General features: G+C 37.3%; 1 protein-coding gene across 1 annotated transcript; it reads right to left on the reverse strand.

Annotated features, from left to right (window-relative positions):
• Positions 1-21,843: 21,843 nt before the first annotated feature.
• Positions 21,844-59,117, reverse strand: Sms (spermine synthase). The gene is made up of 12 exons (XM_089245794.1): positions 59,014-59,117; positions 52,449-52,522; positions 51,799-51,919; positions 49,749-49,848; positions 48,344-48,399; positions 44,851-45,026; positions 43,214-43,371; positions 42,916-43,002; positions 40,062-40,173; positions 39,521-39,600; positions 28,331-28,446; positions 21,844-24,525 (listed from the first exon to the last, which is right to left on the reverse strand). Exons 1-12 carry the CDS (start codon positions 59,028-59,030, stop codon positions 24,495-24,497), a joined length of 1,128 nt encoding a protein of 375 aa, XP_089101920.1. The 5' UTR covers positions 59,031-59,117; the 3' UTR covers positions 21,844-24,494.
• Between the last annotated feature and the right edge of the window lie 3,451 nt (positions 59,118-62,568).

Genomic DNA, 62,568 nt, shown 5'->3' on the forward strand with positions numbered 1-62,568 from the left:
ACGTGCATTGTCCTATTGTTACGCAAATGCACGGACTACATTCATTTATAATATTTTCCACCTGCCGGACGCCAGTCAGTTATTATTTGCATTTTCAATGGCGGCTTTCATTTTAAAATAGGATTGTTGTTGTTTTTTCAATGCGATGAAAATGAATAGGCATATTGTTTATTTCACTTGTAAAAGATGTTCCTACAATACGCTTCGATTGTATATTGTATAAGTACCAACTCTCTTTTCCCCTATAAAGCTCTTTTTTTGGCAATTTTCAGACGTCATCATGCAATATGGTGGTGATTTTGAGAAACGATAATGACTGCTAATAGTATTATCATTGCTGAATTTTGAAGTTAATCCGGCACTCAAGACTTTCATGGGGTTTTGCTAATCATACAATAATAATCAAAATTGGTAATCGTATCTCTTGTCTTACCAACCGCGGTGCTCACTTTAATAACATAACATAAACATATTAAAAAAATGCTGTAGGCTGAAAACAAACAGCATTTTTATAAAAAAATTAAATTTTTATCCTCTGAAATTGCTACTGCTACACCGATGTAGTGCTTACGTTAATTTCACAGTTTTTTACGTGTTATTTTTCTCCCTGCGGTACTTTTTCCGAGAGAAATATTTAATACAAGCTATAATACCCAGCGCTGCCCGGGTTTTATTCAATTACAGGGAGAATTGGAAAATGACAAACCATTGTAAAGGCTTATATACACTAGCTTCCAAAAGTAAAGCAAGCGACGGCTTATATAACATTACGACACCACTTTAATCTTGCCCCTCTAGATTGCACGGTTTGGGGAACACAAATTCGTGGGACTCGAGCATACGGTCCCTTCACGTGGAGCCTGGTACTGAGTTCCCAGATAATGTCTCGGCACTCAGTACCAACAGATACTGTCTTACCAAGTTATATTGCAATCTTGGAAATAACAGTTGTAGAGGTCGCTCGTCGATTCCGCTTAGCTACTATAGCAATATACCGATTACGAAAACAATTCCGAAGCAAGTCAAACAGCTGACCGGAGACATGGGTCCAGTCAACTAGGGTTACCACTCTCATTTGATGATCGGTATATTGCTATAGTGCACAAGCGGAATCCACGAGTGATTTTCACCACTGTTACATCCATTGTTGCAGCATCACTTGGTAAGACGATATTTGCCAGTACTGCGTGCCGAAAGCTCCACATGAAGGGACTATGCACCCGAGTACACGTATTTGTGTTCCATTAACCGTCCAATACAGAAGGACACGGTTAAAGTGGTGTCGTAATGTTAATATAAGCCGTCGCGTGCTTAACTTTTGGAAACGAGTGTACATGTTTGAAACGCATTGCTAGGAAACCTCGATAACCAAAGTAAACATTCCGAAAGTGATTGTTGAGGCCCAGGAACCATTGTTGCACTACAGTTTCTTTCCCATTTCGGGCATTTGCCCAGATCTGATGAACTTTTAAGGTAACCTATCGTTCAAGTCGGGTCCTGTTTGGTATAAATTTTTTGTAAAATTTGGCGACGATCGGTCTAAAATTGAAGATTTGTATAGAGAACTAACACACAAGAAAAAAAAATCAATTTTAAATATATAGATTGCGTATACGTTGCGAAGTTGTCTATAATTTAACAATATGATGCCATGTTTGTTTTTGGTGTAAGCAGTGCATGAACATTAAAAAAAAATGCTGTAGGAACAATTTTTTAGACACCAAAAAATTTTTTAGCTGAAGAAGGTCCAAAATAATGCTTCTTTTGACTTTTTCAGGGCATAGTGACCCTCTTTCATGTCGACAGATATGCTGCTATAAATTCTAAGCATTTTAGGCTGCTCTCAGCCTGTAATTTAGTAACTGGACAAAGAAAATTTTAGGCGCCAAAATACCAATTTGTCCAACCCTGCTTTAGAGTGATGATAAATAATAGCAAAATAGAAAATATGAATTTCATCCTGGAAAACTGTGGCAAATACACACCGATGCGGTGTTGGACATTCTGGCCCACGAATAGGTTTCATAGGACATGCTGTCGCTCTCCACTTTTTAATGCAAGATATACAGAAAACTGGATGTTGTGTAGATATTTATTATTTGATATGTTGATTTTTTTAAGGAAGGAAAAAACTCATCTTCTCCCGGTAGAGGCAGAGATGAGTTTCTTCCTTCCTTAAAAAAAATCAACATCTCAAATAATAAATATCTTCACAACATCAACGTCAACGCTGCATCTTCCCAGGATAAAATTCCGCATCCTATCCTAATTGTAGGGCTCGGATTTATATTTTCGAAATCTTAAAAACATGCATGAGCATTTACGACCTAAAAAACATAAAAATACGACCTTATAATTTCCCCATTGTCTCATCCCTTCTTTTTCAGATATTGCTCCTTATCTTATTAAGTTAAACAAAAATAAACAAAAAAATTCATCAATTTAACTTTTTAATTAGAATACTCTCTCACCGCATTCAAATGAAAACCACGCCTACTTTATGCACAACTAGCTGTTACCCGCGGCTCTGCTAGCGTGCACTTGGCAATCTGAAAATTGCTTGGCGATGATTCCTTCCAATAACATTTGAATCCCCTCATGACCCCCTTGGGTGATGCAATTCCAGAAATCCCGTCTTGGCGAGTCTCTATATTATAAAATATAATACTGACCGAATTTCACATTTATAGCTTCCAGAGGTTTGGGTTCAGTGATGATTGCCCCATATAACTTTTGAAACACCCCCCCCCTCCCCTTATGTACTAACCCCTTACATCACGAATTTTGAAAAATCCCTCATTAGTGAGTTTTCTCATTACAAAATAATACCGTACAAATTTCATTAATATTGCTCCAGCGGTTTCGGTTCGGCATGATTTCTCTATATAACCTTCGAACCCCCCATGACCCCCCTTAGAGGGTCGAATTTTGGGAAACCCCTTCTTATTGAGCCTTTACGCCATGAAATAAAACTACTGACTAGATTTCATAGATATAGCTTCAGCTGCATCGGCTCGGCGATGATGAATCTATCTCAGTCGGGACATTTTATTCTATATGTGTATATAGATAGCTGTCCTTTAGTACGTCCTTACAATCGCGTTGAATTTTATGAGATGCTGTTTCATATGTTTATAAAAAATACTGCTATATAGTTTAGTTTCTTCTGAGAAGTATTTGAAGAAACAATTTCGTAAAGATTTTTTTAAAAATAATTCTGGTAAAAAACTGTAAAAAATTACCAGATGGAACAATGTTTGAAGAGGGCTTGTCATGAAGCAGACGTCTAGTTTCTACAATCTCGTCGATTGTTCATCAAGCTGAACTGCAATGCTACTGCAAATCAAATCGGCTTTTGTGAGAGAAATTTTACATATATTTAACAAAAAATGCATTTTCTCCTTCTTTTAAACTGAATACAACTCCGGCCTACCGTCATTGAGCAATTTACTACCGTTTCGCCCACTATCGTAGGTAAGTAATTTGTGCTGAAAGTCTATACAAATACAAATACAGCGCCACAACAGGCAAAATGCCCAAGGAGGTGGCTGAGAAAAAGATGCCCATAAAAATATGGATGTCATATATTTCAAAAATATAGCAACCCAATTAAAAATACAATTAATAAAAATTATAAACAATATATACACGTGATAAAATATTACACAATGCCCATAAAGAATACTTATGGTTGTCTTATTCTAAGTATGAATAGCTTCTCGATTACCCCATTATTATATGTGTATACCTAACTGTGATATGCCAAATATACCTAACTGTCTGAGTGTGTATCTAGTGTGTGTGTGCGTCAGTGCTGCAATCACAATTTAGAATTGTGAGTGAAGTGTAATTCTTGAATATTTGTACAGTTGTGTGTATGCAGGGCCGGAATTAGGAGAGGGTGGGGGGAGGGACCTGGTGCCCAGGGCACTGGCTGGACCAGCAAGAGTGCCAAATTTGAATTTATTTTGGTCACCACCAAAAAGCACCACTGTACGTCCTTTTCAACAGTTTGCCTGTTGTGAGAGAAAAACAAGAGCTTGTGGAGTCGTGCTAAACGAAAATCAAGCTGATCAATTGCATACCAGCTGCAATACTGATGATGGGATTCATGGTTAAGGTTGCGTACAGATTTGTGCCAGAGACATCAATTCAATACCTTGATGCATAAAATTCGTTTTCAAGGATAAAGATGGCCACAGTATAATGTGTATTCGTACGATATATCGCCAAACTTTTTCCTCATACTGTCCAAGCAAATACGCTAATTTTGCGTTCGCAGAAACGTCCGTTTTCCCACCCGAAGAAATGTGAAGATTATTATATAACTACTAGCTATAATACCCGGCGCTACCCGGGTTTTCTTCCATGAGGCTGTTTGGATCACGTGATATCTCCCTCTTTCTTTGAGGGACATGCAAACCGTGTCTAAGTTAACCAATATGACGACTTCATGAAATAAACAAATCTAGATTTAAAGAAACATAGAAACGAATATATATTTTTTTCCTTTTTTTAAGGGGCGCTAGGTATTTCGATCCCCTCCCCCCTGAACTTTAATTTATCCATCTGCCTGTTTCAGCTTTCAAAAATGCTTAATTGAAGCTGTGAAATTTCTTCGATGTATTTTATGGGCCCATAATTAGTTTTAAAGCATCCTAAACATATGAATTTATGCAGTTGAATATTAATAGACAATACGGAGATATTAATTTTCATGCTTCAGAAGACATAAATAAATGGTTGAAATCAATGTTATTGCATGAATGTCTAACTCAAAAGTAGGTCCGGCTAATTACTTCATTTTTAATCTCCTGGGCTTCGTATATGTCTAAGCGACCTCAATATTTCAAAAATTGAGAATTCAATACAATTTTTAAAATTATTGATGGGGCGGAAAATCCCACTAATTTCCGCATTTCTACAGTAAAATCGACAATTTTAGCACTGATTTCTATGAGGATCACCCTTTTCCCGACTTTCAAAGCGATGCTGATGATGATTATGACGTCTATTCAAAAAGCCTCATTACTGAGAGTATATTGAAAATGTGGCAAACCATTATAAAGGCATAAACTATTGGCATAAACTAACATATACTAACAGGATTAAAGAAGTGACAAACCATTGTAAAGACATAAACACGTCTGAAACTCATCGCTAGGGAACCACGGTAACCAAAGTAAACGTTCGGAAAGTGATTGTTGAGGCCCAAAAACCATTGTTGCCGGACAGTTTTTTGTCCATTTGGGGCATTTGCCCTGGTCTGACGAAATTTTAAAGTAGCCTATCGTTCAAGTCGGGTCACATTTGTGCAAAATTTGGCGACGATCGATCTAAAATTGTAGATTTGTATAGAGAACATACACACACACACACAGAAAATCAATCTTCTATATATATAAAATTGATTTTCTGTGTGAGTGTGTGTATGTTCTCTATACAAATCTACAATTTTAGATCGATCGTCGCCAAATTTTGCATATATACCAAATGTGACCCGACTTGAACGATAGGCTACTTTAAAATTTCGTCAGACCAGGGCAAATGCCCCAAATGGACAAAAAACTGTCCGGCAACAATGGTTTTTGGGCCTCAACAATCACTTTCCGAACGTTTACTTTGGTTACCGTGGTTCCCTAGCGATGAGTTTCAGACGTGTTTATGTCTTTACAATGGTTTGTCACTTCTTTAATGCTGTCAGTTATGTATAATAGTTTATGCCTTTATAATGGTTTGCCACATTTTCAATACTCTCAGTAATGAGGCTTTTTGAATAGACGTCATAATCATCACCATCATCGCTTTGAGGGTCAGGAAAAGGGTGATCCTCATAGAAATCAGTATTAAAATTGCCGATTTAACTGCATAAATACGGAAATTTAGTGGGGGGGGGGGGGGGGTTTCCTGCCGCATCGATAATTTTAAAAATTAAATTGAATTCTTGATTTTTGAAATATTGAATTCACTTGGAGATACGAAGCCCAGAAAAATAAAAATATGAATAATTTGCCGGATCTACTTTTGAGTTGGATATCCATGTAATAACATTGATTTCAACTTTTTATTTACATCTTCTCAAGCATGAAAATTAGTGTCTCCGTATTGTCTTTTGATATTTATTTGCATAAATTCATATAGTTTAGGATGTTTTTAAAATTAGTTATCGGCCCCGTAAAGTGCATCGAAAAAATTCCACAGCTTTAATTAAGCATTTTTGGAAGCTGAAACAGGCAGAGATGGATAACTTGAAGTTGAGGGGGAGGGAATCGAAATACCTAACACCCATTAAAAAAAGGGGGGGGGGGACTATTCATTTCTACGTTTCTTTAAATTTAGATTTGTTTCTTTCATGAGTCGCGCAGGACGTCGCCATATTGGTTAACTTAGACACGGTTTGCATGTCCCTCAAAGAAAGAGGGAGATATCGCATGATCCAAAAAGCCTCATTGAAGAAAACCCGGGCAGCGCCGGGTATTGTAGTTAGTCTATATATATAAAATTGATTTTCTGTGTGTGTGTGTATGTTCTCTATACAAATCAACAATTTTAGATCGATCGTCGCCAAATTTTGCATATATACCAAATGGGACCCGACTTGAACGATAGGCTACTTTAAAATTTCGTCAGACCAGGGCAAATGCCCCAAATGGGCAAAAAACCGTAGGGCAACAATGGTTTTTGGGCCTCAACAATCACTTTCCGAACGTTTACTTTGGTTACCGTGGTTCCCTAGCAATGCGTTTAAGACGTGTATATGCCTTTACAATGGTTTGTGATTTCTTCAACGCTGTCAGTATATGTATATTATTTATGCCTTTATAATGGTTTGCCACTTTATTCAATCCTCCCAGTAATGAGAGCTTTTTGAATAGACACCATCATCAGCATCACTTTGAGGGTAAGGCAAAGGATGATGCCCCATAGAAATCAGTGTTAAAATTGCCGATTTTACTTTAGAAATGCTGAAATTTTGTGGAGTTTTCTGTCACATACATAATTTTAAAAATTGTATTGAATTCTAGATTTCTGAAATATTGAGTTCGATTAGAGATATACGAAGCCCAGGAGATCAAATATGAAGTAATTAGCCGGACCTACTTTTGAGTTGGACATTCATGCAATAACATTGATTTCAACTTTTTATTTATATCTTCTCAAGCAAAAATTAATGTCTCCGTATTGTCTTTTGATATTCAACTGCATAAATTCATAGTTTAGGATGTTTTAAAATTAATTATGGGCCCGTAAAGTACATCGAAGAAATTCCACAGCTTCAATTAAGCATTTTTGAAAGCTGAAACAGGCAGATGGAGAACTTAAAGTTCGGGGGGGGGGGGGATCGAAATACCTAGCACCCCTTAAAAAATAAAAAAATATATATTCGTTTCTATGTTCCTTTAAATCTAGATTTGTTTATTTCATGAAGTCGCCATATTGGTTAACTTAGACACGGTTTGCATGTCCCTCAAAGAAAGAGGGAAATGTCACGTGATCCAAAAAAGCCTCATTGAAGAAAACCCGGGCAACGCCGGGTATTATAGCTAGTTTTATATATATAGATAGATTCTAAGTTTACATACATAACCAAAAAAGACGTACATAACTCATTCGATCAAACTGATGTAAATTTGCATGAAAAATTCATGTAATAATAATCCGTGCTAAGTCACAGATGTTCTAATATTTTTAACCCTCCCCCCCATCGGGATGTTCTAATTTCTTGAAACAAAACGAAAAAAGCAATTTGTCATTTTAAGGCACATTCAATCTGCTTTATTGACCCGATATATATGCTCAAAAGAGAACTTTTTAGAAGATGGAAAATACAAAGTACCGCCATACTGCTGCAAATTTTGGCTTCCAAGCTTGAGCATTTCCTTTACGAATTGAGCTCGTAAATTTCTGGGATGTTCTAATTTTCTGAAACAAACGTTTATATTATCAATATGAATTCTAAATATTTTGTTGAACGTTTGTATTTTTTACACACAAAACATGACCAAATTTGTTTTCCTATTAATGAGATGTGATTATAAAAGTTTTATTGGAAACCTTCCAATCTCTCCGATTTTTCTAGATTTTATGTAATTTTTTTCGTCAATAGCCTGTCTGAAAATTCTCCCAGATGTTACAACCCTATGGTCATACCAAGTAATTCCTGTCCCTTACGTTAGTCTGCGTAAACTATTACCTATTCTTGTATTGATTGCTAGATACATCGAACTAATAAAATGTTTGCCGTCCATTTTGAAGCTGATTCTCTATCAGTCCCTATTCCACGGGATCGGGGATCAGAAAAGTGTCCGCTAGCGGGAGGTGTCCGTTATGGGAAGTTCCACTGTAGTCGAAATCAATCAGCAAATTCAAGACTGTAAAGATCCTGGTTATTAAAGATGCGTTTTTTTGATGATTTATAATGCATTTTTGTACGTTAAAATATTTGTTTGCGTACGAAATTAAAAGCTCAACAGTAATTAGGGAAATTAGCTTTCAGCTTATTGGCCAGTATCACGTATTTTGAAGATATTGTGATGTCTGGTAACCATGTGCTACCGTCGCGTAATGCTTTTGTAGAACGGAACATACGCTCCGATGTCTGCATATATCAAAGGACACGAAATTACGAAAAAATTTCCCCAACTTGTTCCATTACATGCGCGAGAGTTTTTTTATCCTTTGAAATGTGCATCATGTTTTTTGAGTATTTTACAGCGGGATTTTAATGGGAGTAAAAAAAAGGACCTGACAACCGTGGGGTTGGCACATCTCCCGGTTTGGCAGACCTGGATTTGAATCCCAACTTAGGATGAATGACGTGGGAAAAAAAATGGCTAGGAAAAAAAAGTTACGCTTAGAAATTAAGAAATATTCACCACAAAAATGGCCGTATGAAACCAAAAGGTGGATAATTTGAATTTGACATTCGTAACATAACATTAGCATTTCGCAAACTTGAAGAAAAAATTAATAGTAATGAAATGCAGTCGGTCCATCTCAATCGGATATCAACGATTCCAGCACATGATATCCGTTTAAGCGGGGTATCCGATTACGCGGAGAAACCATTCAGTTGCCAATCTAAAACGCTAGTATAGTTTGTACATTGAAAACTGATGAAGGATCAACTTTAATAAAGTTTCTCGAATGAATCAGACATCAAAAATGAAATGGAAATTACATTTAGTTGAAATGATCACAATACGTAAGATTTCTACTTTTTATTAGGAAAGTTAGCGCTCTCTATTGGCTCAACAGAGAACAAAAATAAAAGGATTTAATGTACGTATTGAAGACAACTTGAATACTTATAAGCCAGGACCTGTTTTTTTTTTTTTTTTTATATTAACTTAGTAACATATTTTCTCTTAATTCGAAATGTTTCGTTCAATAAAAACATTGTGTATAATGGTTGACATGTATTAACTGATTAACTGTTACAGTTGACGTGTTGGTGCCGGAGGAATTTCTGTGATCAAACGGCCCGTTAAAAAAACGACTAAAATCGACTAAACCCGTGGAACATAGAGGCTAACAACATTGACAAGCAGCTGACTCAAGACCAAGAAAACCCCCCTGCGCAAATAACGAGGAAAGGACTACACATTTTGGGGCAAGGGGCAAGCCACAGCTCTCCATGGAAGAATTATCAGCGGAGCTGCAGAACAAATTCTCAGAGACCGAGCGTGAAAAACTAGTTAAAGTCAAAGCGAGCGAAACAAGATTGAGGTATAAAAAAATCTTCTAAGACTTTTTTATACCTCACGGAACAGGAGTTGGACGTGACGAATCAGGATAGGATGGGCCTTCAACAAACTTCTCCCTTCTACGGCCATCACTTTTCCGAAACTATGACCACAACAAATGTGATCAAACCTACATCATAGTCGAAAGTACAGAAGAGTATATATACAGACAGAGACTTACCAAATAATGACAACTCACAAAATAAAGTTTTAGTTCATCCAAAAGCAGCGACTCATTCCCCTGCTCAAAATATTGAACAATTCTCGAACCTCTTAGAACCGTTCTTGAGGGAACTGGGTCTATCCAGGGACAAAATTGAATTCATACTGCAATTTTTAATAACTATAATCTCACACTCCAACAATTAGCACGCCAAGACTGGCCAGCAGCAAACCTCTGCGTGTTTTGGCCTGGAAAGCTACAAGTCTGAGAAATGACCTTAGAGAGTTTGGGCAGGCACTCTACGACATGGAAATTGATGTAGCCCTCGTATGCGGAACATGGTTGAAGCCTTTCACACGCCACTAACATATTTAACTACATCTGTCTCAGAAGAGATAGAATAAACGAAAGAGGAGGTGGAGTAGCAGTCTTCATCGAAAATGATATACCATTTAAAGAACTTGATACACCAGACTCTGACTACATGGAAAAACTAGCAGTTATCATTTTTATTAACAGGCATCCAATATCTATCTCTATGTGCAATATACAAGACACCTAGAAATACACTTGACCTGAACTTACTTAACTTTCTGATCAACACCAACAATCCAATTATACTGGCTGGGGACTGGAATTGCAAAAGTCCTGCCTTCTGTAGTAACAGCTCAAATTCTTGAGGTAAAATTCTGGAAAGGTGGCGTAGAAACAAATACACTCCAGCTCCACACCGAAGCACTACCCAGGAGGGCGGGGTACACCGGATGTACTGGACAATGCTTTATCTAAAAACTTTTTGAATAACGTTGATTTAGAATCGTTCATCGGCCTCAACTCATCACATAATCCAATCACATTCACTATTGATCTAGCAAGGCTTCGGGATGTTCCTTACCTGCCTTGCCACCGACTGGAGTAAATTCAGAGATCTGCTAGATACTGACGAAGTTCTCGAGCTTCAGCATGCAAACAACGAATCAGCAACGGGCATCTTTTCGGACAGAATTAAATCCGCATTACACAATTCAACTAGGAAAATCAAATACCCGAGAAACAAATTTGGAATCTCTCTTGAGATGAAGGAAAAAATTAGACTCAAAAATTAAATACTGGCAAAGATTTCGTCGTCCTTTGGACAAAGTTACGCTCAATCGATTGGAAAAGGAAACAAACCAAATAATTCGTCAACGAGCGCTTCACGAACTCTTTCGTTGAAGAAGCCACTGCGAGTGAAGGCTCCCTTTGGGAAGTTTGGAAGATCTGCAATAAGAAGAGCAAGAAAATTACCAAAATTCAAAACGAACGAGGTGAATTGGTCTTGGAACGTTCAACAAAATATTTAGAATTCATATTGATAATATAAACGTTTGTTTCAGAAAATTAGAACATCCCAGAAATTTACGAGCTCAATTCGTAAAGGAAATGCTCAAGCTTGGAAGCCAAAATTTGCAGCAGTATGGCGGTACTTTGTATTTTCCATCTTCTAAAAAGTTCTCTTTTGAGCATATATATCGGGTCAATAAAGCAGATTGAATGTGCCTTTAAATGACAAGATAGCGGAAGTGCTTGCCGAAACTTATGAGGGTCAATTCAAACCTAACACGAATCAATCGATTGGCACTCAGCGGGAACACCTGAATGTAATTGAAGAATTTCTCAACAGACCACGTCATCAAAGTCTTAGTGGGTTTCAAGATTCAGAGCTAACAACTACGGAGGAGGTTAGAGAATTTATTAACAAACTCTCGATCAAGAAAGCCTCTGGACTGGACGAAATCTTCAATCTTGCTCTTAAAAATCTGCCCCCGTCTGTCCTGGTCAAAAATGGAAATGCTTGTTCTTCTATTCGTCCAATAAGAGCCTTTTTTTCCCTAGACCATCGAACACGATAAAACGTAGGGAATTTTGGAATATGGGAAAAATGTATTTAAAAATCGCAGTCAGTTTCACCTAAAAACCCATAAGAACCGGAAAAAAAGTGTGAAAATCATTTCTGAAATATTCTCCTCACATCCAAGAGCCACAATAGTAATTGAGTGGTCTTCGACCAATCCAATACGCACACTCGCCGGCGTCTGTCTCTCGTCATAACTAATCAGGATAAAAGAACCAGTCTTTACCATCAAGATGGTACCAGCAGCTTTCCTTACTAATCAAACAAGCTTTTTAAATTGCCTACATTATACGTTAATTAGAAAAAAGAGGAGGAGGAAAGAAGGGTACATAACTAAGAAACGTATCTTTTTTTTCGGGAACGCCTTAGAAATGTTCCAGCCGAACTTCCTTCGTTACGCCAACCGGAAAACTTTTTAAACGTTCTTTTCTTTGACTCCCCGTCTTACGAACAAACATCATAGTACCTACCTCCTTGTTGTTTCCATCGGCTATTAAGTGCTATTAACAGACATTAACTTCTCTCTCTCTTTCGAGAGGTATTTGTGCTACTGTCGATGTCATTGCTTTCGCATTTTTATGTAAATGCACACACGCATTTAGCGCTTCCTATTTGAACCAGACGCAATTTTTTATTATTATTATTATTATTTTGGTTGTTCCATCCATCCATCCATCCATCGAAGGTTGGATCAATCTGTTCGCGTTTTTTGAGAGATCGATAGATGGCGGTCTTACCTCTCGTCTCAAGAGACGAGTCAAGTCAGTCATCATCGGAGGAGAAAAAATCTTATCTCAACACACACACTGGCAATACTCTTCGCATATGAATGAATGCCGCACCCGTAAAAAAAGCAAGAAACAACACCGAATTTGTTTCTTGATATTCCAACCAACATAACAAGAGATGGACGTACATGTTGTAGTATCTGAGGAGAGTGGAAAGAAAATTAGCGAAGAAGAGCGTTCGCGCGACTTCAAAAGAAAGTGGAACTCAGTAGTCCATGTTCTTGGTTTTTTTAAGATGTCAGAGGAATGCGTAATGCAATCAAACTTTCTCATCGTATAGCCAGGCGATTGCTTTCATTTTTTTGCCCAAATGATATGACCGAGATCTCTATCGTTGTGCTGCAATAATTTCGCCTCTTTCGAATCCGATTGTGTTTCCTCCTAGATTGGCGACGATCTGTCTTTTTTGGGGAAAGCCCGGATCGTTTCGTAGAATAATATTCTGTGCTTTTTATTTCTAATGATCATTTGTATATTGCATGCAATCGAGAGTTGATTAGAACACGGTTATATTTATTGCAAAAAAATCTTCTTGAAGACCTTGCGTAATTACAGTTTCAAGATGTACTCGTACGTGTAACCTTGTATTGGGCCCATGGGGCCCGAGCATCCCTAATACACCGAAATCGAACTTCAACGTACTTGATGTCCCGCAACGCAAACTAGGGTGACTTGGGTATAGATTTTAGGCATTTCTTGCATAGTAGACTCTCTGTAATCCTTCAGATATCAGACCAGAGGTACGCCGGATCACCGAAAACTCCATATCACCGGAAGGTCTCCCATAATCGAGCGTCTAGGATAGAGCCCTAACACAGGGTCGCCTTTACCAGACGAGCGGTGAGAAAATTATAACTAGGCCAAAGGGGCGTCTCGATAATTTCGGGGTCTCTTGCAGCTCAGAATTGAAGAAAGAAATGAAAAATGTTATAATATAATTTTCCAGAATTGTTGGAAGTTCAAAATTAATGAAAGAATAAATTCTGTATGAAAATTCAGAATGAGCTGAAAAATTCCATAATAGATGAAAACATGTAATTCCAGTTGATGAAAATTCTGATTTTTTTTTTTGCTGAAAATTTTAAATTCCGAAATTGAGTAAAATTTGAAATTATAAAATTGGTGAAAATTCAGAATTAACTAATGAATTGCAGAATTGATGGAAAATAATTTCGGAATTTCATAGTTTTGTGAAGCTCAAACACCTTATTTACTACACAAAAGTGTATTTTTTAATTTCTTTCACCGTAAATGCGGGACCGCACCTGTCCAGCACCACGTATAGAACACCTCTATCTGCCCTAGCCCTGTGATAGCCTCTGACCTGTGAATGTAATGAACCGTAGACATGTACTTTGTATATAAAAATGAGTAAAAAAATCTATAATGAAGATCAAATCTAAAAGTGAGCGCGTATTGTGTATGCCGCGCGCGCCGTCCATATGCGTACGTTCATTTCGATGAGATTTTGCTTGCTGTCTAGCGCCATCTGTTGAGAGATTCAAAACTTAAAAACCTTTTCTTCTGAAATATTTAGAATTGCGGAAATATTTTAACTAAATTACATCCATACTAGGTGTTCCGCCTTTGGCGGCCAACCCCCCCCCCCCCACTTCTCTTCACACAAGATATCTTGTTTATTTCGTCCCACTTCATCAGCGTGCTATGGAAGGGACGTGTGAAAGCACCAGCTTACTGAAGAAGCGAATTTTAATAAAAATAATAATAAAGCAACAAAAAACAAATGAGATTCATCAAGTACCCCCAGAAAACTTCCCCATGGGGGTTCCCAGATTCAATTCACTGAATTTTAGTGGGGCCCCACACTGGATATATCTTGGGCTACCGAGGTGTTGCAAATTTTATAATGTTAAACAACAAAAATCAATGAGATACATCCAGGGGCACCAAATTGGAACCTGTCAACATTTCCACGGAGCCCTGACCTGGAAGCTTGTCGGACACCCCCCTGTGAGGGGCCACGAAAATTTTTCATTTTTATCAATTTTACAACGAATAAAATCCAGGGCCCCACATCCAGTAGCGGGGACACAATACGCAGATTTTTAGTGGGGAATCCAGACTGGATTTATCTCGGTCTTCCGCTGTTGCAAATTGCATAATGTTAAAAAACAAAAAGAATCAGATTCATCCAGAGCCCCAAAATGAAACCTGTAAACATGAGGCCCCCGACTTGGAAGCTTGTCGGTCATCCGCCACTGCGAGTGCCATGAAAAATTTTCATTTGTATTCGTTTTACCAATGAATAAAAGCTCGGGTCCCCAATCAGTTGCCCGTTGTATTCGCATACTTTTAGTGGGGCCCCAGACTGGCTTGATCTCGGGAACAGAAAAGATCAACAGAACTGATCAACACAAAAGAATGAGATTCATCCAGGGCCCCCAAAATGAAACCTGTAAACATGGGGGCCCCGACTTGGAAGCTTGACGGTCATCCCCCGGTGCGAATGCCATGAAAAATTTTCATTTGTATTCGTTTTACCAACGAATAAAATCCAGCACCACCTACGCAACTACCCGTGACCGAATTCGCAAATATTTTGGAGCCCCCAGATTGGATATATCTTGTGCTTCCGCTATCGCAAATTTTTCAACGTTAAAGCAGCAAGAAAACAATGAGATCCATCAAGGGACCCTGGAAATGAAAACTTTTAACTTTCCCATGAAGGTACACGTACAATCCCCCCCCCCACGGGTACCCCGACCCTGTGTGTTGGGAGCACTGTTGTTATATGTATATTATACATATACATACCTCTCGGCATGACCCCCCCCCCCCAAAAGGGCAGGGCTGACAGGACCAGAACGATTCTTATCACTTTTTGATTTTTCACACTATAAATTAACCACAGAGGGGCCCTGAAAAGCTGGTTTGGGGGCTCGCCATCTAAATTCCAGCCTAAGGGCCCTGCTGTAGGATATGGGAGCATCTCGGTACATGCACATAACATGGTCCCGATGGGTCAAATGGGTCCCAATATGTGCTAGAGTTAAATGAATACTTGACCCAAAATCGTAACCGACTTCCGTAACACAAAAACGTAACAGATTTCCGTCACTCAAAAACTTCACCCACTTCCGTCACTCGGTTGCTTAGCAACAGGCCCTTTTCGAGTTTGTGATTTTATATTATAGAGTAGATAGATAGATAGATAAAAATAAAAAACAATGTCGAATGTATCGGAGCGTTTCAATGCAAAAATTATCTCGTTTTTTTTCTTCTTCTTCTCGCAGTTAAGGAGGTTGGTGCACGCAAATTTTCCAAAATACACATTTTTTTCAAATTTACAAGTACTATGAAATTTTCTTCGTCTAATTATGATAAATTTTTTGTTCTATACATGCTAATGTGTGCTTTCCAAAACTTTTCTCAAAACTAAACTTTTTGTTAGACAAGCAACATTTTCTCGAACACCACTCATTCAAATGTCTTGAAAATTTGTGTCTCTCAACACACTATAGTGTTGCATACTTTAACACGAGAAATTTTTAATTAAAATTATTCAAAAGATTTTTATGGCACGAAATATGGGTAAATTCTGGTAATTTTTTTGAAAAAGTTACATGTTGTTGAAGTCGAAATACGGAAAGAAAAATAACCAACTATTAGAATCATAAATGCTCGTGTAAAATTGTATAAAAATGTCTATAGTATGTATTTGAGAAATTAAAATTGAGTGTCTAAAATGTGTGTGTGAATAGAAAATGTTTAAATGTGTGTGTGTGTGTTCCTTAAAGGAAGGAGATTTTTCTCCGTTAGGGAAGTATGGGAAGCCAAGATCGTGCACCAACCCCCCCCCCCCCCCTCCCCAAGCTCTTTTTGCTCTTTTAAAGTCTAAGAAATAGACATTTTATTTTTATTCAGCTTTCAACTAAATTAAGTTTAAAAAAATTTAATTAACCTATAAAAAAAGTCAAGTTTCAGCTGCTGTACAACTTGACTGCAAAACTAGGAAGCTACTGTAATCGTTTTCCCGCATAGTTATAGAATCGACTGGAAAAAGTACGTTTCTCTTTCTCTTTTTCCAAGGATAAGACGCAATAATAATTCGAACATTTTTTTCTTGTTCCCCTCACTTTGTCCAACAATAGACGCCCTTAACCGTTGTTCAACTACACAAGGTTGATCAAAGTTATGTTTCTGAATAAAGTGACTAACGGTGGGTTGTCGGCGACAAATTTGAAGAAGACCACAAAGGAAAAAAAGTTACCTTTTCTGAGAAATTTTTCAGGTTCTTATCTGCTGGATCGAATTCAAAAAAGAATCTTCTCATGGTGGTGTTATAGACTAGTGCATATAACAAAGGAATATAAACGGCGGTCTTTCTCATCCACTTCTGACTCCATTGGTACAAAAATCAAGCAGCAAAAGAGTGACGTGGACGCAAAAAATGAACAACTCGAAAGATTTTCAGACGCGACCATCAAGTAGCATTTAAAGGCGACTTTTTGAGATAAGAAAAATCGGATTTTTGTCTTAGCTGTACACTTCTTGGAATTTAATTCTTCACGGAACAGCCAATACGATGCTTTCACGACCTTCGAAACTTCGGAAAATAAAGCTGTAAATGCGTCAGATTTATCACAGTTTGAGTCAAAATGGCTCGGAGCAAGTTAAAAAGAAAAGCTCTCTAAGTTTAGAGGGGAAAAATAAAAATTCTCAAATTTGTAGATGATAACCACACTCACCACCAGTTGCAACGTTTGCAGAAGCAATTAAATGACCGAAAACTTTTCAACGTTTTGTGGAAAGGTTAGAAAATGTGGAACGCGCGCGCGACCCTGTATATGCAGAGATAAAAGAAAAAGTAATAATGATTAAAAACGGTAACGGTACAGTGCCTAAATGATTCTGAGAATATCACTGACACTCCTTTTTGGACACCCACCTTAAAAAAACCGAATACGCGGCCATACATAGGAGAAGGATAAGGGAGGCACGAACAGTAATAATGACAACGAAATAATCAAAAGGGGGGATAGTATGTATATATACGTATAATAATAAGTTTGAAATATCTTCTTTCCGCCAATTAGATCCAATGTCTTTTGAAAGAGCAGCTATTAGACCGAGATGATTGTGTTCGTGTCTTTACCGAAAAAAATGAAATTATCCGCGAAAATGACACATAATTTCTGTCTACCCTTCCTTCCTTTTTTAGATGTTTTTATTTTGTTTATTGCGGTGGCAACGGACGAGTTTGTAAAAAAAATATACTGTCCTTGTAAACGAACGTCAAAATGAAAAAGAAGAGGTTTTTTTTTGGTAAAGAAAAGTGGGTGCGACCTTTAACATGATGGACATGGAGAGAGAGATTCTCTCCATTTCGTCCACTGAAGGTTTGTCCAACTCCGCCTTATGAACATCAATCACATTTTCCTAGAGATAGAGAATCCTTGGATCAAATGAGAGGCTGGTGTAGAGACATGATGGACGTTAGGATGGCGTCCTTATGAAGTCCCTTGATGACGCCTTTTATTCTATCCTCGAGTTATGGGAATTGGAATGACGCGTTTACATGCGTTAACGGATCAGTATCGATTCCCGAGTGAAATTTCGTTTCATTACTTGTTTCGCTATACAGTAACACGGTGTTTCTCAATCTTTCTGAAACCAAGGGCCAGCAAAATGTCGGAAACGATTACGGGACATTCATGTAATTCTCGTTGATCTGATATTTTTTATGCATTCGTTCCTTTTTTTTTTACCAACGATCAATCATCAACAACAACCATTTTCAATCCACTGCTGGATGAAGGTCTCCTCTAAATTTTTCCATTCTGCTCTGTCTGATGCTTCAGCCATTCAGTTGACTCCAGCCACTTTCCTGATCTCGTCGATCCATCTTGCGTGGGGACACCTTCTCAGGCGATTAACATCACAGAGGTACCATATGTGTGGTTCTTTACCCAAGTGATTCGTTTTCTGTCAACCTCTCCTTGTGATGCCTAGCATACATCTTTCAATGCTCCTCTGTGTTGTCTGTAGCCTTTGTATCGTCTTGCTTGTGAGCGTCCATGTTTCAGCTCCATAACTCAGTGCTGGTAGCAAACCCTGGTTAAAAACTTTTCTTTTCAGGCATAATGGCATGTGACTCTTCAGAATCACAGTTTTTGCCAAAAGTGCTCCATCCGATCCTGATCCTTCCGTTTATTTCATTACGATTCCGTTGTCCATGGCAATTTCTTATCCCAGGTATACATAGCTTTCTACTTCTTCCATCTCTGTGTTGTTGAGCAAGATTGTCCTCTTCAACGCAAAGGAGTTGAACATAACTTTAGTCTTTTACAGATTCATTTTCAAGCCCACCTGAATACTTGCCTTCGCCAATTCTTGTGTATCATTTTTTCTAGTTCGTCTGGATTACTGCTGATAATAACGATGTCGTCGGCAAAACGCAAATGGTTGAGAAATTCTCCATTTATTTCGATTCCTTTCTCATTCCAATCCAGTTTTGTGAATACTTCTTCTAAAACAGCGGTAAAGAGTTTTGGTGTGATAGTGTCACCCTGTCTGACTCCTTTTTCAAGTTTAATCTTTGCTTTTTCTTTATCCAAACGAATCGTTGCAGTTGCTTTGTCATATATTTTCTTGATGATATTGTGTGATGTAAGTCTTCTCTACCCCAATTACATTTTGAACTTTAACAACAGCAGATGTGAAGACAGAATCAAAAGTTTTCTCAAAATCAATGGAGGGCATACACAATGGTAATTCGCATTCCTTGTGTCTCTCTATAAGTTCCCTGATTGTTTGGATGTGATCCGTTGTACTGAATCCACTTCGAAACCCTGCTTTTTCTTTTGGCTGAGCTTCGTCCAATTTGGATTCAAGCCTATATGTCAGCACTTTGATGAAGATTTTATAAATTACTGATAGGAGACTGATTGGTCGATAGTCCTTGATATCCTCTTTTTCACCCTTTTTGTAAAGAAGAACCATTATTGCGTTATTCCAATCTTCAGGCACATCCGATTTTGTGAGACAATTTGTGAACAAGGCAGCTAGCATACTAGCAAATTCTTCTTCTGCTTCTTTAATAATGTCTATTGAAATTCCATCTTCAGCCCACCACCATTGATGCGAACAAGAACGACACGCGCGAAAAAAATGGGATTTCCCTATGGGAAATAGCATGGGTGCGTGCAAAAAATGGACATTGTCACCACATGCAGGCTGCCCTTTAAACTGGTCACTCGCGTTGGGGTCGACCACGCCGGGTGGGAATGGTCGCTCATGACGCGGTGCCTCCTAGTGATGCGAAAAGAGAATCATAACGCGTATAAAAAACAGCATTTCGTCAATACGAGAGATTTTCTACCGACGGTGATGCTGCCATCTGTGAGACGAGAAACGGGCGCAAGAGAAACGCGCTTTCTTTCGAGCAAAAGAGATGGCAGCATCCGTCTACTGATTGTTGATAATCTTTGTTACGTTCGTGATCGCGACCAGAGAAAACAAGGGTGTGTGTGGGGCTGACGAATTATCAAATTAATCCAGCACCGCAACTAGATGCTTGGTCACCCGGGGCGAGCACGCATTTTGACGCCCTCCTGTAATGTTGAAGGAGTGGTTTCAGAATGCAATTTGCTCCCCCTCGGGTCTAGCGCCCGGGGCACGAGACCCACCTGCTCCCCCCCCCCCCCCAGTTGCGGCCCTGCCAGCACCTCCTAGAGAAAGAAAGCCTCTGCACTGTTTGCCATAAACGTCGTCAAGACTACCTAGCAAGAGTTTGCCACATTTTGAAACACAACTTCCTATTTCGTTTCTTCTCAAGAGCAGGGAATTTTTTGTTCCCCTGAATACTCTGAGGGGAAAATGGACTACTTACTGACGTCACAAGCAGACTGCGGAGAGGCCTTCTATCTCTTGGAGGTGCTGATTAATCAGGACCGGATTAACCATTAAGCAAAATAAGCACGTGCTCAGGGCATCAAGAGAAAAGGGGCACCACAAGAATTTGCCAAAATGTTTTTATTTTTTATGTACAATTTTTTTTTTTGTCCGGCAGAAAATCCTAAAATTTTCGATTGATTGCATGGTTGAAGATATTCGCCAAAAGGATGGCACATCATCATCAACCACTTTTAATCCACTGCTGGATGAAGGCAGGGCCGCAACTAGGAGGGAGCAGGTGGAATCTTGTGCCCTGGCCGCTGGACCAGAGGGGGGTGGGAAAGGGCGCAAATTTTATTCTCATACCTCTCCTTCAACATTACAAGGGGGGTGCCAGAATGCGCACTTGCCCCGGGTGATCAAAAATCTAGTTGCGGCCCTGGATGAAGGTCACTTCTAAATTTTTCCATTCTGCCCTGTCCAAATACAGAAAAACTGATAATATTGCAAACTAGAGATCACGCTAATGCTGAGTTTTTGGAATGAGATTTCGTGCAATTTCTACAAAGATTAGTTTGAGCTATTTTAACAGCGTCATGAAGGAGGGGGGGGGGGGGGGGGGCTTTAACATACTGATTTTTCTGAGGCCCTGTCTACCAGCTAAAAATTCCAGCGTATCCAAAAAGCGATGAATTCCCACCGTCTCCGTGCGATGGCGTTATGTTTTACTTTCTCCCGAACACTTACTGTATGAGATTAACTACCAAAAAAAAAGAGAAAAAAATACACAAAAAAAAACCAAATAAATAAGCGGGAAAAAAACGCCATCGCATTGAAACGGTGGGAATTGAGCGTTTTTTGGATCATTTCATAAATAACTTATGAATCTTGGATATTTTTTTATAAAAGGCTCTTATCTGAGCTCTCATAGAAAGCCCCCAAAGCTAAGCAGCATAATTTACTATTTATACACTAGTGGTTAGCGGGAAAGAAGAAAGCATCATCAACGTAGGAAAAAGAAAAGTGGCAAAGCAGCATTATCATCACAAAGATAATCCCCCACGAAGAGTGATAAGACCGGAAGGTCCATCACTAATGAGCGTGCCGAAAAATTACGCCAGAGCGCTGCTAAGACTACTCCTGTCGAAACGCATGTTACAAAACACACACACATGGAAAGTATAAGTCAGGAAAATAACTTCCATAGAGTAATGTAGGTACAATAAACATAATCAAACGAGTAATGTAGGTACAATAAACATAATCAAACGTCATTTTCCCCATTCTATTTTTCCCAAGGGCATTGTAGATTGATACTTCTAGCACGAGGGCACAATATTATGGGCTTTTTTTTTCTGAATGAGCAAAAAATCCAACAAAACAAAAAGTCAATCTCTGACAATATTTTAATGAAAATTCATTTGAAAAAATGTAAATACACTCTCGTGTATGTACGTGTGCAAATAACTTATTTATAGACGCACTAAAAAGAAATGCATGTATATTAAATACATGCAACAAAAACATATTGATGCTAAATAAATATAATGGGAAATTTTTTGAAAATCTTGCGCAAGTAATACATTATAAATTATTCCATTATGTATGACTGAACAATAATGCAAGTCGGCAAAGTTTCTGAATTTTTCGAAACTTGACACATGACCAGAACAAAAAAGTTGGCAACTTAAAATGAATTGGCACATAAATCCACGATGGTACAGTTCTAACAATACAAATGAAATAATTCATCGCATAGAACAGCGTTTCTCAACCTATGGTCCACGACGATGGCATAGGTGGTCCGAAAGGCAGACTTGATAATTCAATTCTAATTGAATGGAAAAATTAATCAATTGTTGCATAATTGATATTATAGTAATATCCATATGGATTCACAAATACAAATCGCACCTCATCAAGGATTCCGTCTCACCCTGCTAGATCTGTACTGAGTAGGATGGTGGCGTCAGATCTACAGGAAACCTAAATATCCTTACTGGTGGGACAGGGGTGAATAAATGAGATACCCCATCAAGGAAAATGCGGGAAATTGCTATTCTAAATACAGGATAGCATTGATTTTTGCAGTCCAAAAATGCAATTTGCGATAAATTTGCTAATTACTAAAAAAAAAGGGTGAAATAGAGAAATAAAAGGTTGCTACAAATCGCAGTAAAAAAAAAATTCGAAGGGGAAAAAAACATTCAAATGGCCCGAATACTGTAAAATAAAGGATGCCACAATTTGTCAAGTCAGCAAAATCCCCCAATTGTAGTTAAAATTGCTGAGAAACAGTGACAATGTGAGATGGATGTTTGTATTTATACCCAAAATTATCATAAGGTATAAAAAAACCACTGTTTATTAACAAATATTTTAGTAAACATTATAAATTAAATTTAAATAAACATCTCTGAAAAAATGGGACAAATGTATAAAAGAAATTCAGAATCACCAAAAATACAGAAATGTACTGTACTATGGGACGCAAGTGGTCCTTCGAATTGTTTCAGCTATTTTACTGGTCCCTGGGTTCAGAGAGATTGAGAAACACTGGCACAGAATGTTAAATGGCAATACATTAGAACACCTTCAATATCTTATTCAATGTAAAATAATTGAAAATGTTATTATTACATGATAATAAATACAGAAAGTCTCTAAGGCTGGAATTACACTATAAAAGTTTATTTACAGCACAATAATTTAACCAATAAGGTTGTTGGTTACATTCAAGAAAATGCAACCAATAGTCTTATTGGTTGAATTTTTAAAGTTTTATAAATGACATTTTACGTAACTTTTATAGTGTAATACAGGCCAAAAAGAGTCTTTTTTACGTCATAAAATTTTTACCGGGAAATTCATTTTCATTGATTTGCATTCAATCAATTATTTTTCTACAGAAAAAAAATGTTTTCTACATGACAAATTCTTCTTTAAACTTTCAGTCACAGTTTATCGGCATTGATTAGTTATGATGACCCATTTTGGCATCTGTTGTCTTGCTCTATTAAACAGCTCTATTTCGCTTGGTAAATTGAACACAGGCAATCAATAGTTTAGTTAGGTAAAATGAACCATAAAATCATATATTATCTGTTCTAAACTCTTTGCATGGCGAAAAATAAAAAAAATTGCAAATTATAATAAATATTTTGTTTCAATTATTGTGATAAATTAGTGTCAAAAAATACAAATACAAGGCAACAACAGGCAAAATGCACAACGAAGTGGATGAGAAAAAGATGCCCGTAACAAATACGGGTGTCATGTTTCAAAACTACGGCAACCCAGTGAAAAATTCAATCGTAAAAACTCAAGATATATGCACGATAAAATATAATACAATGCCCATAAGAAATATTGTCCTGTCTGAATGGATAGCTTCTCGATTAACCCCAACATTTTCATTGTCAAAGCAGTCGATTGACAGCAACGTCAAATAAAACGTAACATACAAAAAAGTAATTTTCTCATCATGTTGTGTACTTATTGTGTTAAAAAACATTACCCAAAAGCATTCATTTCGGTTTTTGACAGTTTCAATCAGTTTTTAATGCTTGTTATGTAAAAAACCTAACCCTGACTTAAAGATGACATTGTACTGGTTTCAATAACTGAGGATGAGCCTTAATGGCATGGAATATTGTTTCTAAAACGCGATTGAACACATCGTATCAAATGCCATCAAAAATAATGTGGTTGAAGTTTCATTATGCATACTTGCCAAATAAATTTTGGATTAGATTTTACATGTGGGGGGAAAGAAAATCATAAGCACTCGATAAATAACACACCTTTAAACAAAAAAAGGTAGAACTCCCAAGTTCTCATCGATTTTAAGAATCGCGTACACAGTGAGAAAATCTGTAATTTTGCATATTGCACTAAAAAGTATACACACACAGCGTTATAATAAAGGAAAAACTGGAATTTTGAACTTCACTGGAAAAACCACTCTCGATGAAATCCTATTTTGATAGGCTGTGGAACAGAGTTTGTGGAGGAAATTGGAAATACCTATCAATGATGAACTCCTGTCAAACTTTTTGGATATCATAAAATACCCAACTGATAGAAAAAAGAAAGTTAAGGCAAAATTATATGTCCTATATAATTAGATTCTAGTTTCTTAGTCTGTATGAATAACACAGGATGATCCAAAAGTTGCGCAATCTGTTATGAAATATTCATTTTTAAAAATTATGCCGATTGCAAAAGTGTTATATTTTTTAATAAATGATAACACACTATACTGTTCGAAAGATATATTTTTTTCTCATTTTCCATGCACACTGGTACTCTCAATAGCTTTTAGTCTGACGTGTATGTGTGGTCAAGATGTTTTTTCCCCAGGAGCAAAAGAATGTTTCTTATGTAGCAATACTTTTAGAACTCTTTCATTTATGTTCAGTATTGAGGCATTCAAAAATGAATTTATGATGTTTCTGCACCCAACAAGGCCAAAAGCTTCCAATTAGTATCCTATTTTTGGAAACTTGAGACATTGGACACCAGAGAAAAAGTAAGCATCTGTCTCTATTAGGCCAGCAAGAAATGCACAAAGCAAAGGAAAAAAAACTTTGAACTCTTGTTCAAAGAATGTAAAGGTCGCTACACACTACTCTAACATGTCACGTCATCATGTCAGAGTAGTGTGTGTGTAGCGGCCTTACGAAAGTTGGCCTCACAGATGGATGTGTCGTATGGGACTGCACACAGAGCCCTAAAGAAATTCGATTTTAACCCTTATCTTGTTAGCATTATTCAGGAATTGAAAGCTTTGATCAAATTAAGCATTCAAGATATCGTCAATGGCCAAGATCGTTCATTGATGGAAAATGATAATTAAGCAACTTGATTCTGTGTTTTTTACAGATGGAGCTTGATCTCATCTAACAGGCTGCGTTAATAGTAAAAATACCAGAATTGTTGGTACACCAAAAAAATTCTAGCGTTCAAATTTGAGAAGAGTATTCAATCATAGACTGTAAAGGAAAATGCTCAACCCTGGAAAAAGTGGCTACAATGTGGGTGAAAAGGATTTGCGTTTATAGTCACAAAAGAGGTTAACATTTCAAACATATGTTGTGTCAGGAATGTTGTTTTTGTATCCATATAAATGTTATTTCAATACAACTAGCATAGTATAGTTTTTCAATTTATTTCTTTGCAGCATTTAAAAAATAAAATATTTTATAATGAATTGTGCATGGCTTTTGGGTCACTCTGCATTAACATTGTAAATGAAATTTTCTATGATTGAGGTCTATTCATGCACATCAATTCAGTCTTTGATGCATCCAAAACATATTCGGATCAGATCCAAAACTGCACCTGACGAGTGTGAATAAATAGGCTAGTAAGAGAATTTTTAAATATTTTTTTTTTGAACTGGGAAAAGACATCTCTTATAACGAAGACAGAATGTGACTGATGTGTGTGAATAGACCAAAAGTTAGGCAAAAAAATATTTAAAAAACACAAATGGGGGAAAAAACATGTAAACAATGAAAAATGAACAGTATTTTCCAGTTTGGCTATATAATAAGGGGATGTTGTATAAAAAATTCTCATTATCTCTAAAGAATTCTTTCAATAGAAGGTGAAATATGATAAACCTGCATACTTGTAAAATAAAAGCATTATTATAATAAAGCATTTGGACAGATAGAAATCGCATCACAAGCATGAAGTAATTAAATTACTCTAAAAAGTTTGTTGAACTTATAGATAGAAGAATGTACCATATTCTGCCACATTAGCACACAAACAGCGAGAGAGGCAGGGAATACCTGTATTTTCTGGCATGTCAAGAAATTTCAGTCACAGGTTCTGGATAATTCTAAATGCAGTTGTCTCTCCGTATTTGCAGGGATTATATTCCAGGGATGACCGAGAGCAAATATGTAAAATCCGGGAATAACCAAAACCCTAAAATTTTCTCATTTTTACAGTATCTGATTTGTGTAGAAGAGGTAGGGGTTGGAGGGGTTCCAGTGATTCAAGGCGATGCTTTCTGCAGAAAAACAACATAATGTCTGTTAGTCGTGTCTTCTAAATTCCAGTTAATTTGTTAGAGTATGGTAACAAGGCTTTCCCTACCAATTTTTCTACATGTGAAAAACATACCACAGATGAGTCTATTTCTTGGAAACAATCCATTGCTGATTTAAACTTACAAAACACTTGCTATGTTGCTCATAATGAACTTGTCTTCTAATTCTCAGGATTTGTGGATTAAATAATGACGGCTATAGTGTGCAAGTTATGCAATACATAACTTGCACACTATAGCCGTCATTATTTAATCCTAACTTGCATGCCTTTTTATTGCACCCACAGGAAAAACAGCACTTTGTACATGAGACATGTGGATCCAGGGCTATATATAGCAGCAGGTGAAGCTACAGCAAAGGCTGATCAAATTTTACGTTATTATTCCTTGATGTATTTGATAGTAGACTCATTGATGCCATAACAACAAGAAACCGTAGCAATGAAGCTAACCTTTGTCAATATTTTGAATTTTCCTTGCCAGTTTTTCACTTTTAGCAACATTTGAACAACAGTCTTGTATAAATATTTTCAGAAGCCGTACAAAAACCTTTAAGAGGGATTGTTTTAAAAGTTTATTTAATATGTACATCTTACATTTTGTTACGATACGAGAATCAACATACATTATTACTTCAACACAGTGTTTTTCAAAAAAAAAACTGGGAAAGAGAAAGCAAATATGAAATCCGGAGTATTGAGGGCCACCTGTATCTGCACTGTAAGAATGGATTGAAATAGCCGATTTGAGAATGTTCTTTTTTTTCTACATTTCAGAATCTCTTCTGTTCTAAGAACTATGTTAAGATAGTTTGAGCTTTATATTTAGCTTTTGCTGATGATTTTGATCTGGATTTTTGTAAAAAATGTTGGATGCTAAACATATTCATTCTAGTGAATTAGACGAGTGAAATGAAGACAATTTATATTCCAGGATAGTGTTTTTAAAATAAGCAGAGCGGAAAAGTAACCAATTGCTCTTTGAAACATATTGATGCCATACAAGTGTTTAAATATTTCTACAAACTCTGAACATGCAGAAAAACATGCAAAATACAGTATCTGTATTTCATATTGGGTTGATGATAACTGATTTAGAGCAATAAATAAATGCTCAATTTTCATTATTGTTATCCTGGACAAATTATGGTTGCCACAGTGAAAAAACATTATTTTATTCTGATTGGCTTATTCATTCAATACTTTATATGAATTGATATCGGTCTATGGAATGTATTCTATGATCCTTATTAAACTCTTTTTCCCAGCATGCCGGGAATGGGCCAGACCCCCAAACATTCAAAAAGCTGCTGTTCTTCAATTTTTATGGCATGCTGGAAAGGGGGGGGGATGCATTTTTTTCCAACCAGCATCAAGGGAAGAATATTTTTTGTAAAAGATCTGTCTGTCCAGAAATTATTTGACAAAATTTCATCCACACACACAACTCTGCTCTCAACTTTACCTGGCAGGCATGGATTCAGGACAATGTGTCGGGAGGGATGACTAATTATATAGGTTTATAGGCTCATCTCGTATTTTATGGGGCAAACTAATTTTCCCCCAATGCTATCTGGATCTTGGGTGGGACAATTGCCACCCTCTGGATCTACGCCTGATCCACATTGAAGCTGTTTGGAGCAATTATAGACAAAAATGTTTGAGGTCAAAATTTCTCTAAAAAAACTGTGGGGGACTCCAGCCTGAAAGTTCAAAAACTTAAATAAATAAATATATATATTTTATCTCTATTTATTGACATGATACAAGTACTGAATGGGTTCAAATATGAATACAAGATAACAATAGAAAAGGATACTTCTCCATAAATGATGGAACATACGCTGAATGAGACTTGAAAATAACTTTTATCGGCAAGTCTGAAAGCAACTGCTCATATGTCTTTAATGCATCTTTGCAATTAATTCCTAAGGACTGATAATATCAATCATTAGATAAAATAGAAGGAAGCATTATCACTTTCGAAATCATTTCAAGAGAAAATACTGTTAAACAGGGCAGTGGTATCTTGAGTTGTGACTAATCCGAATAACATCCACTAAAAATGCTTCAAATTGCAAGAAAAAATTTGAGTTTATCTTTACAATACAGTGATATCACAGCTAATGAATGACCTTGTAAATTTTTTTTGGTAACAAACATTTTTGTTGATATGCTAACCTAACCTTGCACATGCTAACCTAACACAGCTACATTGTGCATTTAAATTTTGCACCAATCATAATCTGAGTTATTGTCGCTCAATAATTTTGATTAATTTATGCCTTGGAATCTCTTTTCAGGTGATCTCCGTTTTTGTTTCAGAATTTTTTAATCCTTTCACGTGAAAGATTAAGCCAAGAGAAAGTTCATTAAAAAAAAGAAGCGTAGCATTTAATATTTTCAACACACACGTTCTTTCAATGCAAGACACAGACATCAAGCTACTACTACTCACCCATATTCCTCTGCAGAACTTCTAATGAATCGGTACATGCTGTTACAGCTGTTACGATATAAAAGTGAAGCCTTTATAATGGCTGGTTATGCCAAAAGCATGAAGAGTATTGTTGTTCGCCGTTTGGCAACATGTTAAGTGAATGTCTCCCGTAAATAAAGTGTGATGATGAAGGACGTGCGTTTCCTTGTGTGATTAGTGTCTTTCACCTTTAACCGATGTATCCAGTTCACCCACCCCGTTGTTTTGCAACACGTTATCAGCACGAAGGCTCCTGGATAGACGTTTCATCAGTAAGTGGGAAGTAGATAAGTTAAATCTAATTTCACAAAGGATCGAAGAAAATTCTACACGCGCGGAACTAAGCCTAATAAAGATGGAGGAATTGAAGATTCCAAAGCTTAATAGGGACAATTACAACGCGTGGAGTATACGGACGAGCGCCGCACTGGTGCAGAAAGACTGCTGGGATGCCATAGAACCCAGATACGGACCAGAACTGAGAGAGGACGAGAGGAAAACCAATGAAAGGGCCCTCACGTTTCTGTTTTTAGTGGTTGAAGATGACTTTTTAGATGATATCGTGGACTGTGCGAGAGCGAGGGACGCTTGGGCATCCTTGAGGGACATTCACACGAAGTTCGGATTATTACACACACTGCAGCTTCTTAGAGAGTTTTTTAATGTGTCGATGAGGCCTGACGAATGCGTAAGTCATACTTGGGAAGATTGATGGACTTACATCGAAAGGTAGCGTCCTGTGGATATGGTTTCACCGACAGGGAAGTCGCTTTTGTGATGTTAATGGGTCTACCCAAAGAGTACGAAGGTCTGATACTGAACTTAGAGCATGATGAGAACGAACTGTCCACAAAAATGGTGAAATCGCGTCTGATTGTGGAAGAGAAGAAGTTACTGTGTGACTACACGCAAACGAATCGCGTAGCTGTGGGCGATAGAGCTCTTAAAACTGACGATATAGGAAAAACTCGCGTACAATCAGGGAGATACTCCAGAAATAATGAGAGAATAATTCAATGCTTTTTCTGTGGTGTTTGGGGACACATAGCTAGAAACTGCCCATCGAAGAACACGTCCCATCGGGTCGAGATAGTTTCGCAGAACGTGAATCGAACACTGACTGCTAACGCTAGTAACAAGAAGCCTAGCTGCAATTGGTATCTAGACAGTGGTGCAACGGAGCACATGTGTTCACAAAAATATAAGTTTCTCAACTTGACAACTGTGAAGTCTGAAGTGGAAATAGCTAATTCCGAGAAAATGGAAGTGGTTGGAAAAGGTGATGTTGTTTTGAAGCCTGTTAAATCCTGTGGTAAAGAAACATTCTATCTAGCCGACGTTCTGTATGTACCAGAGCTTGACGGCAACTTCCTTTCAGTGGGAAGAATCGAGGAGATGGGAATGACTGTTTCATTTCAAGGAGGCAAGGCCACCGTCAAGGACCCTAATGAAAGAAATAGAGTAACTCTTACTGCATATAGAAGTGGAAGACTTTATAAGGTTGAAGAAGCGAGGACTTATAAAGCGCATATCTCAAGGCATGAGGATCTTATCCACCGACGCTTAAGACATTTTCATTTGAATGCAGTGAAGAAGCTCATGAAGAAGGATGACACTGTCAACAGTTGTACAGAAGCAATGGAAGATGGAAATATTTGCTCTATTTGTGTCCTTGGAAAGATGAGAAAAATTCCTTTCCCTAAAGGAGAGACCAAACGTGCATTGAGGCCACTTCAGCTCATTCATAGTGATGTCACAGGAACTATCATGCCTACGTCTAAAGGAGGGTCAAGGTATATTGTCACTTTTGTTGACGACTACTCAAGGTATGCAGTAGTGAAGCCTATGAAATCCAAATGTCAAGTCCTCGAGAAATTTATTGAGTTCAAAAGGACTGTTGAAAATTTCCATGGAGTTAAAATCACTACTCTACGAAGCGACAATGGAGGGGAATACATCAGTCGTGAATTTGATGATTTTTTGAACAAGAATGGGATATCGAGGCAGCTCACGGTCCCTAGAACTCCAGAGCAGAATGGGGTAGCTGAGAAGATGAACCACACCCTGTTCAACATGACCAGATGCCTTCTTCTAGACTCGAAGGTCCCAGACAACTTGTGGGCAGATGCCGTCGTTACCGCCTCTTATTTGCGGAATAAATGCCCATCTGAAGCTATCCAGGGAGGTATACCCGAAGAACTTTGGACCAAAAGGCCTGTCAAAACTAGTCATCTTAAAATTTTTGGTTGCAAAGCGTATGCGCACATCGATAAAACGCAAGTAAAGGGAAAGTTAGGAAAGAGCTCACAAGAATGCGTTTTCATTGGATACCCTGAAGGGGTCAAGGGATACAAGTTGTGGAACGTAGACGAAGACATATTTTTCCCCAGTAGGAATGTGAGGTTTGATGAGACTGTTTTTCCATTCAGGAGGAGTCAAACAGATTGTCAGTTGAAAGGAAGTGAATTAATAGTCAATCTAAATGACCAAGAAGTACAAGAGACACCTCCTGGAGCCTCTCTAAGGGATGCATTGCCCGACTTGAAGCATGCAGAGCAAATGGTTGGAAAGTCGAAACAGCCTACAACCACTGCGAATCAACCTCCAGATGTTAGAAGAAGCAAGAGACAAAGAAGACGTACACGTTTTTATGGGAATCCAGTTTCATACAAAGCTGTCAATGAAACGCAGTTTAATACTGATATTTGGATCGAGGATTCGAAGAAGCGATGGAATCATCTGATGCAGAGATGTGGAAAGCAGCTATGAAGGAAGAAGTAGAACAAGTGGCTGTTGAGGAAGCTGGCAAAGTGAGTGACGCTGTCATTGAAGAGAAACCGGTAACCAGGAAACGTGGTCGGGCAGCTAGATAGGCTAAGAAGACGACTGATAACGATAATAACTCTAGTCGGAAAAGGCGCAAGAGACCCGCTAATGCAGCTGCCCGGGAAAGTGACCAAGATGACGACTCCGACAAGGATGGTACCGCCGACGTGAAAGCCAGTCCGAAAAATCGCGAGCGCAAGGCGACGATGACAAAAGCTAAAGATGACGAGCAAGAAGGTTCCGAACACGAGGAGGAGGACAGTGATGACGACACCGGCTCGGATTCAGATTACGAATCAAAGTTACCGAAGCGAAAGGCCGTAGGCCGGCAGACAAAAAAGGACGAAGAAATGGTATTGAAGAAAAAGAAGAGGATGAAGTTTTTTGCCATCCAAGAAACATGGTGATGGTCACCAAGGTAAGAAATGGAAGAACTATGAGTCCTACGTCTATAACGGTGCCGAAGAAGACGAGAAGGAAGAGAATGAGCCAAAGGCTAAGAAGTCTAGCAGCAGCAGCAAACCAGCTGCAGGCAAGGAGGATGAAGCGCATCAATGTTATTTTTCCTTTCGTCATGCTTTGGCAAGGAGGAGTTTATGATATAAAAGTGAAGCCTTTATAATGGCTGGTTATGCCAAAAGCATGAAGAGTACTGTTGTTCGCCTTTTGGCAACATGTTAAGTGAATGTCTCCCGTAAATAAAGTGTGATGATGAAGGACGTCGCCCCTCCCAAGAGCCTTCAAGCAAACATAACTCCAGTTACCTCACTTTTTTTCTTTATTAATCCTTAATTTTTTAAATTAATTTCCTTTTTTTCTCAAAGTTCCTTTCCCTAAAATTTGTTCCCCAAGTTTCACCTTGAGATTTCTTCTGCTGGTAAGGTCGAAAAAATAAAGAAGTCATAGCCGGAGGAGGGTCAATTGTATTCCCACCAAGGTTCTACAGGGATTCCATACGATTCGGCTGTCACGCTGCTTTTTCGCTTACCCCCTAGCGCCTAAGGGCTCGTGTAGAGAGGCAAAAAAATTTACACCCGTCAGTTTTCTTGGTAACGCGCAATAAAGCACAAGCCATCCAATAAGATGAATCATCGTTTTCTAGCCTTTGTTATCTCTTTTTTTTAAATTCAGTCCTGAAACCCGCAAGCTTGACGTGGATCAAAAAATGACCATGTCTTCGAAAAAAACTGTTTTCAGTAAGCAAAAATTTTAAAATTTTAAAATAAATGGATGTTAAGAAAATTAATTCTACTACTTTTTGTAGCACATCTGGGGTTTTCCCAGAGAATGAAGCTGCATTCGCTTACGGATTCACTGATAATGACATTAACGGGGGGTTCCCCCACAGGGTGAGGCTAACAGGGCTCAGGACGATTCTTATCATTTTTTGATTCTCACTCTACAAATTCACTATAGTGGGGCCTAAAAGTATGAAAAATCTCAGCAAAGCCTCCCCCCCCCCCTCCTCGAAAATGTAGCTCAAAAGACCTGCGCCAGAAGGTGAGCATTTGAACCAGGGGCGTAGCCAGAAATTTCGTTCGGGGGGGACCACTTTCATTTCGGGGGGGGGGGGGGACCAAAGTGACAGAACAATGGATTTGGCCATCTTTTTCCCTTTTTTCGGTCATTTTCTCACATTTTGGGGGGGGACCAGACCCCAAGTCCCCCCCCCCCCGGCTACGCCCTTGATTTGAACACACATAGCTTCTCTATAATATCTATGAAAATATAGGCCTCTGCCCCATCTAATAATTAAAGCCTTTGTAATTTGAAATAAGTACCTGGATTAAACATTATAAGTGGATCGCGCGTATAATGCTTTTCCAAAAACCGCCATAAAATCGTTTTAAGCGGAAAAACGCTTTAAACGGGAAATATTAATATTTCCCGTTTAAAGCGTCTCTATGGTCTGAGCATTAGTTGAAGATGGAACCACGAAAATGAATCGCACTAAGCGGAAAAAGGTTCTAAGAGCAGTGCCGCAACCAGATGCTTGGTCAGCATTTTGGTGTCCCTTGTAATGTTAAAGGGCAGGTAAAATGTTGAAATTCACGCCCCCCCCCCCCGGTCCAGCGCCCGGGGCACCAAACCTACCTCCTCTTCCCATGTTTCGGCCTAGAGGAACGTTATAAGTGGAATCCACTATATAAAATTGATTGTGTGGAGTCGGATGTTCTGCGGGAATTAAATTTAACCACCATCTTTTCAGACAAAAAATCTGAAAATTAATATTGTGCACTTGATAATCATAATTAAATAATAATGAAAATCATTTCAATTTGCATGAAAGTAAGCTTTTGCTATTTAACGTATCTGTGGCGAAAAACTGTTTTTGAATAGGTTTTTGACAACAATTGTCTGCACAAAATTGAATAAGAAATTTATTATTTTAAATCGCGCAATATTAGAATTTCATTAGGAAGTTTTTTTACTCTTAAATTTTTCTTAATTATGCAGACAAATTAGTACCCACATATTTTATTGAAATATGCGTCAATTATTTCTTGTTATCGAAAACAGTCTATACTTGTTTCAATAACTTTTCAATGCTATATTTTCATATTTAAAAACATTTTCATATTTTATCTTGACGTCCTATTCGAATAAGCAAGATTTACCATTTAATATTTCGTGTATTTGTGTTTCCAAGATTTTATATTTCCTGATTAGTAATTCCCTGAAACTCGTGCTAAGGTGGTTCCAAATTAAAGTTTTCATCCTTTATGAGTTGTTTATTTGAAACCGAACCAGAGATTCAGGTTAGGAGATTGAGAGTAATTTTGATGTTCAGTCAGCAGCGCATTTACGGTTTTGCCGATTTGAAGGCTATTCAAATTTCACCGCCCTTCCACTCTAGTCTAATTTTCTCGACTACTCTATCCACAAATTTTCCATCCCATGTTATAGCCCTCCCCCCACTCGTGCAAGTACACCTGTATTAAAGTCACTCTTTTAAAGGTCCGTCCCACGAGAGTTTGCTAGGTGACGCTGGATAAGATAATTAAAGTTAAAGATAATAAAAGTCTTTGTCAGGATCCGCGGTCGTCTCGGGCCTCGGGGAAGCAATAATTTTTAAGGCTTTCAATACAAAGGCAGAGGAACGAGCGTCTTCCTTTGTGAATGACCGAACAAACACGGTTTACTTCACGCCGGCTGTTATTTTTGCGGTTTATGTCAGACAAAGACTTTTATTAACTTTAACTATCTTACCCAGCGTCCCCTAGCAAACTCTCGTGGGACGGACCTTTTAGTCATTTACATGTTTGCACCCTGTTTGGTCACACACGTGTTTGACGCTGGTTTTGGTAATTGTTTCGTTACTTACACGCGCTCTAGACAATACCGTCTTAACGCATTCCCCGCGGGCGGGGGCCTCAAATGCAGAGGGACCTCTGGTTTAAAATTTTAAATGTAAACGTGTCTCGCCAGGTAGGGGGCTCAGAAAAATTACTTTTTCTGAGGGCCCAGTATACGCTTCTGACGGCTGACTCTAGGCCACTCACTGAACTGGTCCCTCACTCTTTATGTCACTCATTTGATCATTCATTACTCCCGCTCTAAGTCACGCTTTTGCTCATTCACGTGCTTGCAAACTCTCTAGGTCACTCACTGACACGGTCACTTGCTGTCTGGGAAGAGGTGGGTTTATTTGACGGTTAGAAAAATTTCACCGCCCTTCTCCCATTTTGCTAATTTTCTTGGCCACTCAATCCTCAAATTTGCTGACCTTCTGAACTTGCCGCCCTGGGCTATAGCCCATTTAGTTCTGTAAATAGGACATTGTCTTCAGTAACGGGGCATGAGGATGGTTAAAATCAGTGTTGCAAAAAAAAAAATTGAGGGGAAAAACTGAAAAATTACCAGCAAAAAAAAAAGGCTGATGGAATTCAATTTTTCTAGAACTAATAGAGATATGAATTATTAGTACAGTAGACTCTCGCTAATCTGGCACATATCACACCAGGGTGTACTGGGTTAACGAAATCGCCGAATTACTGCAGATTGATTGAAAAAGTCCATTTAAATAACAAACTTCTGCTCATAAACATGTGCGCACTATGTTTTCCTCTTCTATGCTCGGAGAAAACCGGCCTAAAAACACCGGATTACTGGAGGGATTATTGAAAGTCTGACTCTATACGTAGTAGAATGGGAAACTTTATTTGAAGACAAAAATGGGTTTCAGACGCAAAATATTTTCATAAATCGGGTATACAAAGCTGGAAATTTGTGATTTTTTAAATTTTATCGTCTCGTTTGAAAATTATAAGTGATAAGTGAGGAATTTAAAGGTATTATTTGTAAATACAGACATGTCATAAATGGGTGTTTTATTGTGTGTAGTACTTATTTTCATTTTAAGAAAGGATACAAGTTTGGTGTGCTATAAAATTGTTCACAGAAAGAAAAATTAACTGTCTAGAACGTGAGTAACTGAAAGAAGACTGCTTAATGTTCTTTACATCAATCGCCAAGTCCTCGAAGCGTATACGTGAACACGAAAAGTTGCTGGAGTAAGTGTAGCTCGGCTTTGGATGCTTGAGTTTCCAGCAGCGGTTCCGAACCTTTTCAGTGCATACGCCAAGCAGATCATGAGTAAATACTAAACAAGGTATTGAGCGAAACAAGAGGGACCACCTTAGGGACCCCATGGATGGAAACAAAGTCCCTTTGGTCGGGTCCAGTGCCGAGTGGGGAGTACTGAGCTGATATGAATTAGTACGAGACAAGCAGAGCCAGTTGAGGGCCCCACATGGATCTGCCGGCAAATAGATAGAATTCTCTATCGAACGAGACAGACCACAGAGGGCTCACCTGGAATCACTGATGTAAACAAAGCTCATTTAGCCGATCCCATCACCGGCATTCAAAATCTGAACAGGGAAAACATCTACCCTGTGTTGTACTGAAACCGAAACTGCCTTATCACGGACCCTACATATGAGAGGACAAAAACTGCGCCGCATAGGTTCAGCTTTTTATCTGAAGCCATGAAGTCATTTAAAGTTTGAGCGGTCACAAGAATTTTTCGCAAGCTCAGTGCGACTCGTTACGGGTAAGGGGGCTATCGGTGTGCGCGTAGTAGCCTACCTATTTATTTGATAACTACTTTGTTGTTGTGCGTAAAGTTCATGCTCCCAAGGGTGGAGCTGACAGGGCCGGGGACGATTCTCATCATTTTTTTTGTTTTTTTAAGCTATAAATTAACTATAAAGGGGCCCGTGAAAAGTCTGGTCTGGGGGCCCACTAGAGGCTTTAGCCTAGGGCCCGCTCTAAGATGTGGAGGCCATGGTCAGGGCTTTAGATAATTTTTTTTCCTTCAAATGTTCAAGGATCGTCTCTCTTAAACGAGGTTTCTTGTATCCGAGTTAGCTTAGAATTCATTTCCTCTGGTTGACCGAGATCCTTATTTTATTCATATTAATTTGCCTAATTGTTATCATAACGTCACAAAGAGAAACGTTTAATACTTTCACAGGGATCAAAAAAATTAAATTTAAATGGAATGTATCTCTCTACTTTGACATGAAAAGCTGGAAAAAAGCATTTATCGAATACATTTGGATGAATTTTTATTTGTGCGCATTGTTTTGTCCGGTTAACTGTGAGCCTTAATTTTTAATTTTTATCAAGCGAAGGAGGAAGAAATAGTATTCTAGGAACATTTTAAAATACCAATTCTTCATACGCTTTTCATATTCTGCTCTCTTTTCATCTGCAAAGTGTTTATTTATTTGTACAATTGCTCATGATACTGTTAATAAAAAAACATTTTTAACTGGTAATTTTTAACTGGAATTCCTTACAATGTTTATAAATATAACACACATTATTCAGTCTGCACCTCAAACTTTTTTTTCGTACGGTATTTTTTGCGAGGGTAGCCGGCACAAACGTTCAAATTTATTATCAAAAACAGCTTATTCATTAATTGTAACACCAGTTGCTGCAAGCAAGTTTTTAAATAAGTATGCTGCATATTGAAAAAATATAATTTTTATAAATATAAATTTTAATTTAGATTTAATTTTTAACTGCTTTCAATTTTTAATTAATTTTTATTTTCAATTAAAATGTAATTGTAATTAATTTTAATGTTAATGTTAATAAATTTTTTAAATGAAAATTAATTGAAAGTTTTAAATAATTTTAATTCTTAATTTATTTTTTATTAGTTTTTTTATTTTAAGTACGTTTGGCACCTGCGGACACTATGTTGGGTCTCACCGATCGACATCTTCATTGTGAAAAATCGCCCCCCCCAACACATCACCCTGGATCCGCGCCTGAGTCCACCTACCCCGTTGTTTCGCAACACATGCTGGAATGTACGTGTAGTGAAACCTGATGTGAAGTCTGTTTCTGTGTAATGCTGCCATCTGCCACCAGTTTTTCTCACTATGAGTGAAGTGTAATAATTGAATAATTTATCGTTGTAGGCTTGTTGCTCTCTGTGGCGAGACTTTTTAATGGGGAGATCGGCTCGCATTTGCACTTCGAAGTTGGGAACCACAGGAAACCACTTCAGCCGAGCACCACTGTGGCGACGGTGGGGTTCGAACCCGGATCCTCACGATGCGAGTTCATCACTATGACCACTTGACCACGACAGCGGCACAGACATCAAGCTAAAAAGTCTGGTTATTTTTAAGGCTTCAATTTTTCACCTGTGTGTGTGAGAGAGAAAAATAATTTAGGCACCAAAACATTTCTTGGGGAGTGGGGGGTCAAGCAATACTTTTTCAAAGAAAATATTTAAAAAAGCAATGATTTTTTTCCTTACTTTTTAGGAAATTGGTGATCCCTTTATATATTAGTAACTTGGTATATGTGCTGTCATAATTTCTAGAAGTTTTGTGTTGTTTACAGACTTTAATAATGTAATTTCAGGCACAAATGCTAGTTTTTTTAGTTGCCATGGTGAACTGATGCCTGGGATTTGTCAGGCTCTGCTTGAAGGTGCTTTGCAAGTCCCAAACCAAGAAAAACAACTCTCATTCAGCATGAGTTTGTTTTCAAGTTTTTAAACTTTAAGAGCATACGAAACATTCAAAAAGTTGAATAGAACTTTTAAAATTTTCATGGTCATATTATACAGTCGGACCCAGATATAATGAACTCTGATTCAATGAATTCCTCAAGTTAACTATCTCTTTCTGAAATTCTGACGAACTATTCTTAATTTCTTTTCTCATCACCCTAAACCAAAATACAAAGGTTTAATTTCTCAGGATTTGAAAAAGGCAATTTAAACAAAATTTGATAAAAATTTTGGAAGCACCAAACTCTTGTCAAGCTATTTTTTTCATGCATCTTGATTTTATTCTCAAGTTTATAAAAAATTGAGCAATATTTTTGATAGCTGTCAGAAATGAGTTATAACAGCAATCCCAAAGTCAGTAGCTTTCAAAATTTGCCATTTCAAGTGTGTTTATTCTTCTTATCAATTTGATACCGATTGAATGAATAAAATTGTTGGTTGCTTCCACTTCGTTAAATCAGGGTTTGACTGTTCCAGAAGAATAATTCATCAAAACTACACACAAACAAATACAATTAAAACTACAAATACATCAAATCTTGAATAATGAAATATGCAGCCACAGACAAAAAATTTCGAGTTATCATTTTTCTAAATTATGGAGCTACCCTATAACATTGAAAGTTCACGGGCCATAGAAACTAAATCAAAATAAAACTTACATGATTAAGGTAATGGCCATCATCTTTCAATACATCCAGAGACATGTTGATTATTTTTCTAACAAAATCCCACAATTCTCCTACAATAAATAAACAATTATAAATTGTGTGTTACGGTAAATGTGATAAATCTGGTGATAATGCATAATAAAACAAGCAATTAAGCATAATCTCTGATTTGTCACATTTACCACGACATAGGTATATACCATTAGCACAAAATTAAACATACTAATTCTACCTCACAATGTTTTACATCATTTTTCTCCTTGCACACAGCTATCTTCCAACTATTGTAACATTTTAGCAAGTTATTAATAGGACTATGGATTTTGGTTTTAAAATTCATTTTCATTAACCTATGAACAATCACAAATAATACCTACTGATTCATTATATTCGTAAATGTAGTAAATTTTTATTTGAAAAGTGAAATGAACTTTTAAACAAATTTTCATTTGTAATTTTGAAATTAAAAAATTAAAATTAATTCAACTTTTGAAGCATACCAATCTCTAGTATTTAAGCAAGAATCGCTCACCTTGTGGAGAAGTAGCTATAGGAATATCAGTCAAATCATTCAGGATAACATCAAATTGCTTTCCTTGTTGTTTATATTCATCTAACTTTTTAATACAGTCATCTATAAGTACCTGCAGAAAAAAAAGTTCATCAGAGAGAATCACATTATTATAATAAAAATTTCAACAGAAAACTTTACTTATGAGGGACTCATAATTTTCGTATTTACGAAATGTGGTGCAACAAATGCGAAATTTTCCATTTTTGATGAATGCGAAAAATTGACTTTTTTACAACTTTTCCGTGAAATCTCGATAATTTACACTTTTTGAAGAGAAAATATATAATAATTTTGCTGAACACTTCTATTATAGGACTTTCAACTAAGTACTGTACTTTATTTGGCCACGTAATTAAATTATTTAAAAAAAAATTTCATTAGTTTATTTTTGCAAATGAATGCAAAATTTTCGATTTGAGAAATATTTTTGCAAGTGAATGTGAAATTTCTGATTGGAGAATTTTTTCCCGCAAACTTTAGATTTTTTTATTCGCAAAGTAGCTTGTTTCACCAAGAGTATGTCACATTTTCACATTTGTGAGCAGTATCACGTTCCAACAAAACAGGTTAACACACACACGCATACATTTATTAAACAGATGCATTGAATTATCCCTGTCTTTCAAATGCACACTCATTCAAAAATCAAATGTTTCGATTCAAACATCATCTTGGCTAAAAAAAAGTTTGACGATTATTGGAACATAAAAAAATTCAATTTTGCTGAAATCTCAACTAATCGAAAAGTTCCAAATTCATGGATTTTCAGAAATTTTTAGATCACTAATTTGGACTACAATGGTATAGCGCTGTGTGCAAAAAACCGGCCTGCACCATTGGTATAAACTCTTCTCACTCACTTGTCCAAAAATGTTAGCAAAAATTTATTCAAAGCTGTGGAACATAGTTACATATAATCATTCAGAATCCTTGTTGAGAGTTTTATGAACAAGGAGGAATGATTTCATCATGCTAATTATATTACTTCATTGAGCTCCAGGTATTGGGTAACAGCAAATCGTGCATTGTATCAGCAACCCATACATGACCAAATGATTTGTGTTGTGTGTGTCACACAATAATGTCAAAACATACAGCAATATTCTTTGAGAGAGTGCAGTTAATAGATATGTATACCATATTTTCATGTGTATAATAATCTGTGGATATGTTCAAAAACATTGATTTTTCACAGTAGATTATAATGTGCGGCATCTATATCTACAGGTTTCTTTCACCCAAAAGGTTGGAATAGAAGTAAGCGTTTTAAAAATTAATTGGTAAGAAGTAATTTTTCAATGATTTATACATGCCATATAAATGCCAATAGAAAAATAGCTCCTACAAACTACAAAAACATGACAAATAATCCCTTCCATTCCTTAAGATCGCATTATTGATGAATGAAATCTGAATACCATCAGCATCACGCTCAACCTTTAGATTTTTCTTTTTCCCAACGTTGAAATCCAGATTTATTTTGGCATAATCGAACCTTTAAATGCGCTATTCTTAAAAGAAACTTTTTGCACTTTCACGGTTTTGGCATTGTGCCGATGATATGTGAGTTATACGCCCCTGCAGACTGTACAGGGACATTTTATTTCAAAGTAACAAACTTTGCATCTGTGAATTATACACAGGAAATTACAATATTTGACTTACTATGAAGAAATTCTATCAGAATCTAATCAAAGCAGGAGCATGTCCAAGTTATGTTTCTTCCCGCAGGATAGGAGAGACTACTCACACTTCCAACATTTCGCTTTCTCATGTTCACGGTACAGAGTCAACAAAGGCTTGTGGTACCCAATGTCCCTCGACAAATCGACATGAGATCTTGTATCATAGACACATCATGTTTCATCACAAGAGACTTGATATGTGTGTGTAAGAGTACAGGAACCTGTTTACACACGGCCAGAAGTGTTTGGATCAGGCCATAACAAGCCTCGGGCAACCGGGACACTGCTTCGGCTCAAGCCAAATGGGAGTCCCACAAAAATTTACACTTATTTTGCATAATAGCTTTTTCAAGAGGGGGGGGGGACCCTCAAGGAAAAGTCTGCCCCAGGCCCCCGAAAAGGCATATTGCAGACATGGTTCAGATGTTGATAGAAGACATTTCCAGTACTTATTGTGAAGATCATTATCCATTACCATTATAACATTGTGTCGTATGCAACAAAAGAGATTTCCTGCGAGTAAAACTGGCTTGGCTTTTTTGGTACTATCCCATGGAACAATGGTTCTCAAACTTTCATCACCCGCAGCTCCCTTGCCTCAGTCATCATTTATCCGCGGCTCTCCAAAAAATATTGAAAAGAACTAATTCACAGCACTGAATAAACACATATCGATATTGACAGGAAAGGACTGGAAAAAACCTGCTTTACTATCAATATCGACAAATTACAGTGATGCCTTTAGGAGTCGTGACGCAATACTTAGAGAAGCACTACTATCGAATACCACACACATATTGCTGTGATGAAGTACTCAGTGAGAAAAATGCAAGCAGTGTGTAATCCATTCTCAATTATTTATATTTTCAAATGAACGCACGCACACACACCCTCTCTTTTATATTTGATGAAAGACGTTTTATATTCATAAAAATGCAAAATGAGATAAACAATTTTCCACATTCTGAAGCACTCTTTTTTTTCTTTGGAAGGGGGGGGGGGGGTACTATTTAAAAGTGATTTTGCAATTTTTGATTCCGGTTTGAAATTAAAATTGTTTTAGTGTAATATACTTTGTAGGATATTCCCAAAATGTCAAATTAAAAAATAATAACTGACATACATACCTCATAGTTTTTACCAACCAGCGAGTCTAAAGCATTTCCACATGCACCCCTTAAATGCTCTTTGCATGCATCCACAACCACTTTGTCTATGTAGTAAAAAGTTAATGAAAAGTCTAGAATTCAAGCAAAGAAAAGCGGGGCAAAATCAAAAAGTTTCTCGATTCCCATATTGAAGCTATCAGTGTTAATAAACTCATATTCCAAATACATGTAAAGCATAGAAGACAAGAGACAAGGCATATCGTAGCATACACCAAATGTTAGTTAGCAAAGAGAAGGAAGAAAAATTTTTGAAGGATATATCCACCATAGTGACAAATTTTGGGTTTTCTTTGAGAAGCTCACACAGAAGTCCCCCATCACCACCACCAAGAATAAGAACATCTTTTCCAGCATACGAAATTTTGCCATGCTTCATCAAACCCCGAGTGTAATTTATATCACCCTCAGCAAGATCTACGTAAATATTTGTAAAAAAAAGTCAATACTTATAATTTTAGCATATTTTACATCCAAAAGAAAATATATGAGGATGATTAATATTTTGTATTGCTAATCAAGTACAGCAGAACATCAATTTACTAGGGAAACCCCGTTGGTAAACCCAAAATACGAAGTGAAAAACTATGCACTCCGTTTCGGAACTTTATCAAGTTCCTTCTTCAGTAACCATGAAAAATTAAAATATAGTGAAAAGGCAAATGCTCCATATAGAGGAATTCACTTATTGTTCAAGACAAAGAGTTAAAAAAAATCAAATTTTGAATCTTTATCTTGAACAGCGAGTAACTCCCCCTATATGGAGTATTTGCCATTTTGCTATCTTTCAATTAATTTTTCTTGGCCATTACTTCTTTCTTGAAGGAACTTCTTACAGTTCTGAAACGAGTCTAGCAGTTGTTCTCTTCGTATTTTTGGTTTATAGGCATTGTTTCCCTAATATATAGTCTCACCCAAAAGGTAATTTATTTCTAGAACATCAATTATCATAGAAGAGGATTAACCAGGGAATAAAAATTTAAAAACCTCACAAAAAGTTGAGGGAAAGCCAAGAATTAAATTATTACTCAGATTACGTAAGACTGAGAAAGAGTATGATTATATGTAGAAAGTGCATGATCATTTACCTTTTTGTGAGACAAACTTATTCCGCTCAAATTATTTTTTCAATAATATAAGCAAAAGAAGACAACAATTGCCAATAGTGAACAATGCCCCCTGTAATGCAGGGCTAGACAAATCTCCAAAAATTTACCTGCCCAACTGGGCACGTTTGGTAAAATAATAGATGCCTGAATCAATATTTTACGTGCCCCAAAAAATATTATTCCTGGACTTAATTACTTGAAAAAATTTTAAAAGCAAATTGATTTATTTACATAAGAAATATTGAAAGTGATATAATTTTTTTAAAAATATGAAAACTCAAAAGGAATGTTGTCACGTATTGAGAATATAAAATTAGTCACACCGCTAGTTATAATTTTCCGACACCACACTGGCGGTGGCGGAAAATAAGCCGCCAAGTTCGAATCCGCTTCATTCATAGAATCATAGTTGATTTACCATGTGAGACCGGATGGTAGGCACGGGCCTGAGGTAGGGTGGCAAGATTATGTAACTGAAGAAACACACAGGGATGTCTTAGAAAAACAATTTCAGAGGGTATTATAGTGTTGAATTGTAAGACAATGGATGAAATTGAAAACCCATTGACACGAAAAGCCTGGGACTTGGTGAGGTCCCAGGCTTTTTTTTTGGGGTGGGGGCATTGCTTCCCATCTCCATCTGCCTTGGTGCAAAGTCAGAAATTAATATACTTCGTGAAGGGACCAATGCCTGAAGTTTGGTCAATGTGCTGAATGGCTAAACTTTGGATATATAATAAACAGCATGGATATTAAATTTGTTTTTCTGAAATTTTGTATTACTTACTCATCAGTTCATCAAGGATGAGCGCATTCCCTAGAGTAGGTGAGTGAAGTATCTTGATGTTCTGATAAGGCGAATCTGCTTGAAATACTATCTCGTTGAAATCATATTCCAAAAGCCGCTCATCTGAAGTTGTAAAATAAACAGGTACATATGATCCTCTCTTGACAACTGGAACTCTAAAATAGAATGTGGAGGAGGAAGGAGGGGTATAAATAAAAGTAAGTTATTACTCAATTAACCCTTTAAGCGGCAATGACAAGATATCATCCCTCAATAAAAGCCTCTTATTTTAGCATTCACAAACCCAGATATTTTGTGAAGTTTTCTCAATGGAAAACTTTTTCCCAATACCCCTCAATTTGCACCTGCTGAAAACTGGAAGGCCTACTTCATTAAAAAAGATAAGGCATTTGTGGGGGTGGGGGGGTTAGTGATTTACAAATGCCACCTAAAGGGTTGAGAGTTTGAAATAACAATTATAAAAACACTTCCTTTCAACATACAAGTAGAACCTATTTGTGCACAGATCATCCTCCTGAACATTCACTCTGTTCATATCAGGGGCTGATCAAACTTTTGGAGGGAGTGGAACACCATAATGTGCTATTGTGTGTGTGTCTTCTACACAAATCTACTAGTTTGGGCCTATCTTCACTAAATTTCATATGTCTACTAAACAGGACCCAACTTGAGACTTGAATAATAGGCTAATTCAAAAGTTTGATGGAGCTAGGGAAATGCTAAAAATATTAAAAAAATTGAAACAAAAAAAGGTTCTTTGTGGCCATTGTGTAAATTAGAATTTAGCTTAAAAGTTTTCAGGTTTTTTTGGCCGACATGAAGTACAGTTTTTGTCTTTCGACGTTTCATTTGCACGAGTGGCGAACATTTTCAAGAAATCACTATGTAACGGCGGCAAAAGGCTACTACTTATGCCTTCTCCCTGCTTGAGTCACACTGCCTCGTCAGGATTGGTCTGTTAAGCCAGTCTGTTTTCCCCATTGGCCAAAGTTGTTTCTAAGGGCTCTGGATAATGCTTGGGTTTCAATCTCATCATTTTTTTTATCAAATCAACAAAGCTTGGTTTCCCATTTTAAAAATGAGATTGAAACCCAAGCATTATCCAGAGCCCTTAGGAACAAATTCAGCCAATGGGGAAAACAGACTGGCTCAACAGACCAATCCCGATGAGGCAGTGTGACTCAAGCAGGGAGAAGGCGTAGTAGCCTTTTGCCCGCCATTATGTAATGATTTCTTGAAAATGTTCGCCACTCGTGCAAACAAAACGTCAAAAGACAAAAACTAATTCATGTCTGCCAAAAGCTAAAAATTTTTAAGCTAAATTCTAATAGAAAAACTGTCATGCGACAATGGTTTCTGCGCCTCAACAATGACTTTTAGAATATTGATTTTTTGGACCAAAGATTTTTTAAAGCACACTTTTCAATTGAAAATGCTTTCGATCCTCCCTTCCCCTCCCCCTCTAGTCAAATCAAATGGCTATACAATTGATCTCGCTCTTATAACAAAAAAAAACCTTGTGAGTGGGAAACACTTAAAATGGGAAATCTCAATGAGGATTAGTAAGGATTATAACGGGAACATTATAAGTAGGATCTGCTGTAAGCAGTACTTCTTTTGTTCACATTTGGATAACAGGCAGCATTCCCAGCAAAATCTACTAGGTCATTTCCCTGAAAAATACTCAAAAATTTTCCTGACTTTACCTGAACAGAAGTCCTGAAGAAATAAATATAATTCACAATCTTAACCTCACATTTTTTTCCAAAAATGTCAGATTTCTCCTTCACAGAATTTTTATCTAACTTTTGTCAAATCCTTTACATTTTCCTTAGCTTACCAGGTTGCTAGGAACCTTGTCAGTGAAAAAGAAACAGTGTTTGAAATCTATCTTTTCTTTCGTCCTTTTGTTTGATTCAAGTCAGTGAAATGAAAGGATACATGAAAAAGTATGTTATATATAAATAGAGTATTCCTCTTATGGGTTTGTTATTCTCAGTGTAGGGGGAAAAGGCAATATCCTGCAATACAATAACATTTCTAATGCGGATCAGTGAAATGAATTATTAGAAGAGGTCACAGAACAATTTGTTACTGATTAGGCTGATGTGGTTAAAAAGGTTTTACTTTTTACTGATTTGCATGAATAGCAAGCATTTTCAAGATATGTCTATCCTCCTTTGAAAATTCTCTCCACAAGTTTGCATGAGTGACAAAACATCTCTTGTTCTCTTTCTGTGCTACCATATTGTATTTTTCTTCCAAAGAATTTGGATGCTTCTTTGAATGATGGATGATCTTCTCTGGCAAACGCAAGTGTATTCCACCTTTCTTATGAATTGCTTTCATTCTTCCAAAGCATCAATATATTTTTCGCCCATCTGTCTCAATAACAAATTTATTTCCAAACAAGTTTTATTACATCGACCCTTATATGCACACTGGTTTCCATAAGTTAAGCATGCAATAGCTTATATAACATAATAACACTACTTTAATTTTGCCCCTCTGTATCAGACAATTAGTTGAACACGAACACATGGTACTCAGGCATACAGTCCCTTCATGAGGAGCTTTCTGCACATTTCATTCAAACCAAGCATGACTCTGGTTCATCATCAAGGGCAATTTACTACTGAATGCATTGTGCCGGAAGTGTACCTAGCAGTCTGAGTGAGCATCTAGTGTTGTGCGGGAATTTTTAGAGCTGCCATCCATTTTTCAAATCACAAGTGAAGTTTTATAATTGAATACTTGTACCATTGTAGGCCTGTTACTCTTTGCGGCAAGACTTTTTAACAGGATTATAGGCTAGCATTTATGCCTCAAAGTGGGGAAATCTGGAACCACAGAAAACCAACTACAGTCAACCACTACTTTGCCACTGGTGGGATTCAAACCCAGGTCCTCATGATGCAAGTCTGTCACACATGATCACACAACTACACAGCGACAAATAACATTCCCTTTGGTGCACAATACTGGCAAATAGTTTTGCTAATTAATTGATCCTGCAACCATTCATAGTTAATTATTGTAGAGTTTAAATTCAAATAATTGTGGAGTTCACTTGTAGATTCTGCTAGAAATGGAATACCGATTATGGAAACATTTCCAAAAAGTCACACAATTGTCTGGAGACCTGTGACTGATCAACCAAGATTAACCCCTTTCCCGATGATCTGTATATTGCTATAGTAGGCAAGCAGAATCGATGGGCGACCTCCACAACTGTTATATTCATATCCATGGTGGCAGCATCACTTGGTAAGACAATATCTGTCAGTATTGTGCTCTAAAAGCTCCAAATGAAACTTCCACTAACCGTTCAATCCAGAGGGGGGCAAGTTTAAAGTGGTGTTATTGTTATTATGTTATGCACACTGTCATATGCTTAAAGTTTGGAAGCCAGTGTATATTTATTATACTTATTCACACACAATATACACAGAGATGCATGAGTGCCACATACTTTTCTACACGTATTTTTAGTTGTTCTTGTAAGCTCTTCCGAAATTCTTCCAGTTTCTGCAAAAAACTTAACATTACTCAAATAAAAACAACATCATGTATATACTTAAATGCATTAAGCTTATCAATTGTTTCAAAAACACAGTAACATATATATATAAATGTTTTTTTACAAAATATTATATTTCTTTTTAGTTCATCTGCTGCAGCTCTAACATTCTTGAACACAATGTCTAAAGCTTCCACACACATTGATTCCAAACATCTATGTTTTCCTGCCCAGATCTCACTGTCCTACTTAGGCCATAAGCAGATACAGACTCCTTGAGCAGGCGGGGGCAAATCACAGAGGATGTGTGTATAATGAAAGGTGTCCACCCCCCCCCCCTCCCGCCTATGTCATCAATAACACAACTTCCATACTGAACGGGGTGATGCCCCCCGCCCCATCTGCCTATGACTTAAGCTTGCCATGAATGCTTCATCACCATCCAGTTTTTACTGAAAACTATCACCTTCCCCCTTTAAATGATACCAAAGATAAGACATTCTTTAGGTACGTTACTGACTGAACCAAACAAAACCATATTTCATGACCTAGTCCGATCTTAACAATTCCTTAACTTGCATATTCCTTAAAATTTTTCTTTTGATCTATCTTAGAATGAAATCCTGTGATTTCTGCTTGGTGGCATTTTCTGAATTTTTCCAACATTATATTTCCCAGCAATTCTCTTGATCGGCTGATAATTTGAATCTTTCTACTGCTATTATTTCTCCAATGACAGCCCAGATTTCCTTCTATTTGTTGATAAAACTCGCTGAGCTGCAACAATGAAATGAATACATACAAAAAACTGGATATCAAGCACAGGTGAAGATGAAGTTTGGAAAGAAAATTCACATGCCTCTGTGGGAAAACACGCCACCAACCCCTTTTGCAGTCTGGGTGAGTGCTCTACCATTGAGAGCTACAGAGCATTGTCATTTTCTTCCCTTAGAGCATATATGAGTTGTGAATTTTCTTTCCAAACTTCATGTCCTTATCTAGTCTTTCATACTTTGTATGAACAGAGGAAAGTGACATCGTTTCTCTCTAAATAAATACATGACCACCTGACCTCAGTCTAACCACAAATATTTGTTAATCACAGTTTCACTACATACAGTAGAAACGACGTGTTTGCATTTTGCACATGAAAATAGCAGCAGAAAGTTTTTAGAAAAGTTACAGAATGCAAATCGATCTGGAGGAAGCTAAGTTGGATTACTTGTGCACTATGACATTAATTTGCGCAACACTAAACATAAGCAGAGCTTAAAACAATCACAATGAAGCAGATGCAAAGTTAAAAGGGAAAAGAAAGAAGAAGAAAGTAGTAGCACAAGAAGCGCAGAACACTCACATCACAACTTACTGGATTCGTGAATAAAGATGTTTGTAGGCACTCTTCGAACGTCACTGTAATAAGCCCGAAAGGATAGGTTTTGAGCAAAGCTGTAATGCTGCAACATAAAAAACAAAATAAGGTTAAATGAAATTCTGCAGGTTTAATAAATTTTGGTCATTCTCTATGGTTAGCATAACTACGTAAAAAAAAATTCGAAAATGAAAAACAGAATAGAATGGATAATTAATGTACAGTCAAACCCAGATTTAACGGCACCATTCATACAGAATTTTGGTGCTACAAAGAGTTTGACGTTATATCGAACCACTTTTTAACACGTGTAAAGCTGGAAATAGAAGATTTGTTCACTGAAAATTTCTGACGTGAAGCGAGTTTGGCTGACACGATATAGGGGGATGCTATAACTGGGTGCACTGTACTTATTCAGATTTCCACGAGTAATTTCCTGCACATAACCCGTGGGCTACTTAAGAGAAATAGGTTTTTTAATGTTATGCAGGCACCACAACAGTACCTTTATAAACTTCAAATCTATACAAAAACTTTGTCTAAAAATACATTCAATTTTTACTTGCTCTCTTCGCAACCTTAAATGGGTTTGAAAGTGATGATACATTCTCACCGTTATTTCACCAGCAGACGTGCCAACTTTTGAAATCCACAAATCCAGAGATTCTCCCGAGGGGGGTACCCCCCCCCCCTCCTCGACACTCATAGACTCGATCAAAAAAATTTTTTTTTAATAAATTAAGAAAAAGTTACATTCTCCCCCCCACCAAGGCACGTTCTGCATTGCCCCTGAGAATATAATTCTATGCCAGTCTTTCCATGCAGAATAGAGAAATCACATCTACATACTGTTAATAAAGTATGTGTTTCTTTTCGTGGATGCTATCAGTGATTGATAATGTTGGGTATATGAATTCTTAAAAGCTTTATATTTAGCTGTAAGCTTAAAGTTTTATATTTTCTTTCTGAAGATGTTTAATCGGAAGAAACGATTTAAAAAATTCAAATTACAAAGCTGCAGACAGAAAAACGTGTTTACCGCACGGCTGTTAATGGAATACAATAATGATTATACAGGAATTTCGGCAATGAAGGTCATGCCCCTGATAAATGATTGCCGATAAATGCTACGAAAATAAAGTCGCGTCTTTGCCAGTTGCTTAAATGCGGTCACAAAGACTTTTTTTATGGCTGCTCGATGAAAATGACTACGGCTGTCCTCTACGGGTGTTTTCCCTAATGACGACGGTAATTACTGATGCCACGACAACGTGAAATCTAATTTTCTGCCAAAATCCGGAGAAATTTTAACAAATCCGGAGAGCGGGAGGAAGGATGAGAAATCCGGAGTCTCCCGCCTAAATCGGGAGAGTTGGCAGGTCTGCACCAGGCTTTTGCCTTTCTACTCTTATCTCCCTACAAACGGATTGGGGAAAAGATATGAATACAGAAGTACAGGACTACATATACCAAGGTTTTGATTTCGGTGGGTATTTTCTTTCCGGGGGTAACAAAATACAATAGTACAGGCTACTCAAAGAGAATTACGATAGATTTTGATTGAGTAATTGTTGCAATATACTATACTTTTAAATCCAAAAAATGTGAAACACACATATGATCCCCAAAGCAGAATGTTTAGCACTGTTCTGCGACGAGCCCTCAGCTGACTGGAGATGTTCTGCGGTAAAAATCCCCATATATGTAATAGTGGTTTTTTTTTTTGCACTTTTTCTTAAAATTCTTCTAAACTGTTCTGCAGTAGCGCCAATTGTTCTGCGACGAACGTCGCAGATTTTAGCACATTCTGCTTTGGGGCATATAATGAGGTTAACTAAAAAATTTGACATACAGTATTTAAAATCTAAAAAATTAATAACGGAACAATTTAAACATAAAAGTATGGTAATGTCACATTTCCCACGTTTGAAAAAAAAAGTGTGAAGCGACAGTCAATTGACGATTATGAAATGAATTTTGTAAAAAAAAAGACAAATATGTGTGAAAAATGATTAGGAATGAATTTTTTTGGCACCTTCCATCTTCCACAGCATAGAACATCACAAGACTTTCTCCGATGAAATATTCAGATTTTTTCCGCAGCGAAAGAGTGTCCAATAAGCCCTCCACTACATTTATTACATCGTCTCTTCTGGCTAGAAAAGAAAAAGAAAATTAGTTCATTTACTTTTCCTTGTAAGTTGCATTTCTATATAAAGATTTTGCACACTATTTCTTGTCTGTATACTGTTTTTTACTTATTGAATGAAAATTTAAGTGTAAAGACTTTTTCCTTCGTTCATTTTTGTAAATGCTGCTTATAAATCACAGTGAATTGCATAATTACTAGAATTAGAAATTAATGGAATTAAACTTGAGAAAATTCCAAAACAATTTCCTTTTGCTATTTATAATGAGACATAATAATGACAAAAATTGCACGAATGGAATTTCCAAAACGTTCAAAATCCGTACATGCTTACAAGTAAATTGTTGAATAGTCTAATTACTCTGTCAAATTCTTAATACATCAGAACATTGAATAAACCTTAATACCTTATTTAGAAAACTTCTTACCAAATTTTTTTTCAGGAAAGAGCATGTTATAATCTTGTTTAATTGATAAAGTTTCATAAATTAAGGAACAAACAAAAAATTGTTGATGCATTTCAGATAAATCCTTACTTTGATCGAGTATTACAGAAGGAGAAACATGCAGGTCCAGCATAGCTGTTCTTGCTGAAGCCATGGCCCTTGCTCTGAAAATGTAAGCATACTATGAGAGACTGTAAAATATTCGGCAAATTAATTCAGCAGAAATTGTGGCGGCATTAAACAAAGTAAACATCTGGAAACGTATGTCAGTTTTTAATTAAATCTTCTAATTTTTTTTCTTTTATCCAAAGTCAGTTTTAACAGTTTTTGTTCACTCGTTTTCATTCTCGCACCTACTTTCTTGTCTGAATGGAAACAATGAGAAAAATATTTCCAAAATATTCAAAATATGTTTTGAGAGAGAATCACCACTAAACTGTACTCCTGTTTGCAACCAATGCTCAGGATTGTCAAGCAGGCCAGTTTGTACAAACTTGGAAAAGTGTTACATAAAAACTTCAAAGAATTGGCAGGCCACGATGTAGGGGTCCACAAAACCTTTGTTGAGTCAACCGAAAACAACCGTGGTGATGCCAAATTCAATATTTGCATCGCATGCAAAATATGCATATTAAATACTAAAATTTAGATATTGTTGGGACACACACGTGCAATCAGCATATCTTTGACAGCAATACTGGATCCAGGAGATTTTGCAAATGAGTAACATTTGGGCAAGTTTGACTTCACACGTATGCCTACATGCAAATTCAGAGGTTTTCCTATAAGAGTCCAACTTTTCATGTCATTTCAAGTGTTCTTCCACATTTTAGAACATTTGCCCTTTGGTCCTCCCTTTCATGTTTCTGTAATTTTTCCTTTTTTTATGGAGAATTTTTTTTTCACTCTACGTAATAAATTTCTCAAATAACTACATTTCTCAAACATATATCTATTGTTTTTTTTCACACATTTTTACTTGCTTTGACCAATCCCTGATGAAATTCCCAGAATACAAGAACCCAAGTTATCTCCAAGCAGGGCGCAGATGCTATTCTAACCACGGCCCGGCTTGCCCGGGTAATATGAAAAAGACAGTACGAAAAATATGTCTGGGAGAAGTAAACTACATCCATTTCAAGAATACCATTGTTTGCTCACCAACAGCAAATACAGTATGCTGAAGTGGAGAGGAATCTCCTCTTCCGTTCAGAAATCAAGAAAATAAGATGCAAACAACACTCATGATTCCTATGATAAATCGCCTCTGGCAAAAAAAGCAACACTCCCGAAAGAAAAAGAAAACCTTCTGAAGATAGAGCTCAAAAGGGCTGTTCCACTGTTAAGATTTAACTGACACAAATTAGAGAAACGCAACAAAATGCTTTCGTACAAAACAAACTGCAAAGTGCCTCGGGCAGCCACGGCAAGTCGGCTGGAGGTATTGCTGAGCTTCAGCAGTCAGCTCTCAAAGTATCAGACAGCCTGTGCTTTATGGAAAACAAGACTAAAACTCTCAGAAATGCCAATAACTGTAACAAAAGACAAGGTTCTTGGCCAAGGAAAACCCCACCATGCTCAAGGCAAATGCTGCATAAAACTGACCAGAAAGCGGAAATAATTCATTATGAACAAAGTGAAATAGATCAGTACTTTTTATTTATTTTTTTTTATTTTTTTTTTAGCAGTTTTGTTTTAGTAGGGAAAACTCATTGGTTATTGTAGTGGTCAGTTTTTTGTCAGTACAGTGGTGATATGTGTTATGCAAATTATTATTGGGAAAAGTGAGGTTACCAAGGGTGTGCATGCAGGTGTTCTTCTTTCTCAGTTTTCGAATCGGGTAACTCTACGTTAGCCGAAAAAATTTGTAAGCCGAGGCATTCGTTAGCTGAGGTATTATTGTCTTCATGATTTTTTGTGATATGATCCACATTTTTTATTATCAGATCAAATAGCATGGATTTGGCACTCATTTGGATACAAGTTTTAGCGGGTTTGACTGTATAAAACCCATTTTTCTCTCACGATGTGAACTTTGTTATAAAGTACCATTAACAGAGGTCTGTCTAACCAAAATTTAAGTCTGTTTTCGGACCCTTCAAAAAATTTCAAATCTGAAAAACAGACCCTTCACAAAGCAAAAATTAATGAAACCATAAACTTGGCATTTCAATTTTTTGTGATAGATTAACTAGATTATATCACTTCAAACAAAATTTATTTTTTCCAAAATTAATGATCCTTTTCAAAAAAATAAGAACAATTTTCATGAAAACAAGACCTCACACAAAAAGTCTGGACAGACCCCTGATTATTTCACCTGTTACCAACTCGCAGAATTTAATAAAATACAGAATTCACTTTGGCATTATCTAAAACTACATTGAGGAATCAATCAGCAAAAAAATAATAATAACAACATGCAAAACTTAAAATATATATATATAAATAAAACATTCCTTTATACACACCTTTGTTTGAGAACACGAATCGGGAAAGAGTTTAATGTTCGTTTAAGAGGAATTTTTTCAAAACACAAAAAATCAACACATAGATTTTTTTTTTTAAAAATCTGCTCCTGGTATTCTCAGAACTCTTTATAGTCTGCAGCTTAAAAACACCCTAATAAACAAAATTAAAATGAATGTGCATGCATTTGAGTAACAGAAAGAAAAGAAAAAAAAGACTAAAATAAAATAAAAGATGGAAAAATGATATGAAAGGTACATAAAAATTTTGTAAAAATGATAAAATTCAACTAAAAATTCCAATTTAAACAATAATTACAAACATATAAAAGAATACGATGAAATACAGTCGCCCCCCCCCCCATATCCGCAGGGGTTACGTTCCGGGGGGGGGGGGGTGACAGCAAATACGGGAAATCCGTGAATAACCAAAACCATAGTGTCTTTCATTTATTCAATATCATGAGAAGAGCAGGGTGACACAGATGTAGAAGGGAATGTAAAAGACGGTGCAGCGATTGTTGCCGATGTTTTCTGAAAGAACATTTGTGATTTTGGTCTGCCGTTTCTTCTTCATATCATCAAGTATTTAGATCATTCTCAAATCCCTCCCACTTAAACATGTCGACTTCTACTTCTTACTTGTCTCACAAGTCTTTCCCACACCTCTTTTGAAATCCCAGGCTGAGGTCTCCGGCTCTTATGTGCCACTGGGCACACTTGCAATTTTCTCCCATCATTGGATTCAGCTATAAATTTCAGTCAATACATGTCTTGTATGTTACATCGAGTTGATAGCTGTCTTCATGGGGAGAACAATGAAAGTCATTTGATACTTGCGAGCACAGGACTAGGGGAACCACTGCTATAAATCTCTGCTAACTTTTTCTGACACAACTGCCTGTTTTGTGGTAACAGAATTAAGTTGTTTTGCATCAGTCCGGGGTTGTAAGTGGTTCTATCTATCAATGAAACCAAACTTTACTTGCATAAAATTCTGATGAAATAGATGTTTCACCAGCCCTTTTTTTTATAGAACATAAACTTCACCTTTTCCATTATAATAGTACAATCGATTGCCATACCTTTTTTATAGCAGTCTTGTATCAGCACCTCCTGGAGATAGAAGGCCTCTGCACGGGTTGCTAAGTTCATCTGTAATGTTATTAAGACTACCTCACAAGTTTGCAACATTTTGAACCACAGCATCCTATTTCGTTTCTTCTTATTTTGGCGTAGAATCTACCTGGTTGGCTCTCAAATACCGCATGGTGATTGGATGTGAGGAACAGAAATAGCCAATTCTGAGCCAGCTCATTTCTTTTCTGCACAACGATGATACATTCACAAGCAGGGAATTTTTTTTCCTGAATATTCTGAGGGAAAATGGACTACTTGCTGACGTCACGAGGAGCGTGGGAAGGCTTTCTATTTCTAGGAGGTGCTGTTTGTACTCACAAAAAAACCCAGCATTTTCTGTACAAGAAACACATGGATCCTGTAGGCAATGCAAAGTTTTTGCTGCCAAAGGTGCAGCTACGGCCAAAGCTGCTCAAAAATTTCAGATTCCTTTTTCTTGATGTATCTTATCATAGATTCCTTGATTCCGTAATGGCGGCCCACAGCAGCAATTGACCTACTTTCGCCAAGCATAGTCAATATATCCAATTTTTCTTATATAGTTTTCACTTTTTTTTTGCCTTTTCAAAGCATTATCAGTAGTACTCGAGAAATGAGCCATCCTAAACACACATAACTCTAATTTTGTAAGCGAAATACGTGAATGACGATTGCTGAGTGTTGCCAGAAAAAAATTCCAATAAAGGAAAAAAACACAAATACGGAAACCGCAAATATGGGGGCCCGACTGTATATTAAACTCCCGATCTCACATGCCATGCGGAAGTGCATTTACAGGGAGGGATCTAGCAGGCTATAGTCTAGGACAGCGGTTCTCAATTGGAGCTCTGTGGCCGCTCAAGGAAAATATAAAAACCATTATATTTGAAAAAAAATTACTATAAATATTTTTGAATAATAAAAATAAATCTTTGATGAGTAAAATAAAAAATAGGCTTACGGGGCTCCGCCATACACGCTATATACCAGAAGAGGCTCCGCGAGTCAAAAAAAGATTGAGAACCTCTGGTCTAGGGCAACAAGTTTGGAGGATCTTCAAATTTGAGGAATGGGTGGTCAAGAAAATGAGGGTAGACTTAGAGATGTACAGCAAAATTTGTATAACCATCTGGCAATCATGCATCTATTTCTGCTTAGACCGAGGCCCTAAGTCAGTGAATGAAGAAACCAGTGACATAGAGAATTTTGCTAGTATGCGAGTGACCAGAAGAGTGACCTGGAGAGCAACTCATCATGCTAGTAAGTGACCAAAAAAAGATCAGAGACAGGTATAATTAGGGGGAGCAATGCGGGCTATAACTCATGGTGGCAAATTTGAGAAATGAATGGTTGAGAAAGTTCAACTAGAATAAGGGAAGAGCAACAAAATTTCTGTAGCCTAAAGTAGGCCACAAAACCACGAATCTGCCTCTGAGACCATGGATCTGGCATATTCAAGCCTGCCTATTGACATTTCACCCACACATATCTATGGTGGTAACTTTGAGAGGTTCAATAACATGTATGTCTCTGCAAAAAACTTTTGTCTTTTCTTTCAGATTGTCTTAGAGACATACTCATCATTCAAAGTCTAAAGATGACTGCCAAAGATGTGGGCAAAACATCAGGATGTAAATATATTGCCAAATAGCCTGGAAGTTCCGGATCACTTGAGTGACCTGCAGCAGTTACAGAGCACACAAAAGCTACTTAAGGTACAATTCAATAGCATTTAAACTACCTGCAACACAGTTTCAAATCACTCAAGTAGCCTACACAGCATATTATAAAATCACTTAAGTGACCCTTGGTACATTCGCAGATCACTTGAGTGGCCTGCGGCACAGTCCCAAATCATTCAAGCAGCCCACAGCACATTTTCAAATAATTTAAGTGACATACAGCACAGTTCCAGAGCACTTCAGAGCCCTGTGGCACTGCTCTAGATCACTACAGAATACTTAAAAATCCCCACGGCACAATCCCAGGGCACTTAAATGACTGCAGCACAGTTCCAAATCACTCAAGTGGCCTGCCACACATTTTCAAATCATTTAAGCAATCTGAGGTACATTTTCGGATCACTTGTGACCTGCTGCACGGTCCCAGAGACCTGCACCATATTTACACATAGCCACTGCACAGTCACAGAGCACTTAAGCTATCCACAGCACAGTTCCACATTACTCAAGTGACTGACATAGCACATTATCAAATCACTTAAGTGGTCCGCAGTACATTCACAGATCCCTTGACTGACCTATGGCATAGCACCAGAGCACTTAACAGGCTCATGGCACGGTTCTACATCACTCCAGTGAACTGCAGCATATTTACAGTTCACCGATGCACAGTCCCAGAGCACTCAAGCTACTCACGGTACAGTTGAAGAGCACTTAAGCTACCAACAGCACATTCTCGGATCACATAAATGACCCACAGCACAGTTCCAGATCACTCAAGTTGCCCGCAGCTCATTTTCAAATCTCTTAAGTGACCCCGCAGAGCATTCTCGCAGAATCATGGTACAGATGCAGTATAATCCAGACCACCAAGGGTGCCGTAAGTCGCCACGGCAGGTACAGTTCTAGATCACCTAAGTGGCCCCGCGACACGTTTTCAAATCAATGAATCGGCCCGCAGAGTCTCGTGTAAAGACTAAACAGCCTTGATTTAAAGGAGTTAAATATGAAATTATACCTTCAATTGTCACGTAATGGTCAGCTATTTCTTTTCTTGTAAAACTAAGTCAACCGGGAAAAGCTACCCAGCGATAAAATTAGGCAAAGGAGATCAAAATCGTAGGAGTTTTATATCTAATGCCTTAGAACTTATCAATCTAGAACTTATCAATCTATAAAGAAAACATATAGATTATATATAGAATGACAATGCAATAATATTTCATGGGGAATATTGATAAGCCCGGAATGATAACAATATAAATGCTTGCGTGTGATAAGGATAAGTAAGTTCATTAGAAAAAAATGAATACACACGTGTATCAATTTCATACACATTATAAATTTAAATACAAATATTAATTTATATTCAAATTTATCATTTACTTCTCTATCTTCCACATTTGGTAGATTGGTTTTAACGAGCGATGCTCCCGCGGTGTTGTAAACACAAAATGTGACTTTTTCCCTAAAATTTGTTTTTGTTTACTTTCTTCGTGCCGCCCCCTCCCCACCTCAGACTTTATAAAATCAGATCTGGCATCAGCTTGACTGACTATATTTCTCCAAAAAAATGCGGGACTGATGACCGCTGAAAAGGCGGGTTTTTCCCAGGAGCAGGTTTTCTGTGTCGCGCGCAACGTGAATCACCCACCGTGACACACCGTCCACTCACCAATAAAGCCGAGTTTTCCTAGAAGCAGGTTTTCTATATTGCGCGCAGCGCGCAGGTAGGTATTCTTTGACCTATAAGCAACGCTTATTGGTCAAAAAACCTGAATTTCTGGGTTTTAACCAATCAGCGTTTTCACGCTGCACACGGCGTAAAAGTTCCACTCCTAGAAAAATCCGGCTTAAGAAAAGCAGTATGACTATTTTTCCTACAGAGCGCAACAAGGCTCGCGCCAGTGCTTTAAGTCGGGTTTTCCTAGGAATAGTTTTTTTGCGCAGCGTGAACCGAATTAGCCGGTTTCGCGCTGGCAGAAACGTGTTCCATAATTACGTTACGTGTTTGTGTTTTCCACTAGGAAAACACAAGCCGCATCAGATAAGGGCGGCTATACTATAGTATATGGCCTTGGCACCAGCTACTCTGTCGTCTGCATGCTCTGGTTTGAAGAGAAGGGAAAGGAAACACACAAGAGTGACATCGGCAAAATGCACGGCGCACGACGTATTTGACTCCTCCAGTAGCAGTCGGCCAATCACGCCCGACGTAAAGCGCTGTCGTGAGGCGTATTGCGCTCTTTAGGAAAACAGTCATGCTGCTGTTCTTATTGGTTCTTATTGGTCATTTTCAATTATGGCATTTTTATGACACACACATACACAAAGTTCACAATATTCATTAATTTTTTTTTTCAATTTACACCCCCACCCTCCATTTCAGGTTAAATTGCTGAATGAAATGACAAGTGATGACTTATCAGTGCGGACTTAAAGTTGTTAATTTTCAACGAGTTTATTGATCAGCACGTAGGTTTATATTCATATACAGCACGATCATGTATGTGCAATTGCGCATGTGAAATGCTTTTGATAATACTGTACACACATGTATCTAATAAATTTATTCATGAGCAGTAAATGGGTTTTCTTTGCTTGTGATTGCAATCTGTAATTAAAAACAATGTGTATGGATGTTACATTATTACAGTTTTTTTGTTGTAGTGAATTTGGAGTAAGAATCAGTTGGATAGAAAATTCATAGCCTTATTCTAACAACCTGTGCACAAATACTACATTATAACATATGTAATTACATAGTTGATGACTTGTTTGCTATGTTGCAGCACAGTGGGATCCTTCCTAAGAAATCGCTGCGAAATACATTTCCCTGAGTGAGAGATCACTCACCGAAGAATATAGTTTTTTCCCAACTGAATATTGCAAGGGCTCTAATTGATAAACCTATTAAGTGGGATCCAATGTACTTGGCATTTGTTTAGGAATATGAGAAGTAAGTCCGAATATATCTCTAATATTGACATTAAATTCATAGACTTGGAAAATGTTCAACATATCTTCCCCCTGTCATTGAGCATAGCAAATGCTGCATCAACCTCTAAATAGTTATGCCATGAAGCATCTATGTAACTTTTTTTTTATCAATATAATTTAGGTATATTGTTGATTCCCTTGGGATTTTACTTTAGGCCGGAATCACACTATAAAAGTTTGATAAAAGATATTTTACAAAACTGTAAAAATACAACCAATAGGACTATTGGTTGCATTTTTTAAGTTTTATAAAATTCCTTTTATATAAAACACGAAAAACTCTACCAATAAGCATATTAGTTGCACATTTGTTCTGCTCGAATGTAACCCACGAGCTTTATTTTTTTGGATTTTTTAGTTTTATATAAGAGGAATTTTATCAAACATGTATAGTGTAATACCGGCCTTAGAGGAGATATATCATACCTCTCCCTTATTACACCCTTTTATTAATTACCTCACACACTCACACACACGCATGCCGCCTCTAAGGTTTTTGCTGTTATGTACTTATGCTATCCATCATCTGACCCCTGACCTCTTTTGCCTTTATAATGGCTATATCCATACATCACATCCCTCTCTTAAGCTTTTAGGTTACATAGTCATTCAAATATATTGGGGGTTTACAAATTCTCCCCACTCGAGTAATCTTTTGATTAACGTCTGTATGCAGTGTAGGAAGATCATTTTGGGTATGTTCATAGTTTCCAGAGCCAATGTTCAGGTCATCAAACTCCTGTGACGCATTGTATTTGAAAGTTTGGCACTGTGATGGTCGAATATGACTTCTGTTTCTTCGCAGAATTCTACCGCAGGGTGTTTTCACTATGTATGATCTTGGAGATCCATGAGCTGAAACTATCTGTGCTGGTTGCCATTGTTTCTTATTGAAATATCAAACTCTTACTCTTTCACCATTGTTTAGAATTCCTAAGGGGTGAGCATTTCTGTCATAATATAGTTTCTGCTTTCTTTGCGTTTCTTTCAAAAGGTGGGTCACATTCTTGTTTAACTTAGTTTTGAGCAATTCTTCTGAAATGGGTAATTTTGTTTTCAGCCGACGATTAAACATTAATTGAGCGGGAGATAAGTTCACATCAGGAAGAGGCGTGATCCGATATTCCATTAAACTAACCAAAATCTTCTCTTCATCGCCATTGGATTTCCTAAACATGCTCTTGGCTATTCCTATTGATTTTTCTGCCATTCCGTTACGTTTGGGATACCTGGGACTTGCGAAAATGAACTCAAAATTCCATCTATCAGCAAATTTAAAAATTTAGGTATTTCCGTGGGCATTTAATTTTTATTACATAATCAAGTTAAAATTTAAAAAAAATAAAAAATATATAATTTTCAGAAAAAAATTGCTGCAATTTAAGACATTTAATAAAAAACCGTCTCTGAAAAAAACCTACATATTCCGATAAAACGTACAAAGTTGGCAAGTGCGCAAGTGATTTAGTTGGTAAGTGAAATAAAAACGGTTCTATTTTTTCCGGTTAAGTAGACCTATGCGCATGCGCCAGTGGGCGTGAACTGCTGCTCTTGGAGGGGTGTTTTGCTCTCTCACGGAGGGGTTTATTTTGATCTCAAGCGTGAACCTGTTCATGCTCCGCCGTCTCCTGAAGTTTCGCTAGAATTCCGCGGAAATATTGGATGGTGAGGTGGCCAGACGACACAACCTTCAAGTTTGTTGAAAAATATCTTCGCTATGAATGTTTGTTGAACTATAGAAATGAAAATTACTTTAACAAACAAGCTAAAAATTATTCGATGTTGGAAAAAGCTTTGGAATATTCTGTCGACGTGATGTCAGGAGTTGAAAAAAATTGAAGATTCAAAAACATATATCGGGTGTGGAGGTTATATATTAAAAACTGGAGGAGGGTTTCGAATATTTCTCTCGTCCAGAATGAATTTGCTGCCATCTGTTGT

Source organism: Pholcus phalangioides, unplaced genomic scaffold, assembly GCF_987345545.1.
Source record: "Pholcus phalangioides strain wild (caught in Gottingen) unplaced genomic scaffold, Ppha-v1.0 ptg000016l_1, whole genome shotgun sequence".
Classification (NCBI taxonomy): Eukaryota; Metazoa; Arthropoda; class Arachnida; order Araneae; family Pholcidae; genus Pholcus; species Pholcus phalangioides.

Excerpts from the sequence above, each read along its gene's own strand:
- Sms (XM_089245794.1), bottom strand. Across the intron at positions 48,400-49,748 it reads CGAATCCAGTAAGTTGTGAT|AAACTGGAAGAATTTCGGAA; the intron begins GTGAGTGTTCTG and ends AGTTTTTTGCAG. Across the intron at positions 43,372-44,850 it reads CATCCTTGATGAACTGATGA|ATCTTGCTGAGGGTGATATA; the intron begins GTAAGTAATACA and ends ATATTTACGTAG.